General features: G+C 36.9%; 5 protein-coding genes across 12 annotated transcripts in view; 4 read left to right on the top strand and 1 right to left on the bottom strand.

Annotated features, from left to right (window-relative positions):
* The window catches only part of LOC107587171 (glutamate receptor-interacting protein 1-like), a 164,652-nt gene extending 160,357 nt beyond the window's left edge, over positions 1-4,295 (top strand). Inside the window, exons 23-25 of the mRNA XM_016274838.1 lie at positions 1,455-1,688; positions 1,778-1,924; positions 2,047-4,295. Coding sequence (XP_016130324.1) covers positions 1,455-1,688; positions 1,778-1,924; positions 2,047-2,310 — 645 coding nt within the window. The 3' untranslated portion in view covers positions 2,311-4,295. The remainder of the gene's footprint in view (positions 1-1,454; positions 1,689-1,777; positions 1,925-2,046) is intronic.
* A 7,600-nt stretch (positions 4,296-11,895) lies between these two features.
* Positions 11,896-15,196, top strand: tmbim4 (transmembrane BAX inhibitor motif containing 4). Its single transcript, XM_016274790.1, has 7 exons — positions 11,896-12,083; positions 13,029-13,137; positions 13,277-13,382; positions 13,615-13,648; positions 13,749-13,866; positions 14,299-14,344; positions 14,801-15,196. Exons 1-7 carry the CDS (start codon positions 11,993-11,995, stop codon positions 15,005-15,007), a joined length of 711 nt encoding a protein of 236 aa, XP_016130276.1. The 5' UTR covers positions 11,896-11,992; the 3' UTR covers positions 15,008-15,196.
* A 9,779-nt stretch (positions 15,197-24,975) lies between these two features.
* On the bottom strand, positions 24,976-38,214 carry LOC107587135 (wnt inhibitory factor 1-like). Of its 2 annotated transcripts, none has more exons than XM_016274787.1 (10): positions 37,943-38,214; positions 37,677-37,816; positions 35,343-35,451; positions 34,302-34,442; positions 32,067-32,162; positions 30,749-30,844; positions 30,271-30,384; positions 27,354-27,449; positions 27,007-27,102; positions 24,976-25,788 (listed from the first exon to the last, which is right to left on the bottom strand). In XM_016274787.1, the coding sequence occupies exons 1-10, from the start codon at positions 38,079-38,081 to the stop codon at positions 25,658-25,660; spliced, it is 1,158 nt and encodes a 385-aa protein (XP_016130273.1). In that variant the 5' UTR covers positions 38,082-38,214; the 3' UTR covers positions 24,976-25,657. The 2 variants fall into 2 exon arrangements, with proteins under 2 accessions (XP_016130273.1, XP_016130274.1); XM_016274788.1 differs by having other exon boundaries at positions 24,977-25,788; positions 30,271-30,366; positions 37,943-38,213.
* Positions 38,215-39,353: 1,139 nt separating this feature from the next.
* LOC107587170 (inner nuclear membrane protein Man1-like) lies at positions 39,354-47,739 on the top strand. The gene is made up of 13 exons (XM_016274837.1): positions 39,354-40,504; positions 43,066-43,194; positions 43,330-43,399; positions 43,503-43,579; positions 43,719-43,798; positions 43,908-44,053; positions 44,136-44,237; positions 44,334-44,436; positions 44,555-44,733; positions 44,971-45,052; positions 45,187-45,292; positions 46,096-46,174; positions 46,260-47,739. Exons 1-13 carry the CDS (start codon positions 39,407-39,409, stop codon positions 46,421-46,423), a joined length of 2,415 nt encoding a protein of 804 aa, XP_016130323.1. The 5' UTR covers positions 39,354-39,406; the 3' UTR covers positions 46,424-47,739.
* Positions 47,740-48,774: 1,035 nt separating this feature from the next.
* Positions 48,775-61,345, top strand: msrb3 (methionine sulfoxide reductase B3). 7 transcript variants are annotated; one of them, XM_016274781.1, is made up of 7 exons: positions 48,775-48,858; positions 51,768-51,962; positions 56,390-56,498; positions 57,504-57,581; positions 57,705-57,733; positions 60,983-61,080; positions 61,160-61,345. In XM_016274781.1, the coding sequence occupies exons 2-7, from the start codon at positions 51,845-51,847 to the stop codon at positions 61,331-61,333; spliced, it is 606 nt and encodes a 201-aa protein (XP_016130267.1). In that variant the 5' UTR covers positions 48,775-48,858; positions 51,768-51,844; the 3' UTR covers positions 61,334-61,345. The 7 variants fall into 7 exon arrangements, with proteins under 7 accessions (XP_016130267.1, XP_016130269.1, XP_016130266.1 ...); XM_016274783.1 differs by having other exon boundaries at positions 48,781-48,858; positions 51,817-51,962; XM_016274780.1 differs by having other exon boundaries at positions 48,783-48,858; positions 51,561-51,962.
* The last annotated feature ends 9,966 nt before the right edge of the window (positions 61,346-71,311 follow it).

The following is a 71,311-nucleotide window of genomic DNA, read 5'->3' as shown; positions in this document are numbered from 1 at the left end:
TTAATATTTTAAATTAGCTTTTATTTTTATATTTTGATTTGCATTAAAATTTTTGTTTTAGTAATTAAGTGTACTTTCCGCTTCATCTTATTCTAGTTAATTACTAAGGTAACATTTTTAATTTTCGTTTAAGTTTTTAAGATAAATTTTTTCAGCATATTTATTTTATTGTTTTTTTATTTATTTTTATTATTTTATAATAATATTTGTATTTTTCCTCCAGATAACAACACTGCTGGAAACCCCAAAAAAAATCCCCTATTTTTATATTTTGGTTTTCATTTAAATTTTTGTTTTAGTCATTTAGTGTGCTTTCTGCTTCAACTTAAACATATCTTATTTCAGTTAGTTACCAAGGTAACATTTTTAATTGTATGTTTTTAAGATTAGAAGTTTTTCAGCATATTTATTTTATTTTTTTATTCCAGATAAGAACACTGCTTGAAACCCCTAAAAAAATCATAAAGAATTCACAGGTCAGAAACTGCCAAAACGTTTACGAAAATGACATCATCGGTAATGCTTTCAGAAGCTAACTTCAACAACCTATATTTTTCTTCTGAAAAAGAAATTAAATGCATCAGTACAAACACCTTTTTTGCTAAATAACAATTACAAAAAAACATTTGCACTCACTCAGAGCTTGCGAAAAAAAAACATTTGAAAACTAGGTTGCTATGTGGGCTCATGCTAAGCATGATGGAAGAGCTGCAGCAAGGCTTATTGTTGTGGAAATATTTCAGTCTTGTGTAGTAGTGTCCTCAGCACAAGCCGAACCAGAACCGGGTTCTTTTTGAAGATCATCTTCAAAGGACTTCAAGAAACATAAAAAAAAAAAAAATGCCCACCGTTCATAATGTTCGTTTAATCATTGCCATGGCTTGCCATGGTGGAAGTCGAAGCGGTTCAAACCGCCCATTAGTGTGTAAAAATGCATGTTACTAAAAGTTTGTGTATCGTTGTCCATCAGCATTTTGCTTCTTATAACATACTAAACAAATGTAACACAAACTGTTAGTCTGAACTCTGACATAATGAGTGTTTATGGGTGTTTCACTGTCAATGTAACTATCGTTCAAAAATTTGGAGTTGGTAAGAATTTTTTTAGGTGATGTTTTAAAAGTATCTTAACCTCACCAAGCTGCATTCAGTTGATCAAAAATACAGTAAAACAGTAAAATTGTGAAACCGTTTTTCTATTTTAATATATTAATATTATATTACATATAAGACACCATATAAATGTCTTTACTTGTCACTTTTGATCAGTTGAATGCATCCTTGCACGAAAAGTATTAAAAATGAAAAAATACATACTGATCCTAACTTTTGAACAGTAGTTTTGAACACAAACATTTACATAAAGGTGTATTTTGAATGCATTTTTCTCCATAACCTTTACAGCACTTATATTTATTCATATTCAGCTCCGTTCCTCATGGTTTTCCCTGTAGGCCACCATCATGTCGGGCAGCTCTTTGAGTTTAAACCACGATCCTGCACCCACCCGAAGCCATCTGGGCCGCCAGGCCAGCTTTCAGGAACGTGGCAGCAACAAACCACAATACACACAGGCCAACCGCAGCAACACGCTGCCCACCGACGTCGGCAGAAAAGCTTTCGCCATGAGGAGAATGAAGCAAGAGATTAAAGACATCATGTCGCCTACCCCAGTTGAGCTTCATAAGGTGAGAATACAGGTTTTTAGGTTTTAGTCATTTCTTGATAAATTGGCTATACAGCAGCTTAATGTGTGTAACTGCCCCCACATTCATAGGTGAGCCTTTTGAAGGACTCGGACCTTGAGGACTTCGGGTTTAGCGTGTCTGACGGAGTCTTGGAGAAGGGGGTTTATGTAAACAATATCCGTCCAGGTGGCCCTGCTGAAATCGGAGGACTCAAGCCATACGATAGACTTCTACAGGTGAGCTACAGTGATGCAGACCCATGGTATTATTGGACAACAAGTACATAGGGCCCAAATTCCATTTCACCCCTCCCCCCTCGAGTTTAGTGATCTAAATTTATGCTTGCTTTGTGCCACAGATAAACCACGTCCGGACTAGAGACTTTGACTGCTGTTTAGTGGTTCCTCTTATAGCAGAGTCCGGGAACAAACTGGATCTAGTCATAAGCCGAAACCCGGTTTCCTCGCAGCCCTCAGAACTGAACCCGTTTTCCAATGACGAGGCAGTGAACTGGACTGACCCCGGGGACCCTCTCGAGCAGCCCACCGCAGGGCTGGAGCAGGGCCAGCACAATTCCACGCTAGCGGGACTAGAGGACAGAGACCCCAACAAGACTTTATAGCAGAACTCCTCCCAGGTGCCTGCAGTGGAGCGCTCTTCCTCATGGTGCTAAAGCGAACCCTCCCCTCCCTAAAACGGCTCCCTCTAGTGGAGTAAAACGAGAGGGGCTTGTTGTCCTATAGCACACACCCAGTCCCTTTCCTAAGTCAGAGCATGAACCACCATGACTAAGAGGTCCTTTCCTGACAAGCTGGGTGTGTTTTTACCCTGTGAAAATGGCGGCGAAGACCACACTGACCTCTTGGAAAACCAAATTGTGGGGGGGGGGAACCTGAAACAGTGCCATCCCTAATTTTTATTGCCAATAAACGAGAATAGTTTTAAGAAGGACTTAAAAAAAGAATGCATAAAAGCAACACTGAGACTTTTACTTACGATATCGGACTGGCCACTCTGTGATTGTCCGTATTTGTGTGAGTTTGAATGAGTGTGCGCGTGTCCCGAGACTTTATTTCGCAAGCCTCCACGAAGTCTGTCAAAGTTCCATGTTTGAAACGCAACCGTCGATCCTCCTATTTTGTGATACTGAAACACAAATGTGTGTATAGTGTATGTCCGTGTATTTCCTTCTATCTGATGCCAAGGTCAGATCCCTTTTCTCGCTCGATGAGAGAGAGGATACAGCTGTGTGTGGGGGGAAAAAATAATCAGCACAATGAATTCGGTAGCCATTTTTCAATTGTGACTGAATGTGGGTTATAGCCTAATGCATGAGACCTTTTAATTAACTATTTTGTAGTACTTCTGTCCAAAAAAAAAACACAAGCGCTTGGCTAAATGAAAAACACCATGTTTCGGTTCTCTGTCCGCTATATCACCGTAAATATGAAATCCAATGTCACTCGTATAAGGAGAGGGTGGCACAAAGGCACCTTATCTTGAAATTGGACAGATGTCTATTTTTATGAATAGAGGCGGATGATTTATAAGAGATGCGTGTGATTTTGAGCGATGACTGGTTAGCATGAGGTCGCTATCGACCATGTACCGCAGCAGATTGATGGCACGGAGAAGGTCATTCAGGTCGAAAACTCTTTGTACTTTGTTAGGTAACCGCCGTAGGTCTGCGGTCTCCAGACTCTCGCCCCACATTTTGAGGAAATCCATCATTGGCCCAAAGGATAGAACAGCTTATTTATTCCAACATCAATCTTCTAAATGAAAACGACAGGCATTCAAGTAGGTACTCGCATATTGTTTACTCCGCTGTCTGTGATAAATGAGAATATTACGACAAACAAATTCATCTCAATTGCTTAAATTTGCAGTATCCACTTATGACAAAAACGCAAGCATGGGGTTGATGTCCATGAGTAAAAAAAAAAATCCTGAAAAGACTTTTGTATTCCTCCCCACATGGTTTAAAAAGTTATCAATCATTATGGTAATTTGTATATGGTACTGTTATGGTTTTATGTCTCATCTGACATTTTTTTCCCAGACTGTGTAAGCCCAAAGGGTACGCAATCCATTTGTAAAGAGAAAAAATACGAAGTGTCAAATCATGAGAGAATGGATTTTTTTCTACCGTATGTGGTAGACCAATAAACATCACATTTGTAGCTCTACTTGGAAAAAATTATATTAGTAAAGAAAAAAAATGCCATAGGTAAGCTGCTAATGGCAATGAAGACCCTCACCCACCTGTGTGAAACTGTGCTTTTGATTGAGTGACGTCACCCTCGTTGTCAGTGCTCAAAGATCCTGTCTACTCACTATTTTCAAAAGGCACATTGTGGTCCAACTACTGAACTGAACAAAAACCTCATCAAGCCCACTTGATGGAGAAGGTTTGACGATGATGAAAAGGTATCTTTTGTTTTTGTTTTATTTCAGATAAACTTTCAGGTACGGGTGCATTCCCCAAACTCATGCACAGAGATGTTTCTCAATTCGCTACATGTTGAATTATGGTTTTCAAGCCCTGATTCAAAAGTTAGTTGTCACTTTCATTACGCTTTCCTTGACCTTGACCTATTGTTTGTTACAACATTTTTTCTACCGTATGTGGTAGACCAATAAACATCACATTTGTAGCTCTACTTGGAAAAAAATTATATTAGTAAAGAAAAAAAATGCCATAGGTAAGCTGCTAATGGCAATGAAGACCCTCACCCACCTGTGTGAAACTGTGCTTTTGATTGAGTGACATCACCCTCGTTGTCAGTGCTCAAAGATCCTGTCTACTCACTATTTTCAAATGGCACATTGTGGTCCAACTCCTGAACCGAACAAAAACCTCATCAAGCCCACTTGATGGAGAAGGTTTGACGATGATGAAAAGGTATCTTTTGTTTTTGTTTTATTTCAGATAAACTTTCAGGTACGGGTGCATTCCCCAAACTCATGCACAGAGATGTTTCTCAATTCGCTACATGTTGAATTATGGTTTTCAAGCCCTGATTCAAAAGTTAGTTGTCACTTTCATTACGCTTTCCTTGACCTTGACCTATTGTTTGTTACAACACTTCACTGTGTTACTACAAATACACTCCAGTCAAGTGAAACAAGTCATTTTATGTTACATTTGTGGAAACGTTTAGTGAAGTCAAGCACTGCCAATTAAAATAGTGGGTGTCCATTTTCAGTATACAATAATTTTATGATTCAATCAATGTCACGGTTATGTCCCTAAAATATTGTATTTTTATTTCTAATGGACAGGTATTATGAGCTGTAAAGTATTTTTGTACAAATTTAATACTTTGTTAGCATGATGTTTAACGTCTATGTATAAATTTGGGGATTCCTACAGCTGTAATCCTTTGTATGGCCGACGAACAGAGAAACAATAAAACAACATGCTGAGTGAAGTTCATCTAATGATGCAGGTATGTTGTACAGTTTAAAGATCCCCTGCCACAGATAGTACAGATTTAGGATACAAGCAGTTAGTAAAGGACTGATGCATAGGAAACGACTGATTCACATAGGAAACTCGTATTTCCAATTCAGACGTTTATTACGGCATGTCACATATTCAAATTAGAAACATAAAGTAGCCTAAATAAAATTATAGAGTGAACAATAAACTCAAATAACATCATCTGAATATGAAATTATCAATAATATTCATTTCTATCACTCGTTATGATTCATAAAACATGCCCTTCAAACTAGAGCCTACAGCATTAGCAAAATAAAGCGCAAAGAGGGTTGCACACTGGACGAGAAGCACCACATGTTAAAATTTTGACTTCAGCATCAATTCCTGCCACACCACTCATATCATTTTCCATTTAACTGCATTTACAATTATTTGAGATAAATATTTGTACATACTGATTTCACCCTTGGCTGCAAGAGTGCACTTTCCACTAATAAATTTGTTTCTTGGCTTGAATAACGTCTATGCTTCATATGAAATAGTAATATTGATTGCCCTTTCTTTTTCCGTTTGCACAGTTTTTGTTCTAACAATCTAAATTGAAACTCACTGATGCCATTTGGTTCATTTTCAAAGTTAACGTTTGCCTGTATAGACCTACTATTGATTAGAGTCACTTCTTTGAATTGCCTCCTTAAAGGTGACACATCATGAAAATCTGACTTTTTCTGTGTTTAAGTGCCATAATCAGGTCTCCGGTGCTTCTACCAAGCCAGAAAACATGAAAAAGAACAACCCAGTAAATTTGTTTGCAAGCCTGTGAAAAAATGAGCCGCTCAGATCCCCCCCCCCCCTATTCTGGAAAAGGAGCTGTTGAGCAACAGCTCATTTGCATTTAAAGTGACGGGCACGAAAACAGCCCGTTTCTGCTTCCACTCAAAATAGGCATTTTCAAAATATGATATGATAAATGATCTGTGGGATATTTTGAGCAGAAACTTCACAGACACATTCTGGGGACACCTGAGACTTATTACATATTGTAAGAATGGGCATAATAGGTCTCCTTTAAACTTGAATAAGTGAGTACAAAATGACAAGTCTGGTGTGAGATGTCCAAGGCGCGGCGCTTCTTGTCCAGTGTGCCACCCTGGAGTATTTGAAGACGAGGCTGCTTTTTCATCACATTCTCTCTCAAATGAGAACGGGTTGGCTTTTTTAATGGATTTCAATGGCAGAGAGGCATTGATTAGAGTTCAGTGCGTTACTATTTTGTATAAGAAATCACTGCAAACGATTCAGTGCATGAGTGACCTGTCTGAGGCCATGTCTACACATACGCAGGTATTTTTATAAACAGTTTTTTTTCCTTCCGCTTTTAAAAAAATCTCCGTCCACATGAAAATGCAAATGCATGTATGAGTGACCTGTCTGAGGCCATGTCTACACATACGCAGGTATTTTTATAAACAGTTTTTCCTTCCGCTTTTAAAAAAATCTCCGTCCACATGAAAATGCAAATGCATGTTGTGAAGCACTGTCAAGAGCATGCCAAACCAACAGGTGGCGATAATCTGATAATCGTAAAGCCATGTTGGCCAATCAGAAGCCTAAAAAAGTTTTCTGTAGGCTGAGATAACAGCGCAGGCTCCGACATCACAAGTCAAAAACTCCGGTTTCGCTGACTACACGATAACACTGCAACCGGAGTTTTTGAAAATCTTCACCCTGGCAGGCGTTTTCAAAAATATTCTGTTTCAGTGACCTGGTGCAGCGTTTGCATGTGGACGAACGGCCAAACCGCATAGAAAAAGCTGCAGTTTTAAAGATAACCGCGTTCGTGTGGACAGGGCCTGAATGAATCAAACTGAACTGTGAATGTTTTCAGAACTTTAACTGCAAACCAGTTTAACTGATTGGATCAATAGTGATTCATTCGTGAATCTGACTGATAGAAACACAAATGACGTTATTGCTGAGAAAATAATTGTCAAGTCAGTATATGGTAATCATCATCAGACAAAGACATCTCAGGAATATTTTACTGGATCACAGCTGTATTTTACTGGGGCCCAATAAAAAGCAACAGATATTTCTTCTGCATTATAACCAAATGAAGTGGATTATCTAAAAAAAAACATGAAAAGTGGTGACTTTGTTCATATTGGTCAAACATGCAGTCAAGAGCAAGAAAGGAGGGTGTTTTAAGCAAAATAAATTATTTGAGAAGTCCAGTATCATCAGAAATCATCCCCCATAGGACCCCAAGCGACCCCATTGGCTTTTAGAGCCTGGTTACATTACGATACGTGTCAAAATCACAATATGATAAATATCATAGTCATTAATAACTATTAATGTCTGTTTTAGTTAGCTTAGCATACAGACAGCTGATTATGTAGAGTCTGCAGACTTGCTACTTGACTGTCATTTCACTACCAGATGCATTCCATTCAGAAAAGCATTTCCAGCTCTTGTCTCCCCGAGTAAGCAAGTGGTAAGTGTCATGCTCAAGGAGCAGTGCTGATGGAGTGGGATCGATCTCACTATCTCTTCTCTTAGAGGCTCAGATACATAACCATTAAGCTTTCACTTGTTTGAACCATTTCTACTACTTTAAATTATAAGCAGCTTACAGCTTGACAAGCACCAGTTCAAAGCAGCTTGCCTAAAACTACCCTGGTTCTGTCACGTTTGTTGTTAGTAGGAAGAGCTCCATCTGGTGGTCACTCGGGGTACAGACTCACAAGCAGTTATGATTACCACGGTTGTTTATTTTTCTAAAGCTTTTGGTGGTTCAGTAATTTAAATCTACTAAGCGGCTATAGAATTACTCTTTATAATGAAGATGAATGGTGCATGTTGGAAATTTAAATAAGATCTAATTTGAATCACACCAGCTGTTACAAAAACACCTTAAATTAAAGATAAGCTATGTTCCTCTGCCTGCGAGACTACTTAAAGTAATAGTTCACCCCAAAAGTACTCAACCACAGGCCATACATGATGTAGATGAGTTTGTTTCTTCATCGGAACAGATTTGGAGAACATTAGATATTTTCTTTAAGATTTTATAGACGCATTACATCACTTGCTCACCAGTGGACCTTCTACGGTGAATGGGTGTCAGAAAGTGTTTTTTTGTTTGTTTGTTTTTTGCAAAAAGTGTATTGTAAAACAAAAAGCTACATGTTTGTAATAAACAAATCAAGACATTTTTTTACTTAAAACCGTAGCTTCAAATACAACTGCTCTATTCATAACATTGCTTTCTCACGTGAAAAGTAGTCTCATCTGAATCAGGAGAGAAATATGCACAGATCAAGCACCATTTACAAACCAAAACATGTCTAAATATGTTGGTGGATTTCGATGTGAGAGGACAGCAGGGGATGGACTTGTTATTTATTATATTAAGTATTATTATGGATTGCGGACCGAAATATTCACGTTTTAAAGTTAAAATCCCTTAATTATAGATTTATTTCTTACAAACATGCAGATTTTCTTAATTGATGGACCGGAGTCATTTGGTTTACTTGTTGTGATGCTTTTATCAGCTGTTTGTCTCTCAATCTGACGGCACCCATTCACTGCAATGGATCCATTGGTAAGCAAGTGATGCAATGCTAAATTTCTCCAAATCTGTTTTGATGAAGAAACAAACTCCTCTACATCTTGAATGGCCTGAGGGTGAGTACATTTTCAGCAAATCTTAATTTTTGGGTGAAATATTCCTGATTGCTGGTAATGTAACTATACTTTTTCTATTAGCCTGTAATAGCTAATATGGTGTAAAAGGAAAAACAAGGATTGGAAATAGAAAAGGAGCCACTGCAATGTGCCACATGAAGAAATGATGTGATGGAAAGCATCCCCTGAATGCGATAAGCTATAAGGTTACTCAGAAACACCTGGGAATGGATACAGGGGATGCAGGAGACCGTGTACTTCCAAATGAATTATGTGGCCATGTCCCTGAGGCTGGCTCCACATAGACTTTAATGAAATGCTGTGTGGACTCCATAAAGAGCTGGCTTCACCTGAAAGCTCCTGAGGGAAAGAAACGGGCAGTGGTGCACTTTGTTAAGCATGCCCAAGAGAGACTGTGAGCAACTTATGCAGCAACTCTGGCACTAAACAAATCCCACAGGCATGTCATTACATGGCCGACACCAGTGCACAAAAGAGAAAGACAGCAGTGTTCTCTTTGCAGAGGAGGTTGTAATTAAACCTGAAGGAAATTACTTTTTTCGACCACTGCTGGGGTTATAAAATAAGTGGAATATTAAAGATAGCACAATGAATCGTCTGAGAATGAGCATGTGTCGGTTAAATATGAGGTGGAGCTCTCCGCGGGGTCTTTTACTTACTTGCGTTAGCTGATTAGCACCACAAAGGAAGGAAGCAGGTGCCGGAAACCCCTCTGAGAATGGAAAAGAGATGACCGAAGACTGTGTGGATTCTCCAACGTACCTGTTGGGAAATTTAAATTAAGGCGTTTGGAATTCATTATGTAAAGAAGAATCGTGATTGAATTTGGATGTGTGCTAATTCATATCCTTTAAAATCATCTCCTGAATGACCTGTGCTGAATATAATAGTGTATACTTAGAGGTGCAACTCTGGTGGGGGGCCAAAACAGTGTTTCGGGGATGATTGGTAATTTTAGAAAATGCAAAACTAGTCTTCCAAATGGTGTCGTTTTTTTTATATCTCATTTACATTGTCATATGTCAGGAATTGTATAAATCAGGAAGACCGAGTCAAGTTGTCACAAGGTCTACATCTAAGCAACCTTATAAGCTTAAAAGTAGTTAAGGGAGACATCCAAAAGGTGTTCTATTGTGGGGTGTCCAAGAAAGGGGTAATTATTGAGGGTTTTAAAAAAATACCAAAAAAATGATAGCATAAAATGGTTTTACCAGTCATTCTATAATTTAGGGTATATTTTATGTTCACTGATGTTGATTATATTTTTTCTAACAATTTTGTTATCCATTATGTGAACAGCTTATCTAAAAAAATTGTTCATCCTGTTCCATTTTTCTTGAAATTACCCTGATGTCCCCTAAATTTTTTCCGTGTCTGTTTTTGACATGAGAGGGTCGTGAGTTCAAAGTAATGAATAAAAATGCTACAGTCAACATTATCAGGTCCTAAAATCTGCACGTCAGAAAAATAAATGAACCAAATGAGTAAAAATGGTTTATTACAACACCATGTGACCAGCATCATTTGGTAATTTTCTTCTCTAGATTTTGAACACAATATTGTAAGTGTCTTTTTTTTTTTCTTCAATATTTTATTTATAATAACCGATTGTCAAGGCATATATTAATTTGCTATCAGCTATGTTTGGTACATGGATTGCAATATTTTTATGATTTTAATATATTCAAATTTGAAGTTAACCTGATCAAGAAAATTGTGACTGAAATGTTCAAAATCCAGTCAAAATGGTGAAAGTGTCTCTTTTTTTAACATTTGAAATAACTAGAATGCTGGTTCTCTTATCTTTTCAGGGTATATTTCATATTCACACAGATTGGAGTTTTGCATAACATCTACTAAAATCACCAAAATGATCTTTAAGGCAGAATAATGATTCAAAAATTACTTTCTTGACTGTGCTGAGAATATCACAATGACATCTGCAAAAATATAATTCTTAAAATTCTTTTAAAACAATCACTGTGCATACATGTCCATAACATATTACAATTTCACCAAATATCCTTCCCTTGTAACACCAAAAGGGTATTTAATATTTAAGCTTGGCAACTAGGCTACCGTACACTTATGAAAAACATTATAGGCTATAAACTGAAACCAAGCTGTTTTGATGTGAAATGTACCCCTAATTATAAAATGACCCATATAGTTGTCAAAATTGCCAATTAGTTATCAAATTGTTGTGTCGTGATATGTGTATGGTGCTTCAAAGTTGTTCAAATAATAGGCTCATGTAAAAACAAACAAACACGATGATATAGGCCTTGAATGTATTCATGTATCATATGACATTGTGGTAATTTTTGGTATTAAGTACTTTTTCGTGTTTCGGTTATTTGTTTGGAAAATGCCGTTACCTGAGTCGTTCACAAGCTGCAGGTGTTGCTCTTAGTCATTATCTTCTTTATCACTGACAAACGGTAGGACACGTTCGGGCTTCTTTTCAACGGATAAGTAAATATTTCTACTTTATCTACTGTTATCGTACTTTATATTCGTTTCGCCTTATAGTTTTACCGCTTCAAGTAATTAAATGCCTGTATGAACTGTCTAAACGATTCTGACTGAATCGCGAATCATTCACACCGTTACTAACCAGCTAATGATTCATTAAATAGAACCGATTCAATCGAGCATCAAACGATGCATTATGATAGCTTCCTTGATACTTTAGAGTGGAAATAGATTTACTTTTTGGATAAAAGAATAATTGATATTACCAAAATCAATTATACAGCTACATTATTTAGCTACAGGTTTTATATTATTATCTTTAATAATTTAGTATTACATGGACATTTGGCAGTCAATTAAACGTTTTTGTTTTTTTATAAGCTTTGTTTAGCAGTCATGTAACGCAATGACAACTTAAGTATAATATTACCTACTGTAAAGTGTATTTGAGGATATCTCACTATCCACACTCGACAGCATTAAAAACAAACACGCATAATAAATGCATACTAATCTCACTGTTAGTTGTTTCTATGATCCGCTAGGTGGCAGTAAGCACGTATTTGAAGTACGAAATGAAAACGAAAACCACAGAAAGACGGTAGAGAGCGTCGTATTATCACTTTTGTATTTGTGAGTAAATGATACGCGTTTAATTCGATCAAACATGAATCAGGAGAAGTATCCGCGATCATCCATTGAGGATGATTTTAATTATGGCACGAACGTCGCGACGGCGAGCGTCCATATCCGGATGGGTGAGTCGCAATTGACATGTATTTAAAGGCCTTTTGTGTCTACGTAATCAGTAATACAGTCTATATAACAACATTGCCTGGAAATGAATAACATGTAAAACAGCTGGAGTGGGAACCCTGTTGCATTTCAATTATTTATTTCACCTTGTTTCTTTGTGAGGTCCAGGTAAACAGGAGACATATGGCGCAAATGTGAAATCATTCATTTCTTTGCATTGCAGTTATTTGCAATGTTCAGATTTAATGGAGTATGTGTGCTATTCTTCTAACTGGGCATTAAGAGCAAACTCCTTGGATTTTGCTTAATTTCTGCCATTAGTTGAGATGAAGCTCTTCAAGACACTCCTATTGTATAGCCTACCAGTCTGTCATGAGGCTCCTTATTGATTTTTTTCAAATGTAACTATTAGTGTGAGGTTTAGTGTAAACTGTAGACATCTTGTTTGAGAGTGTAAATAATCCCAGTGAAGCCAAACAACAAATCAAACATCTTGTGGGAACCCTGTTGCATTTCAATTATTTATTTCACCTTGTTTCTTTGTGAGGTCCAGGTAAACAGGAGACATATGGCGCAAATGTGAAATCATTCATTTCTTTGCATTGCAGTTATTTGCAATGTTCAGATTTAATGGAGTATGTGTGCTATTCTTCTAACTGGGCATTAAGAGCAAACTCCTTGGATTTTGCTTAATTTCTGCCATTAGTTGAGATGAAGCTCTTCAAGACACTCCTATTGTATAGCCTACCAGTCTGTCATGAGGCTCCTTATTGATTTTTTCAAATGTAACTATTAGTGTGAGGTTTAGTGTAAACTGTAGACATCTTGTTTGAGAGTGTAAATAATCCCAGTGAAGCCAAACAACAAATCAAACATCTTGTTTAATTTTATGAAATGTAATATATGTATGGTTGAAGAGTTTATGCTCAAGTGTTATTTCTCTTTAGATTTCCTCCGCAAGGTCTACACCATCCTGTCATTGCAGATTATCGTCACCACTGCTGTATCTGCCCTTTTCATGCTCTGTAACCCCATTAAAAACTTTGTGCACGAAAGGTAAGAGCACATCCTCCACTGTAGGTTCACCACATCATTGTGGCTGTTAAATGGTACAAACTGCACGTTAATCTATGTCAATATATTAATGTGAGCAATTAATTTTTAATTAATTTTAAATAAATTGTTAATTTTTCAGTCCCTCGCTGGTGTTGATATCTGCTATCGGGTCCCTTATCCTGCTCCTTGCCTTGGCTGTGTACCGTCACCAGCACCCCATCAACCTTTACTTGCTGTTTGGATTTGTGAGTATGCCACAAAAATGTGTATATAAATATAAATATATATATATATATATTACATTATATATATATATATATATATATATATATATATATATATATATATATATATATATATGTATATGTGTGTGTGTGTATGTATATACTGTATATATGTGTGTGTACGTGCATATATTTATGCACTTCATATTAATTATGAAGTACTGTAATGTAATGGCTTTAAATGTTTATGCAGACTCTGTTGGAATCTCTGTCTGTAGCCACTGCGGGTATGTTCATTAATTTTCTTAATTTATAGAAGTCCAGTCACATAATATCAATGGATACTTCCTTGATGGATCATCTGATACCATATTTTTCTGGTTTTAGTGACATTTTATGAGTACAGCATAGTGCTCCAGGCCTTTGTGCTCACGTCTGCTGTGTTCCTGGGTCTCACTGCCTACACTTTCCAGTCTAAAAGAGACTTCAGCAAGCTCGGAGCCAGGTAATTCTCTCGTTCTCGTCCGCTCAAGACCCGGATCTGTCACATTCATCACAGTAACTGAGTGTAAGAATTATTGTTTTAATCCATTTACTCCTGAATCCGTGCGGATGTTCTTTTGCGTTGTGGCAGAAATAGTCTCTGGAGAAACATTCTTCTTTCCAGTCATTGAAATGAAATGTAACAAAAATAATGGGGCTCCATGAGTCATAACTCTGTTATATGATGTGATGCATGGTCCACCCATCGGCATGGGAAGTCGCTGGGAGGAAAAATGTATGTCTTTGTGAGGAGGACTGAAGAATTTCTTCAGTCATATTATCAGTCTGTTTAATAGAGAGCCTGCTGCAACAGGTTGTCTGTCCTTTTTGTTTTTTTGTTTTTTAATAATGCAAATGCTAAAAAAAAATCCTAATTGGTCATCTTTTTTCTTAGTCTGTTTGCCGGCCTGTGGATCTTGATCATTGCAAGCTTTATGAGGGTGAGTCTAAGGCTAAATTAAACAGAATGGTATATAACAGAATTTCATAATATATACTGTATGTGCGTGTATTTATATATACATAATAACACAGTACACACACATCTGACAGCACTACTATACAGTGGTGTGAAAAAGTGTTGGCCCCCTTCCTCATTTCTTATTTTTTTGCATGTTTGTCACACTTTAATGTTTCAGATCATCAAACAAATTTAAATATTAGTCAAAGATAACAAGTAAACACAACATGCAGTTTTTAAATGAAGGTTTTTATTATTAAGGGAAAACAAAATCGAAAATTAGTATATGTATATATATATATATATATATATATATATATATAGTAGTATTGAAGATTATTTATCAAATTGATTGACTTGATAAAAGAGTCATACAGTCAAGTCGCTTTATTTAATTTCAAGACACATTTCATCAGTTGCACTCTGTGTCCTACAGCTTTTCTTCTACAATGACACAATGGAGTTGGTCTTTGCCGGGGCGGGAGCTCTGCTGTTCTGTGGGTTCATTATTTTCGATACTCACTTGCTGATGCATAAGCTGTCACCAGAGGAGCACGTCCTTGCATCCATCAACCTGTACCTGGACATAGTCAACCTGTTCATCTATATCCTGCGCATCCTCGACTCCATGAAGAAACACTGAATGTTTGATGCTGCTCTTCACTTTCAGAGGTGAATTCTGGGTGAATGATGGGAATGGTATAAAAATAATATTCTTTAATTTAATAGATTCCATGTACAATAAATAATGTTGTAACTAATCAAATAATGACAATGTGATAAAATGTGTTATTCATTAGTATCCAAATTAAGCATTGACGATACCTGCAAAAAACGTGACACATTTCATCAGTTGCACTCTGTGTCCTACAGCTTTTCTTCTACAATGACACAATGGAGTTGGTCTTTGCCGGGGCGGGAGCTCTGCTGTTCTGTGGGTTCATTATTTTCGATACTCACTTGCTGATGCATAAGCTGTCACCAGAGGAGCACGTCCTTGCATCCATCAACCTGTACCTGGACATAGTCAACCTGTTCATCTATATCCTGCGCATCCTCGACTCCATGAAGAAACACTGAATGTTTGATGCTGCTCTTCACTTTCAGAGGTGAATTCTGGGTGAATGATGGGAATGGTATAAAAATAATATTCTTTAATTTAATAGATTCCATGTACAATAAATAATGTTGTAACTAATCAAATAATGATAATGTGATAAAATGTGTTATTCATTAGTATCCAAATTAAGCATTGAAGATACCTGCAAAAAACGTATACCACATAAAATATTTATTTGAATAAAAGTCTTCAAAAATGCACTGAATGTAAGACATTAATGTCTTTGCATTGCAGTTCTTTGCAGTGTTCAGAATTAATGGAGTATGTGTGCTATTCTTCTAATTAGGCATTAACAGCAAACTCCTTGGATTTTGCTTAATTTCCACCATTAGTTGAGATGAAGCTCCTCAAGACACTCCTATTGTATTGTAGTTTCCCAACCAGCTGCATACTTTCAGCTTGCAAGGCGGTATTTGTAATTTAATGGCCAAATGTGAATATTACAAACCTGATTGTACAACTTAACTTGTGTTGCTGATTAAATTTCTGTTTTTAGTCAACTGTAGTGTGACTTGTAATCCATGCTGATTTTTCATATTTAATTGGGTGTTGTTGTGAATCAGTGTTTATGGATTGGGATGTATATGAAGCCTGAGACATTTTGTTTAATTTGGATTTGTATGTGGGATCTTAATGAATAACTTACAATAAATTATAATAGATGGTCTTACTAAAAAAATTAAAAAACTATTATGAAATCATAATGCAAAGATTTTAAAATATAGTTAAACACAGTTTTATTTGCAGCAGTTTTTGGTGTCAAAATATAACATTCACTAAACAAACAATGTTAAAGCAGCATGCAGTCAGTTTCAAATGTATCAAAATATTTTCCATTATGTCAGTCTGCTCATTTTAATAAACCAAAAAAATTACAAAATAATTGAGAACATAATATTCAGGGACCTCTATATGCCTGTATCCAAAGTGCAATATTCATCATCATAAAAATACTCATTCTTATCATAAAACATAAATATATTGCTGTCATTTATTTTTTTTTTAAGGGCAAATAGTCATATATAAAAACTGAGATGTCATGTAATTTAATGTTTTTGGTGTAAAAAAAATCTAAATAAAATTATTTTAACCCATATTTGTTGTTTTCATGTTCAACAGTAAGTTACCATCCTCAAATCTGATTGGTCGAGGAAATATAACAAAGTGCTGATGCCCTGTCATTGCATAAAAGAACACAGAATAATAAAGATAAAAATGATAACTTTTTCCACATGTTCAAAGTGGAAGTATGAGCTTCTGCATACTTTCACTTTAACATGACATCATAAATGAGTTCTGCTTCCTGTTTGATTGAAATTGGTCAATTTGAACCATTTATTAATCTCTTGGCAGCTGAAATCTGAATGTCTCTCAGTAGATCAGGATCAAGGCTGAGGTCCATTCTCAAACCCTCTGGGATTTCCAACTTGCAGATGTCTTCTTTTCTCACCATACTCCTGATTAACCGTATACAGTATTCTTGTAATGAGTACACTGATAAACCAAAGCATAAATATCCATTTAAAATGAAACTTTTGTGAATATCAATGCATATGAAGCATCTTAAGAAGAAGAACTGCCTCGCACCTAGGGGTGTGCGATATTGAAAAAATAATAATATCTCGATATTCTTTGGGATATTTTCGATAACGATAATTAGAAGATATTTTGCCGAGTGTGTTATTGTGCTGATATCTGACTACCATGGACAGCTGCAGTTTGTGATATTCTTCATTCTGTGTGATAAGTTCACATCAGTTAAATTTTTACCTTTTATGGGCATTTTTACCTTTTAATAAAGCCATTTTTTTTAAGTGTGCATCTTTTTAGTCAAATTGTTACATTTAATCAGTCAATTGGAATAATGAGGTAAGTGTGCATCTTTTTAGTCAAATTGTTACATTTAATCAGTCAATTGGAATAATGAGGCATCCAGGCTGTTACCAAACAAATGAAACCAGTATCAAGAAGTTGCATCTGAAGTGACATTTAGATGTATTTACACACTATTTAATTCAGATCAGAGGGACATGGAGTGCTTTAACCTGCAGTTACAAATGCATAATGTTTTGATATTTTACAAATAAAACATTGAATACTGATGTTTGAAATTATTTTAAAAAAGAAAAGATATTTTAAATGTGAAATTAAAATCGCCAGTAGGTGGCAGCAAGTCACTGTTAACAAGTGAGTCATTGTGCCTAGGGGTGTGCGATATTGAAAAAATAATAATATCTCGATATTCTTTGGGATATTTTCGATAACGATAATTAGAAGATATTTTGCCGAGTGTGTTATTGTGCTGATATCTGACTACCATGGACAGCTGCAGTTTGTGATATTCTTCATTCTGTGTGACAAGTTCACATCAGTTAAATTTTTACCTTTTATGGGCATTTTTACCTTTTAATAAAGCCATTTTTTTAAAGTGTGCATCTTTTGAGTCAAATTGTTACATTTAATCAGTCAATTGGAATAATGAGACATCCAGGCTGTTACCAAACAAATGAAACCAGTATCAAGAAGTTGCATCTGAAGTGACATTTAGATGTATTTACACACTATTTAATTCAGATCAGAGGGACATGGAGTGCTTTAACCTGCAGTTACAAATGCATAATGTTTTGATATTTTACAAATAAAACATTGAATACTGATGTTTGAAATTATTTTAAAAAAGAAAAGATATTTTAAATGTGAAATTAAAATCGCCAGTAGGTGGCAGCAAGTCACTGTTAACAAGTGAGTCATTGTGATTGAACAGAATCATTTAAACATTTGATTCATTCAGGAACTAAACACCGTCATTGCTCAGAGACGCAGAACTGTTCTGTGGTGGCTGTTTGGAATTATTTTTGGTTGGCGAAGTAGAGCAAAAACTGGCAATATGGTGTTTAAAACGTAAGTCTCTTAATATTGGCTTGTTGTTTATTGAACTGTTGTATAAAATCACTATCACATTTGTAATCTTGCTTATTTTTGAAGAAAAAAAACTGCACTCTTCGTGTGATTTTAACTATATGAGATTATATTAATATGTACATTTTCTTCCCCCATATCTTGAATTTTGTGATCTTTCTTAAAGCATTTTAATAGACTGAATCACGCAGTGAAAGAACACTCTCTAAATGCGCACGTGCACTGTTTAACCCGCTAGACTTCATCACGTAATGTATGCGTTTTGCAAAATACTAGATAATGTCAAATTGCACATCGTTAAAACAACAATTACGATATTATCGCAGACGATATATATCGCACACCCCTACTCGCACCTGGTGCAGTCACATAGATGGGCTGATACCGCGGTTATCCGTACACCTCATACTGTAGGCTTTAAAACCTACATTTGGGTTACAAATCTCTTTATGTAAGGTGAAAAGTTTTCTTAAAATATTAATAGCAAATTACCTACAAAAAAGGTTTAATTTATTATTATTATTATTCACCATAGTTTGAGATATAGGCTATATATTTACTACTTTTGAACAAAACCAATCCAATCAGAATTTAGAGTCAGAGCTGTGTTTATACACCACATCTTTACTTTTTAGTTCATTACTACAAAAAATGTTTGATTAAAGACTAAAATCCTTAGAGTTAAAAGAGGCAATTATCTTTCTTTCTTTCTTATTGATTACAGTTTATTAACTGGACCAGATTCTGTATGCATGTATAATAACATTTATGATTATGATTTATGATACCGCTGATGTCATACTGAAATATTTAATAAATAAATGTGTGTGTGTGTGTGTTTGTGTGTGTGTATAATCTTGCAAAATGTTATTACAATATAAAATAATGGTTTCTATTTTAATATCCTTTAAAAAATAATATATTTCTGTGATGCAAAGCTGAATTTCCATCAGCCATAAAAATATAAATCTTTTCTAACAATATAAACCTTTGCTATCACTTCTTATCAATTTAACACATCCTTGCTGAATAAAAGTTTTAATTTCTTTCAAAAAAAAGAAAGAATAAAAATGTACTGTCCCCAAACCTTTGAACTGTAGTGTATATTGTTAGAAAAATATATATATATTTTAAATAAATGCTATCCTTTTTAACTTTTTATTCATCAAAGAATCCTGAAAAAAAGTATCACAGGTTCCAAAAAAATATTAAGCAGCGCAACAGTTTCCAGCACTGATAATAAATCAGCATATTAGAATGATTTCTGAAGGATCGTGTGACACTGAAGACTGGAATAATGATGCTGAAAATTCAGCTTTGCATCACAGGAATAAATTTGATTTTAATGTATATTTGTATATAATGTATATAACGTTATTTTACATCATACTATTTTACAATATTAAATTTTTTCCTGTATTTTTGATCAAATAAATGCAGTAAAAAAGTCCTGTAAAAAACATAAAAAATCATTCTGATCCCAAACTTTTGAACGGTAGCGTATGTATATATGTATGTATAATAACAGCAGTGCTCATTTTAGCTTCTTCCCCTCCAATCAAACCTGCTAATCTCCTCTGCTGCTGACCCTAAGTGGACTTCATTTCTGGATTATATGCATGTCTACATAAGAGAGTGGGTACTAAAAAACCATGAGAGGAGAGCTCTATTTGATCTCAGTTTCAGAAGTCACATGATTTGCCATCCACACTACTGGATCCCCCTCACCCGTTCTGTTCAGAAAGACCCAGGGAGAGATGGGATGGAGAAATCCACTTAAAATTTCAGGGTGGCTGGTTCTTGAAGGATGGGGGCACTCAGAAATTCTTGTGTGATGACAGCGAGGCTTTGATGTCAGTGTTTTTGTCTCAGGAGAAGCAGGGCAGGGCTGTCTTGAGACAAGAGGGAAAGATCCTATTCTCTAGACAGAGATACTGATTCACTTTACAGCTCAGACTATGCACACAATCATATAGGCTGGGAAATTTAAAGCGCACCATCCGTGTAAATCTGATCGCTTTTCAAAGTCTTAGTGAGGTGATTTATTTAGTTAAGAGTCTCCTTATGGCACACGTCTGGAAGATGCTTGTTAATGCATTTTCCTACCTCTCTTTTTGTAATTCCCGTATAATTTTCCTAGCCTTTATTTATAGCATTTCACCATATTATAAGAAGGTGGCACAGCAGGTTTCTGTCTGATGTTTCTTGGCAGGTTTAGTTTGATGGAGTGGGTGGTTTGGCATTCTCTCTAAAGGATTCAGAAGTTAGCCTTTTTTGCCTATTTGCACTGTTTGCTGTTTTATTGTTAACAATAAAAGTCCTGCCACACACGTTTATAGACAAACCTACTATTTATACAATATAAAAGAACAGATTTATCAATGTTTAAAAGAAATGAAAGAATTTGGACATGCAATTGGAAAGAAACGAAAGAGTCTCAGAATTAACAGTTTCCATACGTCAGGGTAATCCGGAAGTATCAGGGAAAATATTGATTCCCAGACCTGGAAAGTCATGCAGAGTCTTAAAAAGTAATGGAAAGATTATAGAAATTCCTGTGGTGAATTAAAATTTTTATCCATTAGAAGTCTTATATATATATATATATATATACATACATACATGTTTTTTTTCTTTTTTGTAAAATAGAAAAACAGAAGGTTTATTTTTCTTTTTTAATTTAATTTATTGTAAAATGCCAATAATCTTTGATTTATTTATAAGGGGAAAATGTGTGTACATTTGTATATAAATTACATAAAGTAAAATTAGTAAGTCAATCACTTACTTTGAAAGGTCATCGAAATTGATCGTTCAAAAGCCCAGAAACATTGATAGATATTTGTTTTTTGGTATGAATCAAATATTACTATTTACTATAAAGCTTAAATTTTTGAATCCAGAAAGCCAATATTCATAATAAAGTCATGCCTAACCCTTAAATGACACCTTGTCTGGGAAAACCACACAAATGCTTGGCAGGACATTGTTATAATTCAGTATATTTGTTTAGCTATCTGTATTCTCCAAATCAATGACACTTGCATCAAGAGTCAGTGCCCATCCCCAGTAACCACGCTGCAGTGTTCTCAACCTCTACCTGTAAGCCTACTGTATTTTCCGGCGGGTTGATTATGTATGGGGCAGAGTAGATCTAAAGCTCTTGGCTCAGACAGCCCATTCTCCTGCTCAGCCTTTGATGTCCTGCTTTCATTGCTTCTCTTTTGCCGGGACAATGACGAGAACCTTTCGCCACAGTGGGCATAATGCGCTCGTTGCTTTTGTTGGTTCTGTCTTTCTCCTCCACACCACAGGGGAATTTTCCTGACTGGCACAAACAGACTCAAACTACCTCACCATACTGACAACTTCTGCTTCTCTTTGCAGGGCCTTTACAACATCTTCACATCCTCCTTCTTGCATTGTGCTGTCGTTTGGCAAGTTCAAATTTCCTCCTGTGAAGCTCTCTGGTGTTAATTCGAGCTACTTGTTTCAGGTTTGTTCAAATCCCTTAATTATGGGTTTGCATATATATACTGTATACATATATGTATATGTATATATACACATAGATGCCTCATTAATCGCTGTTTCATTTGGCCACTATAAGCCGTCCGCCATATTGGAACGGCCAGAGTCAGTCCCTGAACACTTGAGAGCAAGTTGTATAGAAATATGTATCTGCAATAGCCTTCAGCAGATGATTTTGCTAAAGTAACATGACAAGAAAAAGTAACCATAGTTTAAAAACTTAACCAGATGACGATATTGTCTGTTTATTCCATCATATGTGCATCTGCAGCTTTAAATTCTCAAGCTCGTTATTGCGGGATTGATTCTGGTTGGGTGTCAATGTTTTTATGGTTCATCAGCTGGAAAAAAAATAATTCTAAAGTTCTTAAAATGATTCCAACAATATTGTTTCTCTGTGCCTTTATCGTTATAGCTGTGGTGTGGAGTTTGCTGTAATGGGTTAATACATTGCCTATATATATATATATATATACTGTATATATTGTTTTCATATATGTTCATATATATATAACATTTTCACGTGTAAAAGGTTATCCTATTTCATCAAGTATGTAAATCTTAGTAATTTTTACAACCATAAGCTGTGCAAAGTTGTGGCATCTTGGAAAACTCATAGATTTTTTCTGTGACCATAGATATATACATAGATACTCGTTAGCAGCTGTTTCTGTGGGCCGCTATACATGAGCTGTCCGCCATATTGGAATGGCCAAAGCCGGTCCTTAGCATATCTTAGCAGATGATATTGCTGAACTAACACCAGATGAATGTGCAAACATGACATTAAAAAGTTACCATAGGTTAAAAACCGGTAATATTAAGTTTTGCTGTGATTTTTACTGTGAGTGACAACAGGTTGACACATCGACGTGTCTGGAGAGGTTGAATGTGGATTCTACATACAGTATATAAATCTAATGGTGATATGAACTTGTGTATTCTCAATGAATTAGAATCTCTGTGAATTGATTGGCTGACGGTGTTTTTATAATTTATAAGATGTTTTAAAAAGAGGAGAGACAAGTCAAAAGGAATTTTTGCGGCGAACAACATTATGCCTGTCAACTGAGCTTAAATATTGATTTTAGTCTTATAAGTATGGCTAGCATATTTCAAGCTCACATATACTCTTTTTTTTGCCCTTTGTTCCTTCCTACGTGATCAGAAGGTGAATCTTCCAATGTTATGATTCTCATAAGAGCCATTATATGAGTTGTAATAGAAAGAACATTTCAATTGATTCTCAACAGACCAAATCTTTCTGATGTACCCACTCCATCGCCCAGAGGCAGATATAAATGGAACATACCTGTTCGTACCAAGACTGCACCTGCTTAACTCAAGTTACCAGATGTCTGGAAAAATCACGGGTACGAAATGACTCCGTTTCCATGGTTACCGCCATTTCATTTGCCTGCTTCATTTTTGGCATTCCACATAGTGTTTTTGTTATTGTTGTATTTCCTCCATGAAAGGTGACCTGACAGGGCAAATTCACGTGGCTCCCATGGGCAATCATGGTGGGCCGAGCTGTTATGTGATGTGGAACAGGACAAATAATCACCCGACCAGCTATTTATTTTCACCTGTCCTCTCTGGCCACCATACCAGCTTCATCTGGACCGTGGCGGGAAGCACGGCTGATTGATCAGCGCCCCCTGTAGAGGTTAATTGGTGTGTAATGTGTAAATGATCCTGCATATGTGTGCATGATTGCATGCACATTGCCATCATTTTTCTTTACCAAGACAGAATTTATAGACAAGCCTCAGAATCCTGCAATTCTCCAAACCTTTTCAACCTTGAAAACCAAAGATTGCTTTTTGAGAGATTCAAGCTCAAAGGATGAATGCTCTTCCAGGTGGCTGTTGCACAAGGCTTTATGTATTTGGTAAGTAGACATCAACATTCCAGTTGCATGACCTGACTTTTACCAAACCAACATCTGACGATTCGTCTCATTATGGTGGAGATGGTAAACATCTGCACCCATTCTATCAACTCAAATATGTGAATGCTTGGAATTTTTTCAGAAAGCATCATTAATTTTGCTCAGGACAGCAACAAGCAACTTTGCCTGCCAGTGCACATGGAGCGAGACCCACCACAGTGTAGTCGCCCCGCAATTGTACAGGAGCCGCAAGGCCAGCCCGTAAAACTTGGCCCACTTTATTTTTACAATCCTCCCTTATAGGTTCAGAAAACCTGTGGAACAAATGATGCAATAACTGTTAACTAATTGAAAGAAAGATTAAGTGTATATGTATGCACTACTGTTCAAAAAGTGTGAGGTCGGTTAAATTGATCAAAAGTGACAGAAAAGACGTTTACAATGTTACAAAGATTTCTATTTCAAATCAATGCTGTTCTTTTGAACCATGTATTCATCACGATTTACACAAACATGTTAAGCTGGCCACTGCTTCCAACTAAGAAAACTTTCTTGAGCACCAGACCAGTATATATTAGAATCATTTCTAAAGGATTTTCAATGAATCGTATGGACCATTTTTACGCTTTTATGGTCATCTTGTGTCCTTTTTGGAGCTCGACAGACTTGAGGCCTGTTCACACCAAGGACAATAACTATAAAGATAACGATAAAGATATAGTTCTAAAAACGTTCTCAATATTAAAGAATAGCAGAGTCCACACCACAGCAATAACGATAAAGGCACAGATAAACAATATCGTTGGAATCACTTTCAGGACATTTTTTTTCCAGCTGATGAACTGTAATAACACTGACACCCATTCGGAATCAATCCAGCTGTAACGAGCATGAAAATTTAAAATGGCAGATGCACTTAAAATAAACAGACGATATCGTCGGCTAGTGTGGACGCTAATATAGTTGTCTTTATAGTTATCGTTCTTGGTGTGAACAGGCCTTTTTCGAGGATATTTGTGTTCCACAGAAGAAAGTTAGTTAAACAGGATTGGAACAACATGAGGGTGAGTTAATAATGACAGAACTGTTGCATTACCAGTTCAAAACAAACACTTCATCTTCACAGGCTCCATGAAAACACATTTTATTTCTGTAATGAAGTCACATGAAAAATTAAGACTTTTTGGCTTTGTTTATGACATCACAAGCAGCTTATGTGCATTGTTATACATACGTATAAAACTTTAAGCATAAACTTAAAGACTGTCTACCCATATCTAAATATATATCTATATATTTTAATTTTACATAGCATGAACAGGATACATATACAAGTACTTGTTGGAGAAGCTACTACATAAGTGTGATTTGCATGAAAAAGAATGTTAGTGACAATAATGACGACAATATGTTTACTAAATCAGATGAACCATGAGCACAAGCCAAACACAGCAATTACATTCCTAAGAAAAGCCGGATCCGCACCCGGAAGTTCTCGGATCGTACACTTCTCCCAGTGATTCAGCGCCACATCTGAAGCTAAACCGCGCAAACATCACAGACGCTCACCACAAGCATGTGACTCACTCCCCTCTCGGTTGACGCAGGACAGAAGCTCAATGAAGGGTGACTGTGGGAGATTTTATATCAAAGGCTCTAGTGTGGTAAAATAAGACACTGTGACTGTACTACAAAAACAAGTCTCGCTCTGAGAAAGCAGGAGTACAGCTTGGGAGTGTCCCGATGAGGATCGGAAGAGGAGGATAAAAGCTTTGTTCCGGAGAAGGCAATGTTGAAACGGAGGGGCCATTGACCCAAAATTTGGAGGCTTAAACCACATAGTTGGTTTCAGAGGGCTGACTGGATTCAGGCACTTCCTTCGTGTCCTTCGCTGCCACGGGCTGTGACTTGTGCTTGGAGCCAGAGACCTGCTGGCTGTTGGAGACTCCTCCACGAAATCCTGGAGGAAGAGAGCCATTAAAAATGTGTCACACAGTGCAGAATAACATTTATGATTGAGAGCCAAGCCGTATTTGCTGGGGGTTTTAGTTCAAATGGAGCAAACTGTGGTTATTTGATATAAAATAGTTCAATACTACTTAAGGAAAAGTATGAAAAGGTACTAGTTAAAAATAGTTTATTTTGCTCAACCATTTCAGCAGGTAACCGGCATTACGATAACAGCGTGTGGCGATACCATGCTCCATATTAAATAATAAAATATTGCAATACTGATCAAAAATACAAATAAGAAACTGTGAATGTATACAAAACATGTATTTTTGCCAGGGTTTTAGTTCAAATGGTGCAAACTGTGGTTAATTTGATAAAGACTGTTCAATACGTCTTACTGAGACGGAAAAATTGTAAATTAAAAATAGTTAAATTTGCTTAACTTGAGGTTGAATGTCACTATAAATGCATGAGGGTAAGATATATAACTGGCCTTACAAAACCATATACTGTGTCGTGATATAAAATAATTAAATATTAAAATAATTAATACAAATTAAATATTTAATATAGACAAAAGACTTCTGCATGGCATCTGGGTTATTATAATTGTATTTTTTAAGTATAATATTTATTTTGTTTTTAATTTGCCTTTTCAATTAAGTTTAGTTTTTGTTTACACAAAGTTTTTCTATCTTTTGTCAACATTTTCTAATTTTGTTTTAGTGTTTTTAGGGGGGCAAAAGTTAATGCATAATGGTATCATTTAAAAAATGTCTGCATTTCTAAAGATTGACTAGTGTTATTACTATCTAGTGGCATTTACATGTTTAATGCAGGTGAGTTGTACAGGTTTTATAAAGTACCATTAATTAAAAAAAAAAAATCTATAAACTTTATTGTTTTTATTAGTTCGTTCTGGGGTCATGAAAATGTATTTTAGTTTAGTTTTCCCCAGAAATCATTCTAACATTTTCCCAGTAATCTTTTTTTATTTATGTTTTAAGTTAACAAAGCTGTTTTCATTTAGTTTAAGTTGTTTTCAATTGCATAGCACTCCAAGGTACTACCATGAATATCATTTGCCCAAAAACCTATGGTATAATTATGGTAATATGTCTAAATATCCAGGGTAATACCCTGGCATTACAGCGGATTTCTTGCTCTAATCCATTTCCAGGTGGCAATTAGTATCTTGGCCTTGGAAAAAAGGATGTTGTCTCACTCTTATTGCAGTGATGTCCATGCCAGCCGTCCCTGCACTGGCACCTGTTGGGCTCCACACAGGTCCCGTGTGCTCCACAGCTGGGCTCGCAGACAGCTGCACACACGTATACACATACACATTCAGCCATACACAGAGACGCAGTGTTTAGTCTTAGAAATATATCCTGTGCTGTTCAGCAAGCCTGCAGCCCGAGTGGAAATTTTAAGGTGCAATCAAGCACCGACGGTTCATTTTTCAATGTGTTTATTGTGCGCGAGCAAAGCGCATAGAGCGATGCTGCGGTGGAACATGTGTTTTTGATCAAATATGTCTACAGTTCTTCTGCCAAGTGGAGATAATCTCACCTTTGGAGCACAGATCGCCATGGTAGCCTTTGCTGCACTTGCATTTGTTCCTGCCCGTGCATTTGCCTCCATTTCTGCACAGCTGTCGACATTTACCTGCAGACAACAATCGCAAATGCAATCCCAAAATGCAAAAACAATGTTTTTTCTTGCTAACTGGCGTTTCAAAATAAGTTATCTTAACTTATATTATTAGTAACTTGTATTATTATGACAAGATCATCTTGAACAATAGCTCTTGTTTATTATTAATTTAAACACTTATTATTATTATAATTATTATATTTTTATAATTATTTATTTTTGCAACTGGGTTTTACACAGTATCAACTTTATTTCATTATTTTTTAAATCTAATAAAATAAAATGTATTTATATAAAATATAACATTTCAATTTTAACATTTCTTTATTTATTGGGGTTTACAATATAAAGCTTACTTTATTTTCTTTTTTTAATGCAATTTTACTAGTCAAGCTACAGTAACTGATCTTGCTTTAGGGATGTTTATATGTTTATACTGAATATCATTCTGAACAGAAATCTAATAAATGACATATATTAAACATTATATATATTAATATTATATTGCATGTTATATTTATATAAATATATTTATAGAAAATATAAAATGTACATTTTTCAATGCACACAAAAGTTTTACATTGCATGTACATTTAATGTCCTTATTTGCCATTGGGGTGTTATGCCGCATCAAGCTTATGTTATTATTTTTGCCTTTGGGGGTTTAAGCAATTTTTCTTGTCAAACTACAGTAATTGGTCTTGTTTTAAGTATTTTTAGAAAGTTTCCTGAAAATGAGACAAACATATTAACATGATTTTTTAAATATAAATTTAAATGTATTTATTTGTTCATATATACAGTGTATATATATATATATATATATATATATATATAATATACAGTTATTTATATATATTTTTATTTAAAAAAAATTTTTTGCAGTGTAAAAATTAACACGCAGGCAGATGATGTACAGAAACATATAGTAAACTAAATGAAACATAAAAAAGGAAATTCAATGCTTTTGAAAAACAAAAGCAGGGACACACAGGCAGACAGACCCTTTCCAAACACTCTCGGATCCTCTTACACCAGCATATTTGATCAAGATCAACTGAATTTCAGTGGCTTCTTTGTTCCTTGACAAATCAGCGAAATCCATACCCATGAAACCAGACAAAGAGGGGGACGTCTTTACATAACATGACCTCAACAGGACTCCGAGCATTTATGTCACAGCCCGTTTTGGCAGAGAACACGATACTGCAATGGATCAGAAAGCAACAACTGGCTTAATGCTACTAAAATGTTACAGAGATGTTACTTCAGTATTTTCTCTTTCCTCCCTTTTCAGACCAAGCGCCTCTGAATACTTCAATACTTCCTGCCTTTGAACAGGAAAGGATGAAATTCGGGGTCAAAGAGGAGTTGTTTAAACATCACCGAAATAGATACAGACCTTTAAAGCAAAGGAAGTACGTATATATAGTTGTTATCACCCTCAAAGCAAGCCTCAGTGAGCAAGTCCTAAATGGCTTCTATCTCAATACTTGCACTTAATTTAAAAAAAAGGAAGTAAAACGTTTTCTGTGAATGGCCAGAGATAAAACGCCACACTGCTTGAGTGCATGTGAGCTCATGAGGTTGTTATTAGTGATTAGGGTGACAACACAACTGCATTACATCCTGTGTTTGCCCATGTAGGTGCCGGCCCATTTAACACTAATGTGAGAACACACGTCACTTAGGAAGTTTACTTGGAGAACTGCTCTGAGGGCAATTTGTGAAAGTGAGCCTATTACTGCCAAAGAACAACAACACGGCTTTCTCTTTGAAAGATGATGATGATAAAGTAACAGCCAGTTAATACTCTACGTTAGAAGTTAATAGAGCTGTTTAGTTAGTAGTCCTAAAACTTGGAAGTTGGCATTTTATGAGTCATAGGTTCAGGAATTTAAGTTTTTTTTTTTTTGTGAATGGTAGTTTTTTGAGTTGCGTGCAAAATAAAATGTTGCATTCTATTTTAATATATTTTAAATGGTAATTTATTTCTGTGATGGCAAAGCAAAATTTTCAGCAGCCGTTACTCCTGTCTCTTTAGTGTCACATGATCCTTTAGAAATCATTCTAATATGTTGGTGCTCAGGAAACATTTCTTATTATTATCAATGTTGAAAATAGTTGTGCTGCTTAATATTTTTGTGGAAACCGTGATATATGTTTCTCTGGATTCTTTGATGAATAGGAAGTCGAAAAGAACAGCATTTACTTGAAAGAGAAATCTTTTGTTATATTGTCAATCTCTTCACTTTTGATCAATTTAACGCATTCTTTTTTAATAAAACCATTAATTTTGAATGGTACTTTTGAACATAAAGACTACAATTGTTTTTGTGATTCCTCAAGCATATAAAACAATGCCCTTTTAGTAGTTGCAGTTCTTATTTAACATTTTTTCCCCCCTATACTGCAAAAAATGCTTTTCTTAATATGTAAATATTCTTAAATCAAGAAGGATTTTCTAGACAAGTAAAAATTGTTGTCTTGTTTTAAGAAAAACATGCAAAAATTAAGTGAGTTTTTGCTTGAAACAAACAGAAAACAAGATTATTTGGCTTGTTTCAAGCAAAAACTCACTTAATTTTGACATGTTTTTTTCTGAAGAAAAGACAATAATTTTTACTTTTTTTAATTTTTTTATAAATTTTTTTATATTTTGGCTGGAAACAAGACAAAAATCTAAGTAAGAAAAGCATTTTTTGCAGTGAAAACCCATTAGAATTTTTTTTTCATTGCAAATTGGTTTGATTTTGTTTAGATCGCTTTTAATGTGTTCTGTTATTGTGGTCTGACTGTAGTTCTTTCACAGTGTACACATAGCTGAACTCACTGAGCTCACAGCGGCTCCCTTCAAAGCCGATGGCACAGATGCATTTGCCAGGATGGAAACACGTCCCTCCATTCAAACAGGTGGTGCTGCAGTTAGCTGTTAATGTAGAAAAAACTACGCAAATCAATGAACACATCACAAACTACAAAGATAAATGATGCACACACAATTTGTGCTTTTACTTATTTAAGTAACGGTTTTGTAGATCATGTTTCATGGCTTTGACCTTTTGGTCTAAATCATTTAGAAACAGCTGTAAAAAAAAAAAAAAGTAGAGTATTTTCTGTCTTGTTATTGATTAATTAGTCATGATAATGTATTTAAAACCCTCATGTTTATTTTTGTGTACTACCTGTATTGATTTATAGCATGTTTTAGTCAAGTTCAAGTGTACTAATTTATGGTTTAATGAATGGTTGAACACATATATAGCACAATAACAGCATGTTTGATACGACATAACAGGTAGGAAACTAACCTCTCTCACAGCTGAGTCCAAAGTAGCCTGGAGGACATATACACACACCTGGGCTCATACACAGGCCACCATTCAGACATCTTGGGGAACAGAGGGCTAATAAAGAAAAGAAGAAATGTAACTTGTAGCAGCTCATCCCACATGGTTTAAATATTCTTAATGCAAAATACAAATGAATGTTTCCAGGGACAAACTGAAAATAAGGTAACAATATTCTAGTTTTAAGTAAAAAATATACATATTAAACTTCACACAGCTATTGTTGTTGAAGAATGGAGGATATTTTGGGGTGCAGGTTTTCTTGATATGCAAAGCACAAATCTTTGTGGTTTTGGCAGCGACGCAGGCGAAAACAAACCAGCCAAAAGCTGTATTGGATGAAAGGTGTTTTGTGGAAGGTACAAACACAGCTACAATGAGGATACTGAAAACATTTTCAGCGTCTAATGGAAGCCTTTTTTGGTAAACCGCTCTTTAAAGTTGTAAATAGATGAAAAACACATGTTTGTGCCTCCCAACCTGCTGGGTAATTCACATTGTTTCAGACAAGAAACCTTCTAGAATACATGCGTGCTCGATTCCTTCATCTAAACTAGTACATAGCGGGCTTAACCACGCTTTGTAATTTGCACAAGGCATTTTGGGAAGTGATGCCCTGAGGTTGAGTATAATCATCATCATAATAAACTATATGCACTTGTTTGTTTCCAAAGGAGGCTTGTCTTTCTGAGAAAAGAGTTACTTCTAACTCTATACTTCTCTTTTTTTTATGAACCTATCTGGCTTTTTTAGTGGAGACTCTATGACAAGGTTCTACATGCTCACATCTGTTGTTAATGGGTTTGTGTGGTTGCAGGTACGATTTGAGACCTTTATAGGACACTTCAGAGATCTAGTAAGACCAAAACTATTGATAAAAACTCTAATATTTAAATGAATACAAATATACTTCTCTTTTTTTTATGAACCTATCTGGCTTTTTTAGTGGAGACTTTATGACAAGGTTCTACATGCTCACATCTGTTGTTAATGGGTTTGTGTGGTTGCAGGTACGATTTGAGACCTTTATAGGAATATATATAAATTATGTTTCAATATGTTATATATAATACAATATTTTATTTAATATAAATCATTTGTTTCCATTTTTATTTGAATGTTTATTTTATTTCATTTTTATATTATTTCATTTTTATATATTTCATTTACATTGCATTTGAAGTAAACTGCATTGTGGGCAACTTGCAACATACTAATTTGTACATCAGTAACTTTGTTTTTATTTGTCTTTATGATGGGCTTATATAAATATGGTTACCTTTCTCACAGTGAATGCCGTAAAACCCATCCTGACACTCGCAGACCTGCCTTTCATTGCAGTAGCCTCCATTGCGGCAACCACCAGGGCACTTTGCTTCAGAAAAAGGAGACATAAATGGTGAGAACATTTCCTTTCTTTTTTTAATCTTCACCAAACACTTCCTAACGTACTCCCTTCCTATTCCACTTCAAGGACATCAAAAAGAGCAGTGAATTCAGTAACAGTAATTCCTTCAAAAGAACTGACACCAGCATATAAGGAGAAAAAAACAGCTTTGAGGTGAAACCACAATGTCAACAACTCTGCCAAATGCAATGTGGCCCCGTATACTGTTGCAGATGTGTTTCAATGTAATTCACAACTGTCTTTAAAGACTATGTTGTTTAGTGTACTTGACATTCTGTCATCATTTACTCACCCTCATGTCTTTGGATACCCATTTGACTTTCTTTTCTCTGTGAAAAACAAAAGGAGAAGTTTAGCAGAATGTCTATGCTGCTCTTTTCCATACCATGAACGTGAATGGGGACTGAGGCTGTCAAGATATATTTTCAGTGAAAACCGTTTTCAATTTGGGTCTGTTCTTCATTTAAAGCTTCAAAATGCTTGGAAAGTCATATAGATCACTTTTATTGCTCTTAGTCCCCATTCATTCTCATTATATGGAAAAGAGCAGCTTGGACATCCTGTTAAATGTCTCTTTTTGTGTTTTTGTCAAGTTTGGAATGACAAAGTTGGGTAGATAATGTCAGAATGTTAATTATTGGCTAAACTAACCTTTTTTAAGGTTAACTCGATGCAGTTTCATTTATATCATGTTTATGAAACACGAAACTGTTGTTTTAACATTCTTAAAAATGGTCCTCAAAAAGAGGATAAACTTGAAGGTGTTAAGCTAAATCAACTACATCAACATTATTTTGTCCTGTGGGTGAAATTCAAGCAGCCAGACTTTAAAAAAAAAAAGTTTTGAGTACTAGTCATTAAGGCACCCTCAGCTGTCACTAGGAAACACTTTGCTTCCTCCCTGCGGGGTGGCTTCAGACAGATGGACCATTTGATCTGTGAAGTCTACACGCCGAATGGAGAGGGGTGGAGAAGGGTGTGTAGGGGAATGCAACACCGTGAGGTTAGTGTTGTGTGAGAGAAGAGAGGGGGGATCAGAGAAGAACATAACACGCTCATTCTAAAGGGCTGCAGCTGGCAGGATTCACATGACCTCATGAGCCAGCGATGGCTTTGTGGGTGAGGTTGAGAATCACCCGTACCATGATGATCTCTGCTTCTCTCTCTCTTACCATCTACTCTTAAAGAAGAGCGAGACAAAACATGCTCTAAATAAGAGCTCTTTAATAGCTTGATTGTTTCTTCTAGAGCAAAAGAAGACTTTTAGCAAAAAACAATAATTTCACATATACTACTGTTCAAAAGTTTGGGGTCAGTAAGATGTTTTAATGTTTTTAAAAGAAGTCTCTTATGCTCACCAAGGCTGCATTTATTTGATCAAAAACACAGTAAACCGCAATACTGTGAAATATTCTTATTATTATTCTATTTTTTTTTTTTTTTTATGTAATTTATTCCTGTGATGGCAAAGCTGAGTTTTCAGCAATCATTTCTCCAGACTTCAGTGTCACGTGATCCTTCAGAAGTCCTTCTAATATGCTGATCTCTATCAATGTTGAAAAAATGTTTGTAGAAACTGTGAGAACATTTTCATACTTTTTTGAAGAATAGAAAGTTCAAAAGAACAGCATTTAGTTGAAATAGAATAGTCTTTACTGACACTTTTTGCCAATGTTATGCATTCTAGCTGAATGAAATTTTAATATTCTTTAAAAAAAAAACTTTACTGACCTAAACTTTTGAATAGTGGTGTATATACATATTTAGAGCTTCAGATCTCAATAATGTTTCACATTTACATAAAACCAGACATTCGCCATATCTTACCATATACAGAATACTATATTTATCTTATAGCACTATTCTCATATTATATGTCAAATGTCTCATTTGTGTCGGTTTATATTTTATTTTAGGAGATGAACAACTGAGATGAAGCTGAGCTGAATGTTCTTGAAAACTCTTCTGAGCAATAAAATTGCTTCTGGGCTTTCATCAGCAGAGTTTCTATGCCTGATGCAGTATTTTACATTTCCATAACTTTTTCTATAAACCACACACTCATTTTGTGCATGTAAGGTTGGACTACAAATTTGGAAAATGTACCTCTCTGACATGTTTTGAAGAAGATAGCGTTATGTGGCGTCCTCAGGATGATGTTTCCTCCAGCATCCATCACCAGGATGGTCACCTCAAATGCTGCCACACCATCCTGGTCACCTCTGCATGGGAAGCCCACCTGGACCACTGAGTACACAAAAGCCCTTATTGATTACCTAACCTTAAGCATCGATGTACCACAGGTTACATGGGCTATAATAATCATCTCATAGATGTGATTTTAAGAATCTAGATAGATAATTATGTGAATATATCAATACACTTCATGAATATTCCAGTACTCCACCAGTTTATTATCAAAGCGTTTGTTAAAAGGATGGTTCTCCCAAAAATGAAATTCTGTCATTATTTCCTCACCCTCAAGTTGTTCCAAACCTGTGTGAGTTTATTTCTTCTGTTGAACACACAAAAAAATATATTTTGAAGAATGTTGGTAACAAAAGAGTTGACGGTAGCCATTGGCTTCCATAGTATGGAAAAAAATACCATGGAAGTCAATGGCTACCGTCAGCTGTTTGGATAATAATCATCTCATAGATGTGATTTTAAGAATCTAGATAGATAATTATGTGAATATATCAATACACTTCATGAATATTCCAGTACTCCACCAGTTTATTATCAAAGCGTTTGTTAAAAGGATGGTTCTCCCAAAAATGAAATTCTGTCATTATTTCCTCACCCTCAAGTTGTTCCAAACCTGTGTGAGTTTATTTCTTCTGTTGAACACACAAAAAAAATTTATTTTGAAGAATGTTGGTAACAAAAGAGTTGACGGTAGCCATTGGCTTCCATAGTATGGAAAAAAATACCATGGAAGTCAATGGCTACCGTCAGCTGTTTGGTTACCAACATTCTTCAAACTATCTTCTTTTGTGTTCAACAGAAGAAAGAAACTCACACAGATTTGGAAAAAGTGCAGGGTGAGTAAATGACAGAATTGTCCTTTTTGGGTGAACTATCCCTTTAAGAGGGAAGATTAAAGCCACAACAATAGTAAAATAAATAAATTAAATAAAAGCACACCAGAGGCTTTGTGTGGCACTGATCCTATGAGAGGAACATTGACGGTAGGGTCATCCATAATGTCTTGATCCAATGAACGCAGAGTCTGAAACTCATAAAAGTACTCTGCCTGAATATAAAAAAAAAAGATAAACAGAGGTTAACTTTGTTTTAAACTTCAAAGAAGTAGTGTAGATTTGCATAAAGAGGGGCGTTTGGAACAATAGCACAAAAAAGGTTGCATGTGGTTCATGACAGGAGCACATATACATCTCTAAAGAGTAAAAAGAGGGTTTCCGGGTATCCTTAAGTTTGCAAGGCAATCAATTTCCTCCGAAAGAAGCGCAACCTTTTGAGAATTACACACTTGTGATGGTGAGGCCAAACACACGCTACAAAAAAAACTGTCCCAAAAGGAGATGAAAGCGAGGGAGATGGTTCTTTTTTTCCCCTCCTTTCTTTTTTCTGGTCTCTAAATTTCGGAGTGTAAAAGCTGGGCAGCGTTTGATGAAGGCAAAAGTACACAAGCTGTGTGGAGAGCTTAACTAATCCTACAGCTGAATGGTAATAACCAACACAGATAACTCTCGCCGCCAGCCTTTTATGCCGGAGACCTTTGTTCTAAAGCCTCAGCGGCCGTCTTTGAAGCTAACAGGGGCCAGGACAGAGTGGGCCCTTCTCTTTTTCCTCCGTATCCCTCCCCTTGCTATTTTAATTTCTCCCTCTTGCTGCTCTTTCGTCAAGTCAACATGCCATTCACGGATTATGATCCCGGTGTGCAAAGATAGATCACTTATGAAAAGCGATTCCTGTACATTCCCCCCAAAAGTTGTGAATGAAGCTGTGGTGCATGTAAGAGAATCATAGATCTAGTTTCCGTTGGCAGTTTGATAAAAAAATTTTTTTTTTTTTATGGAAAATTGTATGGTTGCATACGTGTTATGTGAGTTTAAGGTTATCCATGCTATTACAAAATAGGTTCAAACTGATTTTTAAAAGTTGCAACGTAAACGTGATCAAGAATTTTTCTATTACTTTTCTCCTTGCATTTGTCAACTGGAGTTGGTTAAACTGCTTTGGAAAAAATATTTACTGTAAAAAGTGCCATAAATAAATCTGAATTGAATCAAAACATGATTTTGGCAGCTAGGAAAGTTGTCAAATAAATGTAAAATGACAAAATAAAAGCTTTTTAAAAAATGATGTTAGACTAATTATGTTTTTTTCATTTTGTATTATTATTATTATTATTAAGTTACTTTTATTATTATGCCTTATAATGCTTAAAACAGTTCATACACAGTATAAATAAAAATATGCATAGAAATATATTGCAGCCTTTACATTTTTAGAAGAGATCCTGAGAACCAAAAGGTTTTAAAAGATTTCCTTTCTGATTTTAGTCAGGTCATTTGTAATGAATACCAGATACTGGCTATTTGGGATCTTCTGTGAAAAAAATTATATTATGAAACCTTGGGGGAAAGCTCTGTAGGGTAAAAATAATTTGCCACTGTTACTGCCAAAACCCTAACGAATTACAAAGAAGATCAACAAGCAATAACAACGCAACGCAAAGTGATTCCAAATGGAAGTTTGGTTGTTTAATACAGCGCGCGCTCTCAGTGTACTGATGAAGACCCAGATGTTTGGCACATGCATTGATCCGCGTGCAGCTTTACAACACCACCATGCAAAATACCACTAGAATTGAAATGACTTTTCCCCCCTTTCAAATTAGGCCAATATACGACACAGATTCGGTTTACAATATTAAAGTGCAAAAATATTTGATTAATTACAAACTTTTTTTCAGTAAAAGTATAGCTACTTTAAAACAAAATGAGCAATTCAATTGAGAATCAAAACGGCATGAGATTAGTTTTCAAAGAAAATATTTTGCAGCAATTATTTATATAATATATATTTATTGTAAACATCATTGCATCCATTATTAACTCGTTAGAAAATGTATTTTAATGTTAAGTTCATTTAAATGTAGGATCTTGTTTAAACGTAGTTTAGATATTTTATATGTAAACAAGAAAATACTAAGAAATATGACAATAATTCATATAAGAAATGTATATTATTAACAGCATATTTCACATGGTTTCATGTATTTCCGAATGGTAAAACAGCTTATTTACACAAACATGTTCATCATAAAAGTCAATAAACCTGAAAACTCCACGTGCACGCATAAGGAAAAACTTGTAAAAGGATAAGCTTGTTTTAAAGATGTTTAGATGTTTTATCTGAATAGGACTGCATCAAGGAAATAAAATGTGTAATGCGTCCCCTGGTTAAGATCACGCCAGATGAAGAATATACAAAAGTTTGACAGTAGCCTACCTGATGAGTGGCTTGCCAGGTGAAGTTCACGTGGTGGATATTGACAGGTATTGCTGGCATTCGCTGCTGAGCTTTCCTGAAGTCGTGTGTGAATGGGGCCATTTTGCCATCGGAGACTATTAAAATATCCTCTTCAAAACCTGTTGGAGAAAACATTGAGCATTCACAAGCATCTCGTAGCTTGAAAACCCCTGTGCTAAAGTCATTATGCACTGGCTTGGCTCACACTTGGGCTCTAATATCATTAAAGCGCTAAACACTATTACCAATTAATATTCTTGCTTGATTGGCATCAATCCACATGTACATGCTTCCTTGCTCTTGGGCAGCTTCCATCAGACCCCCTAAAAGCAGAAGAAAGCACGTTTTAAGATGCAGCTGAACAGCAGGCTTCCTGAAAGCCATCCCTTGGTTTATTTAAAGTGAGTTGGCCGGCTTGCTGGCTCTCCCCTCTCGCTTCAATCCCGTGCACTAAATGTGTCTCGAGTGAGTCTTCAATTGACAGAATGATTCGCGCGGACTGTTCCGCGAGCTACTTGTACGCAGCAGGAGCTGCAGTTCAGATTTCGCCACAAGGCGGCGTGGTTTAAGACAAGACGCCCCTGAGTCACAATTAAAATAGTCGATATGCACACAAGCTGATTGATGCTTTGAAGTGTAACAGCGTGATAATGAAAGGTATTCTTCCATAATTAAAAAGGCTTCTCTTGGTTTAACCAAACTCAGCATGGATACTTTTCTCAACATCTTTATTTGTATTTTTATATTCCTACACTTGCTTCAATTTATGTCACCAGCACTGAAATTCCCTGTACGGCTGTACTTGGAGATTCATTTTCATTCATTTAATTCTAAATGCATATTTACCAGGTGTCAGAATATCTCAAACTAATAAGCAACATTTGATTGACTTGATTTTCTTTACTGTATATCAATCTATTTTTCTGATTTTCATTTAAATCTGGGTTTCAATTATTCAAAACAACAACAAAAATAAATAATAATAATGTTTATTCAATAATTTTTTTAAATTATTATTATTATAGACTATTATTATTATTATTATATTACAAAACATAAAATGGATGAAGATGATGATGATGATGTTGATGATTATAAAAGTTATGTTCCAGATATCACATCGGAACTCCTTCATGAGTGGAAAAGTATGTTAGGAAAAAAATGGTTTCTATCCCAGCACATCATTTCTGAAATAAAGAGGTGTCTTATATTATTAGAAACCCCGTCTTTATGTTATTATTGACTGAAATGTGGCAGTCCTTTAAAGATCCAAAGGCAGTCTAAAAAAATTAAATAAAATAAATAAAAAATGAATAAATATATATATATATAGACTATTCTTAATATTTATATACTTTATTTAGATTTTTGTCTTCTCTGTGTACCCCTTCTGACGAAAAAATTAAAAAATGAATAAATATATATATATATGTATATATACTGTATATATATATATATATATATATATAGACTATTCTTAATATTTATATACTTTATTTAGATTTTTGTCTTCTCAGTGTACCCCTTCTGACGGGTTTTCCGCTCTTTTTCTTGATTGTCATTCATAGCGATGTATAATGTTGTTCATTTAATAATTAATAAAATGAAAAATAAACTTTCCCGTTTCGTCCCTTTCAGGTTGGCCGTCTGGCCGCTTACTTCTACGTCACTTCCGCCGTGTCTCGCTGTATGCGTTTTTTCGAGCAAAGATGGCGTCTGCACAGTTAACGGATAAGGAGATTGTGTCTGAATTAAAACGGCTCGGCTACACTCCGGGCCCGGGGACGGAGAGCACGCGGCCCGTGTACTTGAAGAAACTGAAAAAGCTGTGGGAGGAGCAGCCACAGCCGCGGGGCTCCCGGAGCGGAAAAGGACGCAGCAGCAGCGGGAATATCAACAGCAACGGCGGTAGCGGCGCTAGCAACAGCAACGCCGCGGCGCGAGCTCCGGGACTCAGCGCCAGGCCACCGGACGGTGACGTCACGCGTCTGAGCGCCAGCCGGAGCGAAAAGCGCAGACCCGGAAAGTTCGTGCTGGGCTTCAGCTCGGACGAGTCGGACGCGGAGGCACCGCAGAAGAAAGGAGGCCCGAATCACGGCGGCAGCAGGAGAGACCGAGGATCCGCGCTGCAGACACCCAACTTCAGGCCTGCGGGAACACCCGCCGCCTCCCTCGGCTTATCCGTGGACAGGAAAAGCATTTCTGCGTCTCCGTGGTGGGCAGACCGAGGCAAATCCAACGATTTAGAGGAAACGGAAAGAGACAGTCGGACTTTGAACGGGAATAAGGCGTTTTATGAGTCTAACAGTAGTAAGCTAGTCAGGGACTACTCTGATTCAGACGAGGAGGAGGAAGAGGAGGGTGAACGAGAGCGTCCCCGCGAACGCCGTCTGACTTCCAGACACCCCTCTTCCCCTTACCGGAGCGTCTGGAGCGCGGAGAAGTCGGCGCATGATTCTCCCGACTTCAGTCTAGATATGCTCGGGGAACGAGATGAGAAGAAACCGAGGGAGTTCAGCGGAAGCTACGTGAGCCGCAGCTACCAGAAACTCTCCGGGATTGACGGGGATGATAACAGCAGCGGCACCGGCGGCGGTGGTATCGCACCCGGTTCTTTTAATAAGAACCACATCGACAACGGAGACGGCGAGTCCCCCTGCAGCAGCAGCAGTAGTCGGTTCAGTATCGGGCTCAGACCGCGCTTTCCCTCCTACACAGCGACCTACCGAGCGAACCATTCGAACCACACCGGTTTCAACCACTCCTACAGCCATGCCTCAGCCCTCAAGCCCAAGCAGCACACCGCGGTCCCCACTAGTTAAAATATCGATCTAAATGATTCATTGGTTAATTGAGAACTTAAATTCTTCTTTAAAAATCATTTCAAAATTATGTTGAATAATTACAAGGATCATTTTATTTAATATTTATGTTGTATGTTTTGTGCTTTAAATAATTATTCAAAATAAATTCAAATGGAATTATTTTAAATACTCAGGAATTATCAGTGACTGGAAAAGTCGTGGAAATTCACTCTTGAAAAGTGTGGGAACCCTCTGAGTGTCTGTTATTTGATAATCATGGTTAGTCTGGTAGTCCCCACATTTTGACATGTTGACATCCTGTATGGTCATAATGTGATAGCCAGCATTAATCTTTTGATGCATTTTCCCAGATGAGAGAAAGTCTGTTCTTGAATGTGCATGCTATGCCACCAATAGCTTGAGTACCATCAGAGTAAAGTGCTCTGGAGGCAGAGACGGCTCTTGAGAGGAAGCCGACTGATGAATTACTATGTATATTTGTGGCATGGCCAGTCTCTCAGGGAGGGAGCTTTGACTGGAGAGCGTGCTGCAGACATCTAGGTCACAGACAAGCTAAAGCGGCCTAATTGTCTGTCTCTCAGGGGACTCTGGGAGCTTGCGGCCAGCTAGAGTGACTGACTTCTCTCTGGCCGGCTAAACTCTGCCTAACTCTCACTTTGAGTGTGACATACAGTATGTGTATCAGATTTCTACTTGCTCAGATTGTTGTTTGCAGCTTGTGATTTAGGATGGTTATGTTGAACAACATACTATAACTAGTGCGAAACTAATAGCACTACTAGTATTGCTGCTGTGTGCACTACATAAGCACAGTATTAAAGTAGTCTGTGTGCATGAAATATGTCAGAACATTCAATACAATATCCCACAAAGCAGTGTGCTGGACTTGATCTTCCAGTTTGACGACTTAGTCATTTAAAACATCCTGACTCTATTTGATCAGGCTGCAAAAAATGCCAAACGTTTACTTTTGTTTCTTAATTGTCAACTGGATGCTACTTGCAGAATTAACTGCAGTGTAACAAGGTAATGTGGCAACAATGTAGCATAAAGCTGTTTGAAATGTGTATCATTATGTAGAATGTTACTTTTTTAATAGTATGCAAGTGTCCAATTCTGAACATAGTCAAAGTTTAGTTCTATGATGTGTCTAATATTTTAGTAGGTTTTAAGAACTTATCAGAGAAACAAAGGCTACTTCAAATTTTGTGCACTGTGTGTATTATAAAGAAGATAGTTTTGATAATATTGTTTATTTTATTGTTAGTTCTGCTGTTATAAAAAAAATCAACCTTAGTTTGATTAGACGTCATGCGGGATAGATTTAAAGTCTTTACAATGGCATGCACTGTATAAAGGTCCTAGATCTCACAATTGCCAACTTTTAAAACTGTTTTATGGAGTTTTCTTTACTGAAATTTTTGTCAGCTGAACAATTATGTTGTTAAACAACAGTATAGTCCGTTGAACTGTACATCTATTTCTCCCAGCCTTGTTTTCATTCCTGTCAAAAAATTACGTTTTTAATAAATAAAAAATGGCGCCAACCTGAATAAGGCCTGTAAGCCACCTTTGGCCATGTGTTTTTGTGGTTTTACCACGGTTAAGAAGGTTTAAGCCACTCACATCTATAGCTCAACCACAAAAACAGCAAAATGGGATCTTATCATCTGAAATCTAGGCCAGACTTGGTCAAGTTTAGTTCTATGATGTGTCTAATATTTTAGTAGGTTTTAAGAACTTATCAGAGAAACAAAGGCTACTTCAAATTTTGTGCACTGTGTGTATTATAAAGAAGATAGTTTTGATAATATTGTTTATTTTATTGTTAGTTCTGCTGTTATAAAAAAAAATCAACCTTAGTTTGATTAGACGTCATGCGGGATAGATTTAAAGTCTTTACAATGGCATGCGTATTATAAAGGTCCTAGATCTCACAATTGCCAACTTTTAAAACTGTTTTATGGAGTTTTCTTTACTGAAATTTTTGTCAGCTGAACAATTATGTTGTTAAACAACAGTATAGTCCGTTGAACTGTACATCTATTTCTCCCAGCCTTGTTTTCATTCCTGTCAAAAAATTACGTTTTTAATAAATAAAAAATGGCGCCAACCTGAATAAGGTCTGTAAGCCACCTTTGGCCATGTGTTTTTGTGGTTTTACCACGGTTAAGAAGGTTTAAGCCACTCACATCTATAGCTCAACCACAAAAACAGCAAAATGGGATCTTATCATCTGAAATCTAGGCCAGACTTGGTCTTGAAACTTAAAAGCAATTGTTTTTCTGGAGTATATGGCTTTTTCTCAGAGATTGATGTATTAAATGGCTTGCAACATCAGACGGCTCACGTCTGATAAGCCAGACCAATGCAGTCTATGATTGAGACACGCAGGGCAGTTGCTGTGCTTAATCTGGGCCCGGGCCAGAGCGAGGACAGAAGCACAATGTTCAGACAATGACTCAAGTGTGAGACGACGAGAGGCTCTCCCTTGTAGTCACCCTCAAGTGTGAGACGATGAGCAGCCCTCCTCCACGGCATAGTTGGGAAATACCATCCAGCCATGTATCATTATAATTTGTCTAGTGCTGAGTAATGCCGTTTGTCAAATTACTTTTCTTTCGTTTTCAGTCGTACTTCACCCATTCGGACCAGAGTTTGATCTGCAGTATGTAAGTATCTGCTCACCTGTGTCCCAAGTTTTAAACTTTTAGTCAAGCAAATTCCCTTTTCCACCAAAAAGGTATTTCTGGTTTTACCGTCCTTAAACATGCACTCACAACAATGACTTGCATTGATTTTAACAGGACATTAATGACCGAGACCTCATCCTTAATCTGCTCCTGTCTCTACATGAGCACCTGGCCAATATCGCTGGTGAGCATTCAGATACAACTTAAATATATTTATACTTATCTTAAATATATTTTGTTTTAATATATGCAGCATTAAATAGTGCAACCGTTTGATTGCCTTTCAGGAGAACATGATTGTGGAGACCTTAAAAATCCTTTAAACAGAAGTGTCTCTTTTAGTGACGCCTCTACGTACCTCAAGGTTTGTTTTATTTATTGAAGGGTTTGATCTCCATTTTCTGTTCAAGTCAAATTGCATTGTTTCTTTAATTGTATAATTTGGGAAATAGTGGCTCTACCAATATGAAACTGCACAACATAAAGCATCTTTCTCTTTCAAGCTCCAAAATGAAGCCTATGAAAACTTGATTGAAACGTCTTTAGAGTGGGTCATGAAAACCAAAGATGTTGTCGGTATAAGGTACCTGATGTCCATCCAAAGTATCTATCTATCTATCTCTCTATCTATCCTATCACTCTTTGTGTGCTGTTTTCCTGTGTTCATTGAGGGTGTGTTGGTTTCTTGGCAGGTTGATTGGTGCTGACTCAGCTCAACCCATAGAGGATGTATCGGAAATCTCACGACTGGAGTCCATCCACCCCCGCATGTCCTTCTTCTGTCGCCTCAGACGCGCCTTCTTCACTGTGATCCACAGAGTTCTCTTCGTCCTTGCAGGTTGGCTTCTACTCTCTGTAGAGGATGGTGCTTTCTGCACGGGGAAGATCTTTTCACTAACCTTTCCTGCATTTCTCTGTAGGCATCGGTGTAGTTTTGGGTTTGGTGTATTGCATGAAATACAGATGGCGCAAAGAAGAGGAGGAAACTAGACAGATGTATGACATGGTGGAGAGGATCATCGGTAAGGCTGTCTCATCATTAGGCTATATTTTTAGCACAGTAATTACACAATGCAGGTGTAAAGCATCTTAATCACCTGTGCTTTGTGTTTTCACAGATGTAATGAGAAGCCACAATGAAGCCTGTCAGGAGAATAAGGACTTGCAGCAGTATTTGCCCATCCCTCACGTCCGTGACTCTCTTGTCCAGCCTCAAGACAGGTATTGCGTCTTTGCAGTACAAATTTGGTTTTAGCTTGTTTTGCATTTTTGGATGAAACACCCTCTTTTCCTGGTCCAGTGTATTCTGAAGAGTATGTGTATCATGTCATTCTCTCAGAAAGAAGATGAAGAAGGTGTGGGACAGAGCCGTTGCATTCCTCTCAGCTAATGAGTCCCGCATCCGGACAGAAAAGCAGAGGATTGGAGGGGCGGACTTCATGGTGTGGCGGTGGCTTCAGCCCTCAGTGTCACCTGATAAGATGTCCAGCATGCCCTCCAAAGTGTGGCAAGGCCAAGGTAAGGTTTTCTTCGTGTGGAGTCATCTGCATTTTAAGGTCAAACTCGTACCTTTTTACTTTTTTGGATTAATACATGTGGGCAACTCCTTCTGATTGACTTGTTTGGAGGACTAACTTCCTGTTAATGCAAATGTAACTGATATTAAACATTCAACACGTTTATGCATAGTGTCCACATTCTTTTGGGCATATAGAGTATGTTCATGAACCTAAAGTGGCTTGTTTTGTTCTTCAGCATTTCCATTGGACCGAAGAAATTCGCCACCAAACAGCTTAACGCCGTGCTTGAAGATTCGCAACATGTTTGATCCTGTTATGTAAGTTTCTCAAGGACTTTTGCATGTGACCTCACATTAAATTGGTTGTTGAAGTAAAATGTATTTACTTGCATAATTGTATGTAATTTTGCGTGATAGAGTGTTTTAGAGAAATGTATTTCCCTCTTGAACAGGGAAGTAGGGGAAAACTGGCACCTCGCCATTCAAGAAGCCATTTTGGAGAAGTGCAGTGATAACGATGGAATCGTTCACATAGCTGTTGACAAAAACTCAAGAGAGGTGAGAATCCTGTGTGATTCATTACAAAATGTACAGCCTGGGTTTATAGGTTCTTGTCCAAAAGCTAAAGAGTTGCCTGCTACCTTCAAAGGCTGCATCCCAGCCATCATGCACCCTCATAAGTGGCCAATTTGTAACACACTACAACAACATGCAACTACTCCTTACACCAGACAAATTGACTTGACTCAGTTTATTCCAATGGAGTCATATTGTAAGAAGCATAAAATGCATAGAACAGTTAATTTTTAATGTGTGGTGTTATTGTTTGCAAAACTATTCTTTATGCCATCTTGAATTGTTTTGATTGGTTCCAGTGGAGTTTCATGTTAGCATGTTGCTAAGCTTACAGGTGCTACATATTGTAATAAGCATAAATGGGATATACAAATATTGGGTAAAATAAGCTTTCTTTAAGTACTCTGAACATTATTGTTTACCATATTGGTTTGCTTTCAAGCTGATCGTATAAATTGACTTTACTCAATTGATTTGAATGTCATTTGATGTTAGCATGATGCTAAGCTAATGGGTACTAGATAATAATATTAGCAAAATGAAATGGGACAAACAAATAATAATTATTATTATTATTTTTATTTTTATTTTTTATTTTTTTTATTACACAGAACTGTATTTCTTTGTACCTCATTCATTAATTTTTAGCAGTGCATTCTAGTATTGTCTTGTTCACAAAGGGTATGATGTTGCCTTAGAATTTTTCTTTCTTTTGGAACAGTGTAATATTCCTAGAAGCATTTAATTAATGGGTTGATGTGCTGTATGATTTTGTTCTCATCTAGGGCTGCGTTTATGTGAAGTGCCTTTCAGCAGAGCATTCTGGGAAAGCCTTCAAAGCGCTTCATGGCTCCTGGTTTGATGGTAAACGAACGATGCATTTATTCTAGATTAATCAGAAGAACTGCAATTTTCAGTCCGTTTAAACCTGCCATGCCTTTTTTTATAGGTAAGCTGGTGACGGTCAAGTATCTACGACTGGATCGCTACCACCAGCGTTTCCCACAAGCCCTGGGCTGCAACATGCCCCTCAAGCCCTCCAGCTCCTGCATGAACAGCATGTCTCGCCTGAACCAGCGATCCAGCACATCCAGCTCACTGGGTTTCTCTTGAGGCACATGCTAATGGCCACCACCATCCTCTCTGCTCTCTCTTTCGCTATATACGAGGCTCCCTTCTCCTGCGTCCTCTTCACCAGAGAGAACTGCGTTCAGGAGCTTTTACAGTTGGGCGACCTGGGACGCCCAATCAGTTTTGTCAGCCATATGCAAGCAATGGTGTTTAAACCTGTGAGCTGCTGTGTTTTTTTTCTTTTTTCCTGTCCTTCGGTATCAAGGAAAGCAAGGCAGATGCACACACTTGCGTGAAACCGGTGGAGAGAGAGTTGCTCGGTCCGGTGAGAGCTTTTAGGAGAGGTGGACGATGCAATCTCTGTCCTTCTCATATCTGGTGCAAGTGGACACAAATTTCTGTTTCTTATGTATTTGCTTTGTTTTTGATAAACCGTCTTTATGGATTCAATGACAAAAATGGCTTCCAACTTTAAATCTCACACCACGATTGAGAGTTTTCCGGCCTCTGCTTATTTTTTATGTAACTAACTCCCCTCCTTAATTCCAAGGAGCTCTGTTGGGCTATACGTAGCTGCATGTGCTGGTTAAAGTATGCCTATATTTAAGCTTTGAATTGTATCATATACTGTGGATGTTTATTTCCCTGATGCTGTTTTAGCTGATGTATTCCCTTTATTATTTTTCTTTGCCTTTTTGTTTTGTAGTTTTTAGTCCAAGAACAGCATGCACACACTCTAGAAAGGGGTGCTGTAAATATCTCATTGAATGGTGGTGGTTGAAATCATGTATATGAAACAAATCGTCATAAGCTCTTGTTTGTTTCTTGCCAACAGAATAACTACACTGCTGCATTCAGAGACGTGTCATGTGGAAGGGTCTACATGGCTTTATGAGAGAAATTAACAATTGTTTCCCTTCAATGCCATGTTTCTGAACACTAGTCTTAATTGTCACAGCCTGATTATATTCAAGTATATAATTATTTACTGTTGTTTTGTTTATATTTTAAAAGTTATGTTTTTCCCATTATAGTTGGTGCAGATGGATGTTCTCCCCTCCCTTACTGGTCACTTGGCAGATTTTAAATGCCACCCTGTCGCTGTTTTTAATCTGTCCCCGACCCTTCTAAATTTCCAAAGGAGATGTTTTTGATGGAAGTTGTTTTCTGACTTTCTTGTACACACTTGTGCTACGGTCGCAGCCTGATATGGTGATCTGATTCTAATTCGTATCGGGACACATTCATAAACAGAGCATGTCATGCTGCGGTCATGTCTATTTTGGATCACAGAAAGATTTATCAGCTTTTGTTTAGATGCAGTTCGGGTGGATATGAGGTAAATAAAATGTACTTGTTTATTACTCATGTTTATCTCCTTCCTCGATGAGATTCATTACATGATCTACATGAGCACATTTTATCTTCACTTTCCCATCTATATTTATATAAAACATTGGAAATGGCTTTTTACATAAGGTTGATCTTTTAATTGTTGAAAATATTTCTAAGAGTCAACGGTAGTTGCCCACTCCAGATATCTAGGTGAACAAGTTAGTGCAATTGAAAACATAATGGTGTGGTCTTAAGACTTCCAAGTATGTTTTTAGTCTTGGAGATTGATCAAGAGATATTTTTTAATCTGTCATGGAATATGTTTTAAAAATGTTTAATTTCTATATTAGTAAACAAAAATGGACAAGATTCATAAGTTAAGTATTACAATTTACATATGCAAACTTAGACATTTCAGTCCTATTTTGCAACAATTATACAATTAATCATAGAAAACAAGCTATTCAAAATGCACCCATTTTTTTTTTGTCATGGAATATGTTTTAAAAATGTTTAATTTCTATATTAGTAAACAAAAATGGACAAGATTCATAAGATAAGTATTACAATTTACATATGCAAACTTAGACATTTCAGTCCTATTTTGCAACAATTATTATACAATTAATCAGAGAAAACAAGCTATTCAAAATGCACCCATTTTTTTAAACTTTATATTCACTTTAAATAGTTAGATAATTTAATTAGCCTGCTTTATTCCCAGTTTCTAACCAATCTAAAAGGATCCTAAAGTTAAAATAAAATAATAATAATAAATAGCACCACTAACAAAACCATATAATGTAGAGTTGGACATTTAAAGTATTGCTTAGCATTCAGTGGTAAATTATAATATACATTTATTTTGAATCCGCAATCGAAAGCAGTAGGATGTGATGATAGCATGCAAAGCTAAATCTAGTGAGGGTTGTTGCTTCTCGCTGAATAACTGCGCGCAAATTACGCATTGCTTATATTTGGAGCTCGTCTGCCCAGCGAGAGGAATTTCCCAGAATGCACTTGTGATTACCTAAGAAGTACACAGTCGTGTCGCTGTTTGACAAATGCTCTGCTCTCACAGCGGCTCCTTTCACTCTCTAGTCTGCTGTTCTATTCGGTTTTAACGCTATTTCTGCTGTCTGGTACGTGTAACTACTTATTATATGTTTATATTGTTTATTACGCACTTTTTAAGTGACTTTAATGTGGGCAACAGGGTCTCTATGACTACGCGTTGAATGTGTAACACAACACCGTTATATTTTACTGTCAGTTTAAAATTGACGCAGTTGAAATGTATGACATATGTACGCGTTTGTTCCGTCTGTTTATGCGGTTTTATGCTTATATTTTAATATGACAGAATATTACGTAAGTAGCCACAGCGTATGTTCCTAGTCTTCTGTATGAAGCATATCAGGTATACTATGTATACACTATGTATCCTCCCACACATGATTTATTTATTTATTTGTTTATTTAGTCATTTAGCAGACGCTTTTATCCAAAGTGACTTACAAATGAGGACAATAAAAGCAGTCAAAACTAACATAAGAGCAACAATATATAAGTGCAAATGACAAGTCTCGGTTAGCCTAACACAGTACACGTAGAAAGGTATATATATATATATATATATATATATACACACACATATATACATACATATAATATATACACACACACACATACACACATATATATATATATATATATATACACTTGTACATACATACATATATATATACATACATACATACATATATATATATAATAGAATAGAAAGTGCTAGAGTTAGAGGGTCAAATAAAGGTGATGACGTGATGTCATAGCAGCGAGGTTTTATTACGTAACATTTTGTCTATGCAAACCACACCCTTACAAAAATGACTACTGTACACACCACAGTATTATCATGAGACTCCATACTTTCGAGTAGGCTATACCATGGTAATTCTTTGTAAGTGCAGACCATTCAAAGTCATTAATATTTTATGTCATGTTTATTTAATTGCCCTCTAAACTCCTGACACCGGTCTAATAAACACCTAAAAGCCTATCAGGATGTTCAGTCATCTGATGGACATTTAATGTAATAACATAGATGAATTTATATAATCTTTGTGCTTGTGAGTCATGAAATTCTGGTGTAAATGTCCTATTCAGTATGTTAAATATCCTTCACTGTATCGGTAACAAAACAGCCATATTATTATAAGGCAGTTTGGGTGTTGCCAAACAAAACACACAGATAATTTGCCAAAGTTTCACATGCTTGAGATATTCATCCACTTCTGATGTTCTTTCATTTGCCAGCATTCACTTAATCGTTGTTCCCAATGGCCCTGCAACCATCAAAACCAGGCAATCATATACACAGATCTGATCTGCTTTAAAACATTTCAGTTCTCATCTGTCGCTTTATGACCTTATATAGTTATGACTGTCACTGTACCTCAAGTATCAAGCATGCTTTATTTATTAACTGCATTGATACTCAGAGCACTTGATATTTTTGGTGAGTAAATGCACTTATTTTGCCTGCTGTGGAGAACTTGTTCATTTTGTAGTTCAATAGAGAAGGGCAGTTTATTGATAGTGATAAGAAGCAGTTGTCAAAATGATATTTGTTTAACGAGCCTCTCTCATCAAGTTCCAGTTCGGCTTTACAGAAATTAAATAAATGAAGATTTGGCTTTCCTTGCGTGTGATTCATCAGTGCAGCTAAACAGAGTAAAATAAATAAATTAATAAAATGCACATGCAGTAACATTGGAGGAAACCGGATCAAGTGTTCAAATCATTTAAAGAGAACTTTCTGGAATGCAAACGATGTAAACATCAAGCTGTAGACAAACACAGTCCTATGGTGCGATTCTGCAGAGCTGTAAGTGAGATATTTATAGTCCTCTCTGCAAGTGATTGCTGGGTATTTTTAAAATGTGGCCTTGCTTGTGTCTGTATCTGTTCATGTGTTAAAACCTCTCGTGCCACACAGACCAGTCCTGGGTGAAGAGTCAAGTGTCTGAATGCTGTTGCATTCATTTACTGTAACAATTCTGAATTTAGATGCAAAACAATCATAGTTGCCTTATTAATTTTGGTCAGTGGCATAATTTTTACAAAATTGTTGCATAATAATGTTATATATCATTATAAATGGAATGTTGTAATAAAAAATATTTTTAATATATCAGAATGATTTAATATATTTTTTTACATTTTTTAAATGTTTTTCTAAATTACAATTCTGTGTTTTTCTGTCAATATGGGGTGCTGTGTGTACATTAATGAGGAAAAAAATTAACTTAAATGATTTTAGCAAATGGCTGCAATATAACAAAGAGTGAAAAATTTAAGGGGGTCTGAATACTTTCCGTACCCACTGTATATATATATATATATGAAAATGTATAGAACATTATGCCAAAATATCAAAACCAAGTTTCAAGCAAAATGTCACACAAAATATTTTTAAAATGGTAAAAAATACTTGTTGAAATATATTGTTGAAGATTAAGACAAAATGTATTTAGACAATTTCTGGTCAAAAGTGGAATATGTTCATAGTTAATGTGATGAACTACAGCTGTGGTTACTCCGTGAATTTGAGGAGAACTTACTTCATACTAAAAAATTACCTGATTAAAAGTAAAAAACAAAAATTGGCTCAAATGAGACATGAGCCAAGCTCGTCTGGTGGCAGATGCTACATATAATGCATATATATCAAAATATTTTTTTCTCCACACTAAGAATAAGTGCTAAATGGAAGAATGTTCAAATCAAGCTCTTTCTGATGATAAGTTGTCATTTGTGCTCTTCTCCTGTCTCCTTGTTGCAGTAGATGAAAAGATCTTTCTCTTTTCCTCACACCTGCATGACCACTAGATGGACCTCATTCCTTATAAACCACAGCTTCACCCTCACGCTCAGCAGCGCTCTGTGGCTTTGCCTGTTATTGAGCCCATAGTTCAGATGTAATTTCCCACAATCTTTGGCCTCTTAACAGTTTTAAAGCTACCTTTTTCATAGGTCTTTATCTTTATAGTTTCAAGAAGGCTTGGAGAAGGTCTTAAAAACCTTCCTGCATTCTTCAGCGTGCGCTCGAGTTTGCCATAGGCCAGGATGGCTGCCCATCTTCTCCGATCCATGGCCCCGTGCGCATCCATGGCCCTGCTCCAATGCAGTCGTTCCCATAAGTCCGCAAGGCCGCTCCTAGCACTGATTCCACCCTCTACGCTAGGTACTGTAACCAATGTGGTTAGGATATATAATGTGCTATATTTGAGCAAAATAGATTGTTGTGTTGTGCATTGGTTTGCAATTGTTTTTTGTAGTACAGCTGATATAAGCAAAGTTGCTAATGTGTATAAGTATAAATTTAATTATAAGGTTAGTTTCCCTTTATGGCCCACAGACACACAACTGACGTGCTACAGCCATAGAAACCGCTGATAAGCTCGGTGTATGGCAGCTTTTTTTTTTTTTATCTGTTTTCTATGCAAAATGCTTCTGCACTTTTTGCTGTGTCTTCTCAAGGCTCTGGATTCTAAAACTAATAACCCAGCTCATTAAACGTGACATAAAATATATGTTGGTTCCACTAATGAAGTTCTCTGACCTTTTAATCACTTCTCAAAAATGTCAAATAATATTTTTTCCCCATTAATCTCTCTTCACTGCTTTAAAATTTATCCATGGAAGCCTGAAATGGACAATAAAAAAGGTAATTGCAACTTTTTATTTCACAATTTGGACGTTTTTTCACAATTCTGAGTTTGTTTTACAATTCAGATTTATTTTCACAATTCCAAGGGAAACATTCAGAATTGTGAGATAAGAAGTCAGAATTATGAGATATAAACTGGGAATTGCATGATATTTTCTTAATTATGACAAAACAAAATTTTAATTGCGAGATGTTAACTAATTAACTAATTCTGAGAAGAAAAGTCCAAATTGTGAGATAAACTTGCAGCTGTGAGGGGAAAAAAAGTCCAAATTGTGAGATAAAAAGATGCAGCTTTCATATGTATTTGACTGTCAGCAATAAAAAAAAATAATAATAAAATTGGCTGCTTTAAGGTTGTGAGGTATAATATTAAAAAGCCTTTATTAAAATGAAAACTCAGTATGCCAAAGTTTTTTTAGTATTATACCTTGTGATGTACATTTAACTGTCATTTACGTAATGTCTTAAGGGTGCAAGGTCCTCATTTGAATTGTGGGTAATATGTTTTTACATATTTATCATGCCCGTTCACTTCTCTCTCTTTACACAGTGACGTTAATCAGTCTTTCCCTGCATGAGAAGTGTCAGCCATCCCGTGATAGGCTGCTCTAAGTGTCCATCTCTGTGACTGACATCTGTGTTGACCTATGTTGTGTTTATTTTTTCTTCTTCCTCTCCCTCCTCGACTATGTTTGTCTTTATTATTTTTTAGCCTGAGTGGTAGGAGGTGTTTTAGCAGGCGGCTCCTGTCTCGCCGCTGTCTCTGTTCTCCCTGCAGCATCGGCCGCAGCCATGTCCGGGTTCAATCTACTGCATCTGGTCAGCCAAGGCCAACCTGTAAAACTCAAGGCCTGCGGGCTCCCCTCAGGTCACCTGGATGCTGTGTGTGTGTGTGTGTGTGCAGTGTGCTTTGCTTTCTCGATACTTTCATATGTGCGCACACGCGTGTGTGAGCGTTCGGCAAGGGGTGTGTGTGTTTGGTTGATGATAAGGTCACTTGTGGAGAAACCAACTTTTGGATTTATCTAAAGGCAACCTGACATTGAGCTTTATCCTGTATTCTTTACTTTGACCATCTTCACATAAATGCATGGACAGCTAGCTCCTCAACAGGTGAATAGATAAGACTTTTGGTAAGATTTTAGATCAATTTCTAAATAGTTGGCTGCCAGATATCAGGTTCCCCCTGATGCTTGCGTTGGTTTTTCTGCATTTGATGACCCCTTGCCCGGAAATGTCACCTTTTGCTTTGCTCTTTTTTTCCTCTGTTTAGCTCTTCAGTTGCTCATGGAATAACGCCTAACTCACTGTTTTACCTTCTTTTACGCCTGCATGATTAGTCAAGCTTTAACATGATCTACTAATGATTGCATTTGTATTAGCATTTTCCATTTTAGGAATTTAGATGACACTCACATTTGATACAGGGTGTGTTCTGAGGGAAATTTTCGATCAGTTAGTTGTATCTAATTGCATTTTTGTAAAGTAATCATTGGTGCATGTTAAAACCTTTCATAGGTTTATTAAGACACATCAGTAGATTAATATCAATAACTGGGCGTTTCTGTGTCAAAATAATAAAACCCAACAGGATTTAGATTTCTTAAAGTTAATAATAGTGCTGGCAAAGTAAAAAAAAAGACTAATGTTAAAATTTTAGGCAAAGTGTGTGAATGAAATGCTGCTTTTACTGAATAATAATTAACACAGCTTTATGACTGAATAGGCATGAGAAAGAACAGTTGCAATTCAGTATACAAATATGATGATATTATGATGCCGTCATTACTGTTAGGTGAATTTTAAATGCTAAAGATTCCATTAATGTCAAAAATCAATTCAAAATCACTTCAAAATTTCTTAATGTAGTGTATATGTATGTGTGTGTGTGTGTATAAGCAAAGGGTCTGAATATTTAGGACCATGTGATATTTCAGTTTTTCTTTTTTAATAAATCTGCAAAAATGTCAACAATTCTGTGTTTTTCTGTCAATATGGGGTGCTGTGTGTACATTAATGAGGAAAAAAAATTTACTTAAATGATTTTAGCAAATGGCTGCAATATAACAAAGAGTGAAAAATTTAAGGGGGTCTGAATACTTTCCGTACCCACTGTACATACACACACACACATTATAATTCATATTATAATGACACACATTATACACATATTGTAATGTAATATATGATATTATAAATTCTCAATTTACCTGATTCTTACATAACCAGTTTAGAATTTCCCATTGTAGAAAGAAATACTCAGTGTAGTAACCCTAAAATCATTTTTTATTTAATTATCTGTATAGAGACATATTTCAGTGCTACTACATGACAGGAACATTAATAGTGTGAAAGTACAATGTTTGAGTAATATTACTACAGCGCTGCCTTGCAAGCACGCTCAAAAAGTTTGAAAGCGATGAGTTGAGAATAGGTGAGAAGAAGTTTGAAAAATGTCTGGGGGAAGATGTGATTTTTTGGTGTGAAGCAAAAGGCCCATGCTAAAAACAAATCTTGCTTCCAATTAGGAAATAACTTTCACTTGAGGTTATAGCGAAAGGATGTTGGAACAACGTGCTGATTTGTAGTGTGACCTCTCGGTGCACCAAAGCTAAATCATTTGCAGGGGGTGACACAGACCGAATTCCTGAATTTCTTTAAATGCCTCCTTAGAGGCTTTTCTAGACAAACCAAGAAATAAAACACTTTTTTCCCCTTTCTCCCTCCCTCTCTCTCACAGTACAAATACTGTTCAGAGCCCTCCATACACAAAAAATAGGAATTCTCTCTGTCTCACTAATAGAATCCAGAAGACCCCTCTCACAGAGTCGAAAGGAATATGGGAGAGTCCTGCAGGGAGGCGACCCCCTCCTCTTTGCACTCTCCTCCCCTCTTCCCCATGTTTGTCAGAAGTAACTTTGTACTAGCTGGACAGAGCAGGGCCCATCAATGGAGCCCATTCACCAGAGGGACCTTTAAAGACCCCATTATTTCCTCCATTCACATGGTTTCAATCTTGTCGAGAGGAATTCTCCACATAGTCTTAAGTGAAGGGAGACCCGCTCTCACCAGAACGCAAGCCGTAAAACTGGCCAAACAATACGGGAGCAGGACAGACCTCACAGGAACACGAGTGAAAAAATCGTTATTAGCAGGAGAAAAGGTGGAAAGGAGGGAGAAAGCACTCTGTAATGGGAAATTGCAGTAGAATTGTATGTAATTTAAAACTGCTGTGTGTCCCGGTGACTAAATGGCATACAGATGGACATCTGGCCCCCTTTAAAAACATGGCTACAGTGCTTGTCTTCTTCTGAGGACCTCACGGTTGCCAGAGTGGATATTTCAGGCTCATTTTTTATATTTATTTTTTTTCTTCTTCTTCCCAGGCTGATGTTTTGAAGTTTGTTATCAGTAGAAGCTGTGTCTCTATTTAATCAATTAGTTTGAAAGTCCTACTGGTGACAATTACTCACTCTTCAGGTTGACCTCTAGAGGTCAGCATTGTTGTAAAGCTAAGGGCCAAGTGTAGCAGTCAAGATCGCTGCCTTCTGTATAAACAGCCAACATGAGCACTCATCTAGAATGTCATAACTCACTGCGTATGTTATGCAGGGAAAATTAAATTTGCCTCGGCGTAATACTTTGGCTGTAGCACATCACTGACGGAGTGTTTGGATTCTGTGTGTGTGTGTGTCACTGACACTGTGATTTTTCCAGGCAAGAGTCGAGTCAGGAATTAAAGTAGACATCCTTTGTTATCGGCCAAACCAATCATTTGCAACCAAAGTAACCAGACAAAAGTGCTGACTCCTGCTTGCGAGGAGTCACAAAGAAACCTAGATTAGAGAGACAATTGTTTGTTTTTAATAATTCTGCACTACTTTACTTTGTGATTACAAACACTTACGTTTGCCTTACCTCACTTGTCTCTCCTGTAGGAACGTGCCGAAGTAAGAAGACATGGCCCAAGACGTTCCCCGAGGAGGAGCTGAGGAAGCGATTGACCCCCATGCAGTACCATGTTACTCAGCAAAAGGTCACAGAGAGGTGGGTGACCCATCCTAACTAAAAGGCACTTTAAAATACACTTTCAGTCAAAGGTTTGAATTGAATGCTTGAATTAAAAACCAAAAAAACTAATGCTTAAGTATTCCAAATTATTCAGTTATTTCATTAATTTTAATATATATGTGTAGAAATTATATGTATGCATGTCACTTTCTATGCAAAACAACAATTTAAAAAATATATAATTTATTTTTAAAAAAAAATGTAAAAACCAAATTAAATTAGGTAAAAATAGTCTATAATGTATTATAAATGTAATATTAACAATAATAATAATAAAAATGTCATATAATTATTATTACTTAAATGTCATTTATAATGATTTATAAAATAATTTTTAATTAATTAATTGTTTTTTAAAAGGGGTCATTTGTTCTGGATTAAATTTTATATTCCAAATAATTCAAATATATTCCAACAACTTTATATTCTAAAAGGTGAAATAACAAACATTGGATTTAGATTTTTTTCAGTTTCAAGCATCTTGCTTTAGCATCTTGTCTGAATATTCCCTGTACAGATTTCTTTATGCTTGGCTTATAAAACTCATGGCACATTCTCTCCTGAACGACCCAAGGCCATGAGAAAAATCTTGAGTAGAAGGAGGATATAGCGTAGAAAGGAAAACACTGACACTTCTCCTCTATCCCTCTGTCGCTCAGGCAGTAGGAATGTGAAAAATGCCCCTTAGCCTGTGAGAAGAAAGCAAAGAAAGACACCTGAAAGGTGCATTTTGAGGCCTGTTACTCTGTTCACCCACAAATCCTCTTCAGCTTATGTAGATAAGAAATGCTTAGTCAGTTGCTTCCATCTAGTTAGTTTTTTTTTTTTTTTACATAAACACGAGAGCATGGGAAACTGAAATGCATTTTGGATTAGCATTAACTGATGAACTTTTATTGAGCTGACCATTATATTTATTAAGCTAACAGTTGATAATTTTAATGTATAAAGTCACAGTTTGTGTTGTTTTGTCATCCCTAGTGCTTTCACAGGAAAATACACAGATAACAAAGAGGAAGGAACCTACCACTGTGCCGTTTGCAGTGCCCCTCTTTTCACGTGAGTGTCCATCGTAATGACCCATCTTTAACATTCCCATTGTATTTAATCTTTGTTTTTGAACTAGAAATCATCTCATTTGGTAGTCAATATTTTATTATTGATGACTTACTGTCCTTGCAGGTCTGATAAGAAGTTTGACTCTGGATCAGGTATGGTTCTGCACTCACGTATAACAAAAATCAGAATAGATAAGACAAATGAGTTTATTTTTGTAAAAATGCTTGATTTTTTTTTTATTCTCAGAACAGCTCCAGTACATCTTTTGGTAATTGTGTACATAATTGTACAAGACTAAGCCTAATTGTTTCTCAAAGAGAGAGAGAAAAAAATAGATAAGGCTCATTGCTCCTCATTCTTATCTTGTCTGGCTCAATAAGGGAGAGTTTGACCTTCTCAACCTCCTTTATGGTTGATTGCAAGGACGAATGTGAATCCAGTCAGCTGCCTAATAGGCTGCAAGTTTGGGGCTTGAAACCTCACATGCTCCTTTATATATTAGTTACAGCACCTAAAGCGAACAACACCCTGACTTCAAGATCCTACAAAATATCTAAAATATTTTAACTTATCTGTTCTCTTTGAGATTAATGATATTGGCTTTAAACATTCCGCCACTGTCATCCATAATCTTTTGGAATCCTCCGGTTCTTAATTTGTGCACATCAAACATTCTTCCTTCACAAATGGAGAACAACTAAATTTTTTGAGGGTTTTTTATTATTATTAATTTAGTTACTGGCTTACAAAAAAATTACAAATAATCCCTTAAAACAATATTTGCTTAGAAAAGTCAAATGAAGAATATGTTATAGTTTGATTTAATGCAGATCATAGTTGTTATGAATTGGTAGTTTCCTGGAAGTGCTTCCCATCTTGTTTTTAACATTGCTTTTGTAGTTGCAATGGTATATTTTCTGTTACGAGTTTAAGATATGTATTCAATGTTTTCTGTTTTAAGCTTAAAAAGACTCTCATCAGCTCGGTCTAAGTGAATGTTGAGTTGACGCTGAGTGTATACAATGTAATTGTAATATACTGCAGCAACGGATTGTTGATCCCTTACAGATCTGAGCTCCAAATCACATACTTCGGTAGCGTTACTCATGCTATTTTTATTCAATCTCCGAACAAAGTAAAACGTGTATGCGAGAATCCTCTACAGAAAACAGGACGAAATGAGAAACATCTGGGCCCCGTGTTGAAAAATCTGATTTTCGCTGGAGTTGAATCTTTACTGTCTTTGTCGTAGAAATGGGAGCCAAACGGGCTGCATTGCATGCAGGCAACTCTGCAGCCTGGACTCATATAGACTCAATTTTCTGTTTTGTTAGAGTGACGCTACACTGCTCCATTCACTGGGCCGCTCGCCCTGGTGATAAAGCTCCATTAGATCAGCTCTGCGACGATCCACCGGGATTCTCCCGGTCTGAGTCATAGGATTCCTATATTCCCCCTAGAGCTTCCTGTGTCTGAGTGGAATTTCGTGGCTTTGTAGTTGCAGCCAAGCATCTCCTCCCTAAGAGGGAGGAGAGAGAGGTCAGTATAGATGGTGATTGAGGGGTGTTTGAGGGGTTGAGGAGGGAAAGTATAGATTGAGTGGGTGGATGACTGACCGACTGACTTCTGTTTCTCACCACACGTAGTATCACAGCAGTGAACCAACTTCTGCTTCCTTATTATAAAATGTAAAATCAGATAGAATTACCAAGATATGCTTGCCAATAATTAGGGTTGAATGCTAGAATAAAGGGCATGAAGGAACCTTGGTTGGCAAATCTCCCACTCTGGCCCTTAAACAACTCTTTCTGTTAGTTCTCCATTAGAACAGAATAATTGCAGGTACTTAGAAAACCTTGAATTAATCTTTTGGCAGTCTTCAAAAGTTCTTAAATTTTTGGCCATAAAGTGAAATGGCATAGTTAGGTTTTTAATTATATTCTAACTCTCATGATGTACCATTCAATACAGATCATTTGTTCTGTACCGGTAAAAGGTTCTTGAGATTTTTTTTGAAAGTCTCTTATGCCCTCTAAGTCAGCATTTAAATAATCAGAAATACAGTAAAAACAGTAATATTGTGAAATATTATTACAATTTTAAAATAACCATTTTCTATTTTAATATATTTAAAATGTAATTAATTCCTCTGGTGAGAAAAGCTTAACTTTCAGCAGCCATTGTCTTCAGTGTCACATGATCTTTATTCTAAATTATTCTAATATGTTGATTTGATGCTTAAGAAACATTTCTTATTATAAATGTTGAAAACTGTTGTGCTGCTCATTGTTTTTATGGAAACATGATATATTGTTTTTCAGGATTCTGTGATAAATAGAAAGTTCATCAATCAAGTTGGTCAATGTAATGTGCTGAAAAATAAATCATACTGAGCCCAAACTTTTAAACTGTAGTGTTTTTATACCTCTAAATCTCTTAATATTCTCTAAATGCTCTAGTATTATTTTTTTGTTTTCTAGATTTAAAAACATACTATTTATACTTAACATTGCAGTTCTGTTGTTTCAAAACTTCATCTGTAATGTTTTGAATAATAATTGGATGTGGTGTACCCTGCAGTGCCAGTAGTCTTGTACTTCTCATTCATTTTGCTTTGCAGCGTCTAATTTAATGTCTTTCCCTCTACCAGTAATCAGGAGGTAGTACTTTAAAATAGGTAGGGTTTTTTGTCAAAAACCTAAACAAATATGCCAGCAGAGGCTGTGTAGTAGTACGTTCCCAAGGTTCCTCTCCTCCAGACGTTCCACCTACCCAGAGAGACATGAGCAGGACCACCCATGAGCCAGAGCAGCCATTCTTTCCACTTGCACCCCTGTTACTGGGTAGAAATTTTCCAGATGAAAGAAAGGGGATTGTGAGAATACGCAGTAACTCTGCTGATAATGCTGACCATTTTCAGTGAGGTTTGTTTCACTTTCTGATCTCATCTTCAGTGGGGTATAGATGGATGCTCCCGTATATCTGGTTTATCACAAATCAAACACTCGAGAATCATGGGGGTGAATTTTGCATCAGCAAATACTCTTGCCATTTAACAACAGTTTCTTTCCAAACCAAAGTACAAAGGTTTTTCTACATTCTCCGTTGTTCTTTTCCAAATAATCCTCCTAACCCAATGTGCTTTGCATTCTAAGCATATGCATTGTATTGCATTAAGGTTACTGATTAGTTTGCATTGCACTGGAGCAAAAGAAGTGAAAGACAAGGATAGAGTGGCAAGAAAATGTGAGGATTCACTCAGAATGCGCTTCAGCATCAGGACAGGCCAGGAAGAGGACAAAACATTTAAACTTACACAGCACGAGATGGAATTGAAGGTTTATAGGTGTGTGGATCACACAAAGATTCACTTAACCCTCAATGCTGTACTGCTTTTACAGGATGGCCGTCCTTTTTTGATTTGATCAATAAGGACTCTATAACACTAACTGATGACTTTTCGTATGGGATGCACAGAGTGGAGACAACCTGCAGTCAGGTACAAAACCAGATTTACATTTTTTATGCATTGCTATGAAAACAACTTCTTGATTTTTTTTTTCTTTTTCTCTTTGTAGTGTGGTGCTCACCTGGGCCACCTTTTTGATGATGGACCTCGACCAACAAAGAAACGCTACTGCATAAACTCCGCTTCTCTCAATTTCCAGGCGAAAAACTGTGCCTCTGAGGAGGTGGAAGCATCTGGAGGAGCAGGTCAATCACTACCTTCTAGTAAGAATGAAGAACTTTAATAGGACTTGAAATAGACCAATCAGATGTCACGCTACTCCAAAGTCACTCCTGAACCATCAATTCCAAATCAAGTGAGCCGTGCAATCAGACAACTATATATTTAGTAACATTCATCTGAATCATGGGTCCTTCAAGATCTCAATATGCAATATCAGTATCCAGATAACAGATTAGAATGGCCTTACGTTCGCTCCCCAACTTTTTTACTTGAATTTTGTGTCATTTGAAGAGCTCACGTCGCTTCAAAGAAATTTGCTCTGCTAAAATGTTTTTTAACACTTGTTGGAAATTTTCAATTAGGGGCAAAGGTCTGAGACTACATTGGAAATCTGGTATTTTTTTATTTGTTTTCATTTAAATTAATATTTTTAAAGATTGAGAATTTTAAAATGGGGAAAATTAAAAACACAGTTTCTAGGTCACTAATCAAGTAAATTTGTGTCAGGTTTTCTGAAGCTCAAGATGATTTTTGAATCATACTCAAATCATGCTTGAGAACATGATCATCATGTAGCTCGCAAAATTGCTGGTGTCATGAAAACAAACATTTTCTCATATTCTTGTAGATTTTTTTCAATTCAGATTTTATTTTTGAATGTTTTTGGGAAGTCGTGGCCTAATGGTTAGAGAGTCGGACTTGTAACCCAAAGGTTGCGGGTTTGAGTCTCATACTGGCAGGGATTGTAGGTGGGGGGAGTGAATGTACAGCGCTCTCTCCCACCTTCAATACCACGACTGAGGTGCCCTTGAGCAAGGTACCGAACCCCCAACTGCTCCCCGGGCGCCGCAGCATAAATGGCTGCCCACTGCTCCGGGTGTGTGTGTTCACTGCTGTGTGTGTGCACTTTGGGTGGGTTAAATGCAGAGCACTAATTCCAAGTATGGGTCATACTTGGCCACATGTCAAGTCACTTTCACTTTTTTCTGATAATATGTGTAATGGGAAAAAAAATGCATTTTCACTAGTGGTCTCTGACTTTTTGGACCCCATTGTATATTGAAAGTCCAATGATTGGAAATTAATTATATATGTATACTTTCTCTGAGCGCTGTGTTGTTTTTGAAGTGACATGTGATACAGGGAGGTCAAGAAGTTTGAGGAAAATGCTATGCAAGTGCTCCTGTGAGCAGTAAAATAAGCACCGAGTGGAGAACAAAGCATTCTTTGAAATAAAATGGAACAGATGACAAATGTTTAGTCTGAACACAAATGTAGCCTGACTTTTAAGGGTGCTTTTTTTGGTCTCCCTGCTTGCAGTGCCTATTTTTGTCCTGAGTTGTGAGTTTTGTTTTTCCTGAGATATTGATTTACTTTGATTGATAGAATTTAATTAATATTTACCAGTGTGATTAAAGAGATATTAAGAATAATGTGTTTTTGTGAATTTTGTTCGCATATTTAGGGGCCAAGCACTGAAGGTGTGATGGCTCCTATTGTATCCGATGGCATGTATTAATATTTTTCCCCCCCCTTATATGAATTCGTTTTTAGAAATTACTTTATTTTGATAGTAACTTTGCAACATGTCAACTACCAGTCTGCTTAATATGTTTGCACTTTATTTTGATAGTCCGCCAACAGACATTCTACTGACTACATGTCCAATTATTCTACTAACCCTAACCTAACAGGCTACTTATAGTCTAATGCGAGGGTAATGTAGTTGCAAAGTTACTTAAAGTTAGTAGAATGTCTAAAGTGGACTGTCGAAATAAATTGTAAGCTTTGATTTTATGGAAAAGGTTACTTTTCGGACATAAGGAAAATCTACGAAATTTCTACTTTTGCATTCAACGGAAGAAAGTCCTTTGGGTTTGGAACAAAATTAAGGTGAGTAAACGTTAATATAAAATTAAAAGAGGTTGATAAAAGCTATTTTACATTTGCATATCTAGCAAATTTACTCTTCAGTGAACTTTTTGCTCATCTTAACCCCATTTTTGTTGCAGCATGTCACCATTGGAGGAAATTCAGACTCCCTGTATGTCCTCTTTGGGTTAACTGGGTGGAGGTACGCTTGGTGAGCTGCTGAAAGTCCTTTGAGCCTGGAGAGGTTACGTCAGCCTCGCCATCCTCTTTGGAGTGCTGATGTTTAGAGAACAGAGTGGTTGGCCTTATTCTGAGAGTGTGGGAAAAATCGTCCAACGGGTCTGTCGCTGAGAGCGTTTATGTTATCGATGCAATAAAGAATATTTACAAGTCAGGTGTGTTTAGACTGAGGGACGCTGGTGGGGGGGCTTTCGACGGAAGATGGAGGTTTTGTGGGGGGACTGGCAGCTGGAGTGTCTCAAACCAGCTTTCAACCCCATATCATCTCCCACCCGGAAGTCAAACAATTTTGTCATTTATGGAGCAAAAATGAACACGCAGGACACTCTTGGTGGGTAGCGTGACTACTCAAACTGTTACAAGCCTTTCTTTTGTTGCTGGAATTCCAAAACATCCCGTTGAAATGAGTCACGTCTTGTCTCTGGCCCAGACATTAACGCTTTAATGCACAGAATGTAGGTAAAACTCGTCCATTAATCTGTTTTCATGTTCAGACTGTCCGCCTCACTTCCTGCCACTGAAGTGTCACACCGAGCAAGTCATACTATATCTTGTCCCACTGACCCCATTAGTTTGCTCTATGAAAGCACTAAACCAAACAAAAGATCTCCAGGCAGCAGCCGTACAACCCAAACACACAATCCGTGATCCACAAAGTCATCCAACACATAAACACCTCCCTCGAACCCTGGGACAAACACTAGACTCTCCATATAGACTGAACACACTCATTCACGGTTTCTTTGGGTACGCATGTGTGCAAGCCCCCTTCTTTCCTGCTTCATAGCCTGCCATTAACTGTAGCTCTGTGCTGACTTTGAGGGATTACAGGGGCTTTGCACAGACCTGCCTCTGTTCACCCGAAAATGCTTGCTTGTTTAAGACCGCAGCTTTGTTGCAGGCACAGGAAACCTTGAATTTAACAGGGTTTATGAATTATTGGTGTTAGTTTTCTCCTTACTTCCTTCCTTCAATCTGTGGAGAACTTAAAAATGTATTTGATAATAAATCAGGCCCCTTTACCAATCATACATTCAGGCTCTTTAACCTGCATAGTCACTTTCATATTCAAAGATTGTGGAACGTTTGTGCAAACCAAACTGAAATTAGCTGCTTGGAAAGCAGTGGAAGTGGTTTCTGTTTAGCTTTCCAAGTGCCAGTGCAATCTCCACACAAATCACACATTGAAAAAGTTCCCCCCATTTATGTGGCTCTTTTCCATGCAATAATGGGAACTAAAGTTTTCACCTTTCAAAATTACCATAAAAGTACTTGAAAAGTCCATATTCCAGGTCTGCTTGCATCTTTTTGAACTTAGAAATCTTTCATTCCAGTTAACTGTAACTACATGAAAAAGAACAACCTCCTTTTGTGTTCCACAGAAGAAGGTCAAATGTGTTTGTAACAAATTAATGGTGAGTAAATTATGGCAGATTTTTCATTTTTGGTTGAACTCTTTTTCTTTAAGTCTAGAATTATCTTTGTCTAGAATCAGAATGTACCATTCCTTTACCACAGTTGGACGCACCTCAAGGACCAAGAGGGAATTAGGATACGCCTTTGGAGGCCCTTTCTAACTTATCAAATTTATAATGGCACTTCCTGATTGTCCTGAAAGAATTGCTTCATCCCAAGCTCTCACAGACCTTTCCCCTGCATTCGGAATGTTTCGGATGTCATAATCTGGTCAATTGAAGAAGAAAGGGAGGACAAAGCACTGAAGTGAGTGTAAAAAAAGAACTTGTGGAATAGTGTAGCTCTGCCAGATCTATCAGACATTCATCTGATGGATGTGTTGTGACTCCTTTCCTGAAGAAAAGTCAATGATCTCATTTCAGCTCTGTTAACTTCTGCCAAGTATTTACTTTTTTCAATGAGCAGTGTGGGGGCAGAGGGACAGAGTCTGCCTGTGGCCTCATTCCAAATGATGCAATTTGACAGAAACCACATGAAGGGCCGAGGGTATGCAGTATGGCCAGGGTCTCAAGCTTGAAGGCAACACTCTGCCTCTACCAGGCCCTGCTTGTACCAAGTGTGCCTTTAGTATGATTGGTTCCAAATGCACTCAATATATATTTTACCCGAGGTTGTACCAGTCCCACTGCAATCGTTTTGATACTAAACTACATGGTTAAGTTGTTTGGGAATATTGTGCAGGTTGTCTTTCCCTCTACTGTCGTCTTGCAGTACTTTTGCTGAACTGGAGTTTGGCGTCTGCAAGTGAGACATCACAGCTTTGGAATGCCACCAGGCGATCACCACACCACCTCTCCAGCATGCCGAACATAAATAAACCCCAGGATCTAGCCGCCTTGTTATTCCTAGCATTACTATCAGGAAGTGTCCGGTGATGATCTATGCTCTTCAAATAGTTAATTTGCTGCCTCGTTAATACTTTCTTTTCCCAGGACAGGGAATCAAAAAGCAGCTCTGTGTTTTGAAGTTGGTCAAGGGGATGAGGCTCACCACGACCCCTGTGGTTGGTTTAGGATTATGTGCTGTTATTGGGGACGTGTGTGTCTGTCTGCAGCTGGTGTATTGGAATGAAGAGTCTAGCATCTCTCGAGCCGGGAAAACTTAATTTCTATCCCTGTTTGTTTTGAATCTGCCAGGTTGTTTTGACTGCCTAAGTTTGCATCTCGAGCACACATCCTGATGAACCCAGTGAATGTGTCCTGTGCATGACCTTGCAGCTGTCCGAGGGTTGAGCAGATGCTTCGGCGAAGCTTTAATAGGTGATGAATGCAGAAGCGTAACTTTCACGGACAAGTGGGATTGGGCTTGCTGTTGCAAAGTGAAAGCTTAAAGGGATCGTTCACCAAAAATTAAAATTCTGTCATTAATTACTCACCCTCATGTCGTTTCAAACCCGTAAGACCTTCGTTCATCTTTAGAACACAAATTAAGATACTTCTGATGAAATCCGAGAGCTTTCTGACCCCGCATAGACAACAACACAACTGACACGTTCAAGGTCCAGAAAGGTAGTAAGGACATCGTTAAAATAGTCAATGTGACATCAGTGGTTAAACTGTATTTTTGTTTTCTTTGCACACAAAAAGTATTCTCGTAGCTTCAGAAAATTACGGATTAACCACTGATGTTACATGGACTATTTTAACGATGTCCTTACTACCTTTCTGGGCATTGAACGTGATAGTTACGTTGCTGTCTATGCAGGATCAGATATCTCTCGGATTTCATCAAAAATATCTTAATATCCGAAGATGAACAAAGGTCTTACATGTTTGGTATGACATGAGGGGGAGTAATTAATGACAGAATTTTTATTTTGGGGTGAACTATCCCTTTAAGCATTGAGACGGAGCCAATTATGTATTGTAGGAGAGCGAGGTTTAATAATGAATCTGTCTCCTTTTTAGACTTTTGAGATAACAACCAGTGGGTGCCTTTGTTTTGCAGTGGACAGAATGGTGCCATACCATATTGACACAGGGAAATGTGGTTAAAGGTAATTTATTCTTTAAGTTGAGGATGTATGGAACATGTTAGCCGTGTGATTAATTAATAGGTAGATCTGTGTGTTTGTGAGAAAGGAAGTTCAGAACGGCATCCGAAGGTTCTGGGATCAATTATGCTGAGGAGAAAGTGGAGTGAAATTGTGGCCACTGGGCCTCTTGTTTCTTTGCCGAGTTCTGCGGTTCATACCGCCAAGCGAAAATTAGCTTTTATAAGAGCATATTCAAGAGCTGACACCATAAAACTGACAGAGGGCATTTGTGCCTTTGTAGTTTCAGCCTGTGCAGGACTTGCATCTGGAGGAAAAGACAAGATTAAGGTTCTTAGCTGGCCCCCCCTCTCCCATAGCCCATGGGAGGAAAGGCAGTATCTTTGAGCCCAGAGTTAAATATAGAATGGTTACAAAGCACTCACGATTTGCATACCTGAGAATAAAATGGTTCTGTTCTGGAAAAACTTAGCCAAACTGTGGAGGAAGCCATGGGAATTTCCCTCCGCTCTGCAGCCCAGAAATGTGGAAAATCTTCTGGAGAATTAAGCTGCTCAGAACAACTGCTCTTTGATTTAAACTCCGAATTAAAAAAGTAAATCCATGCCTTCAACCAAGCAATTTCATTGAAAAACAGTCAAGCAGAAAGACGAGACATATTGATTTCCGTGCAATATGATGAAATTCTTCTTAAGATGCCAGGTGAGATGACCATGATGGGTTTAAAATCATATTCCAGTGCTTTGGTTTATTTTTAAACATACATAAACATCATAGTAAAAGGGACTAATATTAATGCATATAACATGACATAATATTATCTAAATTTAAAGTACATTGTTGTCAAAAGCCAAACCCTATGACTAAAACAGATAACTGTAAAATCGAACACAGACATGCATACCACATTCGGTTGCTAAGGAGCACCAAGCAAACACTTATCAGCTCACAAAAACATTTTTTTCCCTCATTCACGCTTTTTACTCTCTCTCTTTTTTTCTTCTTCTCCAAAGCAAGTAAACTTGCCTCTGGCTCCCTGGGCGGCGGGGAGCATTGAGCGAACGCCAAATCTTTAGGATGTCACCGCTGCTCAGTTGCTTCCACTTAGCCTTCCAGACTTTCCCCTGGCTTCTTTTCAAAACAAATCTTGGAGCGGGCCCACAGAAAGTGCATTCTTTCAGGGTCCCTGTGAGCAGTGCTCACACGCTCCACCGCTGCCAGAGGTTGCCCAGACAGACACACTGAGATGGCATTTATTTACACAATCCACATCATGAAGTATACATACTAGTTACATATTGTGCATATAAGCATATGTACATTTTCATAATTGAATCTATTGCTTAATATGTAGTTTATGCACACAGTGAATCTCTGGAATTGTGTTTTGTGACATACTTTAGTTTTTTTTCTAATCGTAATGAAATGTCGCTAAATACTCTTGACCAGCTGTATTTGTTAATTAATGCTAGTGTTTGTTCTTCTAGAGGAATACATTAGAAATTAAATTGCAAAAGACTAAACCTTAGCTTGACTTGGCAAACTCTGGTGTCACCTTCCGCCACTCAAGCGAATGAGTTAAACTAACTTTGCTTTAATCTGATGCTCTTCTGTTGGCCTTGGCAGGTGTTTCATGGAAATCCAGTGTTGTTTTACTTCCTCTGTTTGCTTAGGCTAATGGTGAATGGGCTTTTGGCAAATACTTCAGGTTGCCTGTTTGGGAAGTGCGATTAGGCAGCTGTTAGCATTTGGTCCAATCAACAAAGCCCCCAAATCTGCCAGGTTGTTTTGACTGCCTAAGTTTGCATCTCGAGCACACATCCTGATGAACCCAGTGAATGTGTCCTGTGCATGACCTTGCAGCTGTCCGAGGGTTGAGCAGATGCTTCGGCGAAGCTTTAATAGGTGATGAATGCAGAAGCGTAACTTTTACGGACAAGTGGGATTGGGCTTGCTGTTGCAAAGTGAAAGCTTAAAGGGATCGTTCACCAAAAATTAAAATTCTGTCATTAATTACTCACCCTCATGTCGTTTCAAACCCGTAAGACCTTCGTTCATCTTTAGAACACAAATTAAGATACTTCTGATGAAATCCGAGAGCTTTCTGACCCCGCATAGACAACAACACAACTGACACGTTCAAGGTCCAGAAAGGTAGTAAGGACATCGTTAAAATAGTCAATGTGACATCAGTGGTTAAACTGTATTTTTGTTTTCTTTGCACACAAAAAGTATTCTCGTAGCTTCAGAAAATTACGGATTAACCACTGATGTTACATGGACTATTTTAACGATGTCCTTACTACCTTTCTGGGCATTGAACGTGATAGTTACGTTGCTGTCTATGCAGGATCAGATATCTCTCGGATTTCATCAAAAATATCTTAATATCCGAAGATGAACAAAGGTCTTACATGTTTGGTATGACATGAGGGGGAGTAATTAATGACAGAATTTTTATTTTGGGGTGAACTATCCCTTTAAGCATTGAGACGGAGCCAATTATGTATTGTAGGAGAGCGAGGTTTAATAATGAATCTGTCTCCTTTTTAGACTTTTGAGATAACAACCAGTGGGTGCCTTTGTTTTGCAGTGGACAGAATGGTGCCATACCATATTGACACAGGGAAATGTGGTTAAAGGTAATTTATTCTTTAAGTTGAGGATGTATGGAACATGTTAGCCGTGTGATTAATTAATAGGTAGATCTGTGTGTTTGTGAGAAAGGAAGTTCAGAACGGCATCCGAAGGTTCTGGGATCAATTATGCTGAGGAGAAAGTGGAGTGAAATTGTGGCCACTGGGCCTCTTGTTTCTTTGCCGAGTTCTGCGGTTCATACCGCCAAGCGAAAATTAGCTTTTATAAGAGCATATTCAAGAGCTGACACCATAAAACTGACAGAGGGCATTTGTGCCTTTGTAGTTTCAGCCTGTGCAGGACTTGCATCTGGAGGAAAAGACAAGATTAAGGTTCTTAGCTGGCCCCCCCTCTCCCATAGCCCATGGGAGGAAAGGCAGTATCTTTGAGCCCAGAGTTAAATATAGAATGGTTACAAAGCACTCACGATTTGCATACCTGAGAATAAAATGGTTCTGTTCTGGAAAAACTTAGCCAAACTGTGGAGGAAGCCATGGGAATTTCCCTCCGCTCTGCAGCCCAGAAATGTGGAAAATCTTCTGGAGAATTGAGCTGCTCAGAACAACTGCTCTTTGATTTAAACTCTGAATTGAAAATGTAAGTCCATGCCTTCAACCAAGACACTTCATTCACCATTTCCCATAGAAAGAATCAGACTAGTTACTTAAGGTTTTTTTTTTGTTTAACGAGGAAAAACAGAAATACGAGACGTATTGATTTCCATGCAATATGATGAAATTCTTCTTGAGGTGCAAGGTGAAATGACCATGATGGGTTTAAAATCATATTCCAGTGCTTTGGTTTATTTTTAAACATACATAAACATCATAGTAAAAGGGACTAATATTAATGCATATAACATGACATAATATTATCTAAATTTAAAGTACATTGTTGTCAAAAGCCAAACCCTATGACTAAAACAGATAACTGTAAAATCGAACACAGACATGCATACCACATTCGGTTGCTAAGGAGCACCAAGCAAACACTTATCAGCTCACAAAAACATTTTTTTCCCTCATTCACGCTTTTTACTCTCTCTCTTTTTTTCTTCTTCTCCAAAGCAAGTAAACTTGCCTCTGGCTCCCTGGGCGGCGGGGAGCATTGAGCGAACGCCAAATCTTTAGGATGTCACCGCTGCTCAGTTGCTTCCACTTAGCCTTCCAGACTTTCCCCTGGCTTCTTTTCAAAACAAATCTTGGAGCGGGCCCACAGAAAGTGCATTCTTTCAGGGTCCCTGTGAGCAGTGCTCACACGCTCCACCGCTGCCAGAGGTTGCCCAGACAGACACACTGAGATGGCATTTATTTACACAATCCACATCATGAAGTATACATACTAGTTACATATTGTGCATATAAGCATATGTACATTTTCATAATTGAATCTATTGCTTAATATGTAGTTTATGCACACAGTGAATCTCTGGAATTGTGTTTTGTGACATACTTTAGTTTTTTTTCTAATCGTAATGAAATGTCGCTAAATACTCTTGACCAGCTGTATTTGTTAATTAATGCTAGTGTTTGTTCTTCTAGAGGAATACATTAGAAATTAAATTGCAAAAGACTAAACCTTAGCTTGACTTGGCAAACTCTGGTGTCACCTTCCGCCACTCAAGCGAATGAGTTAAACTAACTTTGCTTTAATCTGATGCTCTTCTGTTGGCCTTGGCAGGTGTTTCATGGAAATCCAGTGTTGTTTTACTTCCTCTGTTTGCTTAGGCTAATGGTGAATGGGCTTTTGGCAAATACTTCAGGTTGCCTGTTTGGGAAGTGCGATTAGGCAGCTGTTAGCATTTGGTCCAATCAACAAAGC

The sequence above is a fragment of the Sinocyclocheilus grahami genome, unplaced genomic scaffold (assembly GCF_001515645.1).
Source record: "Sinocyclocheilus grahami isolate Dianchi unplaced genomic scaffold, SAMN03320097.WGS_v1.1 scaffold90.1, whole genome shotgun sequence".
In the NCBI taxonomy this organism is placed as follows: Eukaryota; Metazoa; Chordata; class Actinopteri; order Cypriniformes; family Cyprinidae; genus Sinocyclocheilus; species Sinocyclocheilus grahami.
This window is presented reverse-complemented; position numbering and strand designations above follow the sequence as displayed.

What these genes read in the sequence shown, in the direction of transcription:
- tmbim4 (XM_016274790.1), top strand. Translation starts at nt 11,993, where the DNA reads ATGAATCAGGAGAAGTATCCGCGATCATCCATTGAGGATGATTTTAAT. An exon ending in GAGCGTCCATATCCGGATGG is followed by an intron (nt 12,084 to 13,028) that starts GTGAGTCGCAAT and finishes ATTTCTCTTTAG; the next exon opens with ATTTCCTCCGCAAGGTCTAC. An exon ending in TCATTGCAAGCTTTATGAGG is followed by an intron (nt 14,345 to 14,800) that starts GTGAGTCTAAGG and finishes TGTGTCCTACAG; the next exon opens with CTTTTCTTCTACAATGACAC.
- LOC107587135 (XM_016274787.1), bottom strand. Translation starts at nt 38,081, where the DNA reads ATGGCTTTCAGGAAGCCTGCTGTTCAGCTGCATCTTAAAACGTGCTTT. An exon ending in TGGCGATCTGTGCTCCAAAG is followed by an intron (nt 27,103 to 27,353) that starts GTGAGATTATCT and finishes ACGTGTGTGCAG; the next exon opens with CTGTCTGCGAGCCCAGCTGT. An exon ending in TGGACATCACTGCAATAAGA is followed by an intron (nt 25,789 to 27,006) that starts GTGAGACAACAT and finishes CTCTTCCTCCAG; the next exon opens with GATTTCGTGGAGGAGTCTCC.
- LOC107587170 (XM_016274837.1), top strand. Translation starts at nt 39,407, where the DNA reads ATGGCGTCTGCACAGTTAACGGATAAGGAGATTGTGTCTGAATTAAAA. An exon ending in ACGCCTCTACGTACCTCAAG is followed by an intron (nt 43,580 to 43,718) that starts GTTTGTTTTATT and finishes TTCTCTTTCAAG; the next exon opens with CTCCAAAATGAAGCCTATGA. An exon ending in AGTTCTCTTCGTCCTTGCAG is followed by an intron (nt 44,054 to 44,135) that starts GTTGGCTTCTAC and finishes ATTTCTCTGTAG; the next exon opens with GCATCGGTGTAGTTTTGGGT.
- msrb3 (XM_016274781.1), top strand. Translation starts at nt 51,845, where the DNA reads ATGGCTGCCCATCTTCTCCGATCCATGGCCCCGTGCGCATCCATGGCC. An exon ending in CAGCAAAAGGTCACAGAGAG is followed by an intron (nt 56,499 to 57,503) that starts GTGGGTGACCCA and finishes TGTCATCCCTAG; the next exon opens with TGCTTTCACAGGAAAATACA. An exon ending in TGGAGACAACCTGCAGTCAG is followed by an intron (nt 61,081 to 61,159) that starts GTACAAAACCAG and finishes TTCTCTTTGTAG; the next exon opens with TGTGGTGCTCACCTGGGCCA.